Source organism: Silene latifolia, chromosome 1 (assembly GCF_048544455.1).
Source record: "Silene latifolia isolate original U9 population chromosome 1, ASM4854445v1, whole genome shotgun sequence".
NCBI lineage: Eukaryota > Viridiplantae > Streptophyta > Magnoliopsida > Caryophyllales > Caryophyllaceae > Silene > Silene latifolia.
The window spans coordinates 187,894,775-187,955,722 of NC_133526.1; the positions used below are offsets into that span (position 1 = coordinate 187,894,775).

Sequence of the window (60,948 nt, forward strand, 5' to 3'; positions counted from 1 at the left end):
TTTCTTTAACCAATCAATCGAATATACTCGTCCTGCGTGAATGCGATATTGAGCAACTTGATTGACATCTCTTCTTTCTCCTTGAGTTAGTCTAAGGTTATTTAGTCCATTGTTGGTGTAATCATCCATGTGCTGTGCGTAAAGAATACGTGAAGAACCATCTTGAAGTTTATAGTTCTCAGTCTTAGAACTTACCTCAATTTCCGGAACCGTCTTTCCCTTACCCTTAAACAACTTTCGACGCTTGGTGAGGTTGGCCGGTTGGTCGACGGCGGTCCGTGGGGAACGAGGGCGGTCGGCCGGTGAGGTGGAGCGAGTTCTTGGCGGTGATTGACTTACTTTCTTTCTAAGAACAACGTGTTTCTTGGATTGAAAACGGGTTGTAGGTTGATTAGTCATTATGAAAATAATAAAAGAAGGTAATTAGGGTTTAGAGATTATAATTGATGAGAATTATGGAGAGATTAAAGGGGTATTTATAGCATAAGGAATTTGAGTTAAGGTAAGAATAGGTTTCCTTAAAAGATAGAGAATAATACCAATTTCCTTATATCTTTAATGCCTTTCCTTTTTTTTTTCGGCATCTTTTTTTTTTTTTTAATTTTTTTTTTTTTTTTTTGTTTCGTTCCCCTTTTTTTTCGGCACTTTCCTTTTTTTTTTCTTTTTTTTTTGTTTCGTGCGTTTTTCCTTTTTTTTTTCGCACTTCCTTTTTTTTTTTTTTTTTTTTTTTTTTGGCATTATCTCCTATTTAATATAAGATTAGGAAAGAAAATCTTTGATGGAGTTTAGGCAGGATTTGTGGAGGAATATAATAAGATAGAATTATCTTTATTATATTAAGGCAATTTATTGTAGATTTTGTCGATTTTTGTAAGGAAATGTGATTATGCAGAATATAAAATATTACCATACACATAAGCAAGATATAACACGTAAAATAAATATTATTTAACATAATTAAACTTGCAACAAAAATATACGGACACAATCGTACAATCTTATCTTCCTAGCTGATCATTCGGGTTCCCGGACATAATTATGACGGATTTAATTATCACTAATTAAACCAATCTCAAGTCTCAATAACTCAAAGCGTTTTCTAGCTAATGCCTTAGTCAAGATATCAGCCCATTGCCTTTCAGTACTACAAAATTCAAGTGAAATGTTGCCTTTCTCTACATGATCCCGTAGAAAATGGTGTCGAATATCTATATGTTTGGTCCTCGAGTGCTGGGCAGGGTTCTTAGAGATTACTATAGCACTCGTATTGTCACACATAATAGGCATACGACCTACATTTATACCATAATCACATAATTGTTGCTTTAACCAAAGTAATTAAGAACATACCGATCCCTGAGACACATACTAAACCCCAGATAGACATTGCAACTGAATTTTGTTTCTTCGATCCCCATGTGATAATACAAGGTCCAACAAACGTTGCATACCCAGAAGTGCTTTTCCTATCTAAAGAACATCCAGCATAATCTGCATCTGAATATCCTACTAGATCGAAATTACACTCAAGTGGATACCATAAATATAAATTAGATGTACCAATTAAATATCTCAAGATACGTTTAACTGCAATCATATGTGATTCTTTAGGGCATGATTGAAATCGTGCACAAACACATACGCTAAACATTATATCAGGACGACTTGCAGTTAAATATAAAAGTGAACCAATCATACCTCGATATGTAGTCTCATCGACACACTTACCATGTTCATCTATAGTCATCTTCTTTTCTGGTACCATAGGTGTATCGTATGATTTTGCATTTTCCATACCGAACTTTCGGATTAGTTCCTTGATATATTTCTGTTGGTGTATCTTTATACCATCCTTTGTTTGTTGAATTTGTAAGCCTAAAAAGTACTTCAGTTCTCCCATCATGCTCATTTCAATCTCAGAAGTCATTAGATCAGAAAAATACTTGCACAATTTTTCATTAGTAGAACCGAATATGATATCGTCTACATAAATTTGTACAACAAGTAAATTTGAACCCTCGGATTTTAGGAACAAGGTTTTATCGACAGATCCTCTTGTAAAATTATTTTGTAACAAAAACTTGGATAATCTGTCATACCATGCCCTTGGAGCTTGTTTCAAACCATATAAAGCTTTGTCTAGTTTATAAACGTGGTTTTGAAACTTGCTATCTATAAATCCGGGAGGTTGTTCTACGTAGACTTCTTCCTCCAAATAACCATTAAGAAATGTTGTCTTAACGTCCATTTGGAACAGTTTCATTCCTTTATGAGCAGCAAAGGCAATAATGAGACGTATAGCCTCGAGTCTCGCTACAGGTGCAAAGGTCTCGTCATAATCGATCCCTTCCTGTTGATTGTAGCCTTGGACAACTAGTCGTGCCTTGTTTCTTGTAATAAGTCCTGTATCGTCCAATTTGTTTCTAAACACCCATCTAGTACCAATAACAGTTCGATCACTAGGTCGTGGCACTAAGTGCCATACCTTATTGCGTTCGAATTGTTGAAGCTCTTCTTGCATAGCGGTTATCCAATCAGGTTCAGCAAGAGCTTCTTTAATATTGGTAGGTTCAATGGTGGATAGAAACGAAAAGAACGAGCATAAATTATTCAAGGACCTTCTAGTTTTAATGCCTTGCTCTAGATCACCTAGGATTTTGTCCAAAGGGTGGGAGCTTTGATGTTTCCACTTTTTGAGAACTCTAGGCTCATTATCATTTGATGGACTAGCATCATCTGCAGACGAAGAATCATGATTTGTTCCCCCTGAGTTGGACTCGGGATTTTCTTCAGAAGCATCACTAACTTCATTAGAAATATCATGATTTGGATCGGAAGTTACAACATCATTAGGTATAACTTCAAGATCTTTTTTTTTATCCAAGGAAGGGTCGATAGTATCATTAACTATGGACTCATCACTTCTCTTAGGATTGTTTGCAGAATTTTCTAGTTCATCATTGATACCTTGAATATCTTCTTCTTCATTCAAAGGCTCATTTCTTGCTAGAAAGAAATCGGGCTCATCTGGATCCTCTTCTTCTGTTCACTTTATCAAACACATTATCTTCGTCAAAGCGAACATGAACACTTTCTTCTATGCGCAAGGTTCTTTTATTGAACACTTTGTAAGCTTTACTATGATCCGAATATCCCAGAAAAACAGCTTCATCACTTCGGGGGTCGAATTTTCCTAAATTTTCTTTTCCATTGTTATGGACAAAACATTTGCTCCCGAAGCAACGGAGATGTGATATATTGGGTTTTCTCCCTCTTAAAAGTTCATAGGGAGTCTTTTTCAAAACAGGTCGGATCATAGCTCTATTATGCACATAGCATGCGGTACTAACGGCTTCTGCCCAAAAGCTTCTAGGAAGGCCACTACACAAAAGCATAGTACGAGCCATATCCTCTAGGGTTCGATTCATACGTTCCACGACACCATTTTGTTGTGGGGTACGTGGTGCGGAGAAGTTATGCCCCACACCATTTTCCCTACAATATTCTATAAATAATTGATTATCAAATTCCGTGTCGTGATCCGTCCGAATCGAAATAAGCTTATTATCATATCTATTTTGGGCAAGCTTCATTAATACCACAAATTCATTGAAAGTTTCATCTTTAGAAGAAAGAAAGATTGGCCAGACGTACCTTGAGTAATCATCGACTAGAACAAATACATACTTTGATCCACCACGGCTTCTAACTCTCATAGGTCCACATAAATCCATGTGTACCATCTCAAGTGGTCGTTTAGTGCTAACTATTCTCTTAGGTTTAAAAGAGGATCTAACATGTTTGCAACGGGCACATGAGTCACACATTGTTTCTTGTTCGAAATTAATTGAGGGCAAGCCTTCAACTAAATCCATAGACTTAAGTTTCTTTAAAATAGTTGGACTAACGTGTGCAAACCTCTTGTGCCACAAGCAAGACTCATCGGAAGTTACTTTCATACACGTAAAGGAATTTGTATTGACAGCATTTAAGTCAATCATATACACATTCCTCATACGGTGACCCTCAAGTAAAACATTACTAGTACCTTCAATTATGATACGACAAACATCGGCATGAAAAACAACTCTATTTCCTTTGTCACATAATTGAGAAATGCTAAGTAAATTATGTTTAAGACTACTTACCAGATATACTTTATCGATTGAGTGAGAGGTTGAAATTCCAATTTTTCCTACTCCAATAATCATACCCTTCTTGTTATCTCCAAATGTAACCTTGCCACCAAAAAAGGGCTCTAGTGAAAGAAAAAGACTTCTGTCTCCTGTCATGTGTCTCGAGCATCCACTGTCGAGATACCATAGATTATTTTCTTTCACTTCTTCCTGCAAATGAATCAAATACAACTTTTAGGTACCCAAGCTAAGTTGGGTCCTTTATGGTTAGTAATTCTATATATTTGATCCTTTCTAACCCATACTTGTCTTATTATTCTTTTGGCTTTGACATTGGGTTGTCTAACAATCGGAACATAAGGTACTTTAGGTTTTGCTCTAACAAAAGTAGTTCTAGGTCTAGTACCTTCATGGGACGCTCTAGGTTTAGGGTTTTGAACTTTGGGCTTGAATGTATGCTTTCGATTCTCATTCATTTTGGTTGATTTTGAAGGAATAGATGAGTAATCAAAAGCCATATCATAAGTCCATCTAAACTCATTATTGCGTTCTTCATTGTCATTGGGTTCATCTATAGTAGAGACATCATCTTCTACTATGAAATCACAAGTCTTAACAGTTTCAACATTCTTTTTCTTATCCCAAGCAAGCTTGACACAATTGACTTGTATATGTCCAGTAGAGCCACAGTAATTGCAAATCAAGTATTCTGGGAGATTAACGTATTTTCTTTTTCTGAAATTATTTTCAGAAGGATTAGATTTGCATTTATCATGGTCTCTACGACTATAGCATTCATGACCAAGTCTCATCTTCATGTTATTGTCGGATTGTTCAGTAAGGAAGTTTAGAACCTTTGTGCTTCCTTCCCACTTATCATGAACTTTTCGAGCATGTAAAAGTAATTCTTTCAAGGATTCAATTTCTTTTTCACATTTTGAATGATCTACATGTGAATCCTTGGAAGAGCTACCTTTCTCAAAGTTATCACGGAATATATCAAAACGTTCATTTAAGACACGTTTCTCAATTTCATGTTGTTCCTTAAGTTTGGACATGCTATTACTAGCTTCTTCTAATTGCTTAGAGAGAAATACAATTTCTCTCTTGTGTTCGGAAACCACACTATCTTTGCCATTAAGCTCATCTTTTAAGATCTCATTGACTTTCTTCAACTCAGAAGTTATAGCATCACTAGCTGTAACTTTAGCTTGAAGATGCTTAATGTTGAGTTTAAGCTCTGAAGTTATGGCATCACTAGCCGTAACTTTAGCTTGAAGATTCTTAATGTTGAGTTTAAGCTCTGAAGTTATGGCATCACTAGCCTTAACTTTTGATTCAAGAGCGTTCTTCTCAGCATTTGTCATGTCTGAAGTTGTAGCTGGAGTAGCCATAACTTTAGATTTGAGCTTTTTGGCGTTGGCTTTCAGAAGTTGGTTTTCCTCAGCAATATCTAAAATCTGTTCCTTAAGGTCTTTTAACTCTAGACTTTGTTCATGACAATGATCAAGGGAATGTTCACAACACTTAAGTAAATTATCTTTAGAAAGTTTCCTAACACGCTTTTTAAGGTCAAGATAGTTTACCTCATCATCCTCTCGAATCGAATCTGAATTTCCAACAAGACATCTCTCGATTTTGAAGCATTGCTTTCGTTGTCGCTTTCGGAGAATAGGTCAAGACTGACGTTACTTAGACAAACGTTGGCAGTTTCTTCTTCATCTTCGGATTCGCCATCTTCAAAGTCCAAGTCTCCCCAACAATATGCCATCATAACTTGCCTGAATTCTTTCTTTGTTTTGTCACGTAGATTTTTGTCTTTAATTTTCTTCCATGTAGGGCAATCTTTGATCATGTGATCATTATCACCACATTTGAAGCATCCACGATTTGAGAAAGACCCTTTTGACTCAAAAGTTTTCTTGGGAGTTTGCTTTGATTTGTTATTGGTCTTATTTTGATTTTGAAAGAAGGGCTTTTTCCTAAGACGTTTAACAAACAAACTAGTTTCATCTTCAATATCTGAAGAATCATCAACTTTGCTAGACTCAGCTTGTAAGGCCATCTTTTTGCTTGTGCCAACTTCTTCCTCATCCTGATTAAGAGTAATCTCGTGAGCCATTAAGGTTCCGAGTAGCTCCTGATAGGATAATGAAGTTAGGTCCTTACATTCTTCTATGACAGATACTTTATGTCTCCATCTGCGAGACATACTTCTGAGTATTTTTCTAGCAATTTCCTCGGAGTCAAAAGTTTTTCCTAAATTCTTTAGCTCATTGATGATGCTAGAAAAGCGAGAGGACATGCTATCAACTGACTCGTTTTGCTCCATGGCAAACAGCTCGTATTTTCGCATTAGCAATGCCATACGTTGCTTTTTGACAACAGTGGTTCCCTCATAGGCTAATTCTAGACCATCCCATATTTCCTTGGCAGATGAACTGGTTGAGAAACGATCGAATTCAGTGGCAATCATACCGTTTTGCAATAAGCTTATTGCTTTTGAATTCTTCTCAGCCTTTTTATAATCCGCCTCAATATAGTCTTCTTCTTTCTTTTCGACGGTAGTGCCATTACTGGTTGCAAGTAAGATCTTATTAGGACCATTCTTGATAATCAACCAACACTCCCAGTCGTTTCCCTTAATGAAGTGGGTCATCATATTTTTCCATAAACCATAGTTCTTCCCATTGAATATAGGACACTTTAGGTGTTTGGAATCCATTTGATAAAAATAAATGCAGCGGAAAAAAAACGATAAATAGACTACAAAAAAAATCGATCAACTCTAGCTGTTAGGCTATCAAGAGCACGAGGCTCTGATACCAATTGTGGAGTCTATTGATCGAATACGAAAGAGGGGGGGGTGAATTGAGTATTAAAACGATGACCGCTTTTGAAATATATGATATAAATTAATTACTTGATTTTATTGATTAAAATCAACTAATTAAATTATTAACAATAAACGCAAAATCGAAATAACAATAATAAAGAGAGAGAGAAAGAGAGACACACAGGATTTTGAAGTGGTTCAGTTTCACAAGTCGAAACCTACGTCCACTATTCTCGATTAATAATTTTTAGTACCTTTCTCCGGATTACAAAAATTACCAATCCACTCGTATAATCAACTATATGATTATAACTCAGATTGAGTATCGCTAAATACTCTAGGTTGCTCTTACGTTAATAAGAAAAATACAACGACAAATACTAATCTCACGTTATGCGAGTGAGTATACTATCCTTGTGTATTTAATATCCTATAACGATTTTTCTTCGAGTGATTGACAAATTTGATGCGTGATTTTTGTATAAGCAAATATGAAAATAAGAATTAAAGCTCAAATGATTTTTGCTTAAAATATTTTTCTCTCTTTGAAATTTGTAGATGTGTGTGTCAACAATTAATGTTGAATGAATAAGAGTATTTATAGTAGAGTAAATTAGGGTTTGGAATATTCTGGAACTAGGGCATAGGAATGTTCTGGAAATATAAAACTTGAAGAACAAGAAAGAAGCAAAGGAAGGAGTTTGGCCTCCCTAGGGATTCGGCCACCCTAGGGTTTCGGCCTCCTAGAGCTCGGCCCACCTAGGGTTCGGCCACCTAGGGTTTGGCCGGCCTCTAGGCCTCCATCGGTCCATTACTTGCTTCTTTAGCCCGCAACAAATCGAGATAGAATTTAGTTAAAGCCCTAGGTTGCATGACGACATAAATATCGTATTACAAACCAATAGTTTATTTAACTTAAATTCTAATTAATTAATTCCAACCAAATAAATACTCTCTTATTTTTATAAACCATTAAAAATATATTTTCCAAAAATTAACGCATCATTTTTGTCTAGCAATGAAGTTATGTCTATTAGGTCATAACTTCATTAACCTTTAAATCAAACAAAGTAAAACCATTACCGGATGACGACCTATACTAACTAATCTTCAGTAGATCTTCAGTACACGAATCGTCTCTTCACAAGTCTCTCATCTTGAGTCTCGTGGTTGATTTCCAATCTTGATCACGCTTGAAAACATCGATCAAGTATATTTGAAGTTGTACCTCCTTGGTCCAAACTTCAAGCTTGCGTCTTGTAATTGTTCCTTTCTAAATTAAAACTTAAGCACACAATTACACGCATATGTTTATATATTAAGTCCACATAACAAATCATTACTGTCATTATCAAAACAATTAACAAGGACTAAAGGTCCAACACGCGGAGATCCAAATAATAATGATATTGTGGAATTGCCGTCCTTGGAGATTGTTTCTATTAAAGAATGCGATGATATGAAATCCTTGTCATCAGGAGGAATAGAAGCTCCCAAACTATGTGAATTGGAAGTTGACGACAAGGACTATTCTAAGTGTTCAAATGAGGAGCTACAGTGTATGTTGGCAGACCTGTCCAACTATTACGTGAGGTATACGATTTACGATTTACGATTTACGAAGTACTTGTATCTTATTATATTACTTGTCTAAACACCAAATTGATATTATGTTTCTTTCAAGTTAACCCATGTTTATCACTTTTATTTTTAAGCAGACTTGTATTTTCACACTTCATCTGTAGATATAATTTGTATAACTCACTGTTTTAGTCACATTTGTGTCAAGTTGATTCTTGGATTACAAAGATGACCCAACTAAAATTCTTTTAATTTATCCCATGTTTGACACTAAGGCGAATGCAGCTTCGGGCTTGGGGGTGGTGTTAGCCTTCCTCTTGGTAGTATGTCATAGTCCTGAGCGTATATGGTCATGTCAGCATCTAATTGAGTTTAACTACTCATCACATGGAATCTAGTCCATAAATTGTTTAAAACTTAATACGAGTACTTAATTAAATCGATTGTTATCGTATGAGAATTCTAGAAATTTGGTTTTCCAATAAATATGAATTTATGTCTCATGTTAACCATTTGTCTCATGTCTCAAACAGAGGAGGAGGAGGAGGAGGAGAAGAAGAAGAAGAAGATGATGAAGAAGAAGAAGAAGAAGAAGAAGAAGAAGAAGAAGAAGAAGAAGAAGAAGAAGAAGAAGAAGAAGAAGAAGAAGAAGAAGAAGAAGATGATGATGATGAAGATGATGAAGAAGAAGATGAAGACGATGATGATGATTATGATGAGGGTGACCAAAGTGATGGAGAAATGGAGGAGCTATGGAATGATGGATCCCAAGACGAAACAAACAATGATGGAGATGAAGAAATAGAGGAGCTACGCACTGAAGAGCATGGCAGGAGATGAAGAACTGGAGGAGCTATGCACGGAAGGTAATGACAAATCCCAAAACGAAGAAAGCATGGAATGACTGGAGAAGATTCATCGTCGAGGGGGTAAAGAAAACCAAGGAAAATAGGAAGACGGTTGTGAAGACAGTGAATAAATTCAGGAAAGAATGGACTCATAATATTAAAAGAAGAATATACTTGATAATTACTAGCACCTTGCTCTCTTCTGCTCAATTAATTTTACAATATCAAGACAATATTGCCATCAAAGTTATGCTTTTATCAATACCATAAGACAAAATAAGATGTTTACCGTTCCAATGGATGGTAGTACTGGTCAGTTCAACGGCGGTAATGGTCAATAATGCTTCAGTTATAACAAACATTTGGCAATGAATACTCGTACATCTCCTTATAAGAAGCATGAAATCGTTGGAGAAAAGAGTAGTTTGTGTTTGGGAACTGCATTCGATCAAATCAGGAGTGCTTTGGGCAAATCTCACCATCAGAATCCTGCTAGGCGGCTAGAATACGGTGTGAAAGTTTTGTCTGTGTATCCCAATCAAGTCATAAGGGTACCTACACGAGGAAATTTGGTTGGTTTCGGTCTGTTATGGTGGTTGGGATATAGTATATGCCGCACCTAGTTGTTTATTGGGATCCGAATTTCTTTATAATGTACTCCCTCTATTTTTCTTTATATGACTTTCTCACATTTCGAGACACACACTTCTCTCTTTAATATCTCTCAAATTATATACTTAAATATTGTGATATGTATACTCATATGAAAGAGTTTTTCATAAGTAATCTAATGGTATAATTTTTATAATTTTTTACCAAATATTTTGTTCTAAATATTAAAGTCAAAGGCTCGCCTCAAAAAAGCAAAACGTCATATATTAAAAAGTGGAGGGAGTATTTTGTTAGCATTGTCAATGATTGTCCGTGCTTAAATGCTGCATAATACCGGTTGAACAATTATGTGATCTTAAAGTACAAATAAGAGTTATGCCATTCAATTTGATATGGCTAGAAATCCAAGATTTTCTTTATTATTCTACATTTCTACTAAGTAACGACTAAAACAGATAATATACACCAAAAAAAGAAGGAAAAAAGAGCAGCAAATGCAAAATGCCCTTGTCAAAGTTCGAACACCAGATAAGACCAAACATTGTGAATTTGTGATTAAGGTACAACTCATTATACATTCACATATAGTCTTCTTCTAAAACCTTGGTCTTCAGTAAAGGTAAACTACTTAAACGGGTTAATACCAATCTGGTCACCCTCATTCCTAAAGTTGATTTACCCAAAGATGTCCCCGAGTTTAGACCAAATGCATGCGGTAATAGCATTTATAAAGGAAGAGATATTGTGGAGAATATTCTCATCTGTCAAGATCTTGTTAAACTTTAAAATAGGAAAGTCTACTCCCCTAGATTCATTATCTTTATCCTTCCTTCCACTATACTCAAACAAATTGCGTGTATTTGTAGAAACTTTCTCTGGATATGAATGGAATCAATGACCATGGGAATGCTTTGTTTTTTTGAGAAAAAATATGTAGACTTGAGGAACAAATGAAGACTGGATATGTAGGGGACCAGTGATTACAGGATCAACGAGAATTCATTCAAATTGTTCATTTCACCTATGGTGATCTGCTTGAGTCGAGGAAACACTATAAAGTAATCATCACCCCTTTCGACATCAACAAGGATCACAACTCGCATTTTATGGCACTTGGATATTTCGAGAACTTGAAGCTGCTGTATCGATCCTTGAGCCCTGATAAGTAAATCAGCTGAAATCACATATTCCCAAGTCAATCCCTGAACGTGGAGATAACATAGACCTGTAAACTGATCTAGAGGTAACTCGTTTAGTTCAGGCAAAGTAAACAAATGTAAAGCTTTCAATTGCCCACGAACCATAGTTGCAGTAGGAGCGACATTGGAACTCTCTTCTTCAAATAACTCTTTCAATGAATTACTTTGCCAATTTCAGAAAGGCTAAAGTCACAGTTGACGATGAGAACAATACTTTATTATCGAGGCAATAGAGTTTAAGGCTAGACAGATCCTCGTAGGTTTTGAATGAGACAGAGTTCAGGGCATGTCTACCACTAATTGTCAGGCTTGTTAACATCGGAACATGATTTTCGATGACCGTCTTTCCTCCTTCAACTGTCGATATATCTTGATTCCATAATCTCTTCACATGGTTTTGGTCGTTAATCACTTGCAACTCTTCCAGGACAGGAAAACCAATCTGCAATGTAAAATTACACGATAAAACATAACAAAAGCCTTATTATACGGTATACACGACCTGAAATGACCCAACTCAAACGCAAATCCGACTTGAAAGGTGCATTTGGGGAGTACAACTGTACAGAGTATTACCTAGAATGACCAGGTAAAGCTACACTCGGAATAGACCCAAATGAAAAATGAATCAATCCAAAAACGACCTGAATGACGCGAAAATCTAATACCTTTTCACTGAAAAACACTGCAGGAGAGCAATCCAAACCAGAAAATCTATTCATAAGGCCAAGTTTAGCAAGTCTCAAAGATTTTAAACTTGGGAATTCAAGTTTGTATTTTCCACTATAAAAGCACTGAAGACGGCTTCAACTCTCAATCGTGAGAAGTTTTAACCGAGAAAATATGATAATTTGACCTTGGATTTCCAGCTCTTCTGTTTCTTCAGCTATTACTTGCTGTATCTTGTCACGGCTTAAACTTTCAAGTAGCACAAGGGCAACAAATATGGAGGGGTAGCCTACATTTATCAGCTCTTTACAGTTTTCGATCTTTATCTCCCGCAAATTGTGAAAACCATAAAATAAATCCAGGACAGTATACCAGTGAAACTATTTCCAGGCACGGAAACCCGATCTGCAACAATAGCAATAACATGACCCATAATGAAAATTATGTCAAATGTACTGAATGTAGACTTTAGTGCAAATACAACCGAAAATGAACCAGCATGAAATCAGAAATTTATAACAAAAACCTTAAATGCAAGACCAAAAATGACCTGGATCCATATTGAGTCGAGTACACTTGGAATGAACTTAACATGCCTGATGGACCATCTCCTTCACATAAGGCCTTAAAATTATTAGCACATAAATTTTTAAGAAAAATTAAGTCCCTAAACCCGTCTTCATCCATGTCAGGAACGAGATAATCAACATTTCCACACCCTAAGTGTAATCAATCGGTTTTCTTTTGCAATGCCATAAGACAGGCGTTTTCAAAGAGATCAAATAAGCCAATACTTAAAACACGTTGGCATCCAAGGCGTTTGCCATTGTATGCAAATCATCTATAGGCTTAAGACATATCTTAAACATGTCTAGATTCTTGACAAATTGGCCATAATTTGGCAACTGTGCGAATTCAGTGATATGGCTGTGTACTTTCCAAAACTCTTCTTGTTCAACCATCGAGAAATGGCTTCCACCATGAACTTATGCCCCTCGTCTACAAGATCATGAAAAACATTAAATTACACACACATACAAAAGGCAAAAGCACTAAGTCTCCCTTACTACGGTCTTACCTAAAGACGAGAAAATGTCTATTTTTTTATACTAAAAAGGGACAATTTAATGATAAAATTGTTAGTATGTGACTCGTATATCGCTTACGAAATATGTCGGAGTTTGATTACGGTGAGAAAAATAAACTAAGTAACAGATAAGCCAAAGACGAAAAGAAGAATAATGGCTCTGAGGGACGCACTAGTCTGCGCGGGTGGCATGTCTGGCTGATTAAATGGCTTGTATGCGCATATTCTAAGTCTACGTGATTCCTTCTCTTAGGCGTTGACTTTGATATGGCTTTTCCTAGCTTTCCTATTTAGTCTTAATCTTAGTTTATTAGTTTCCGTGAGTTTGTTTATTAATTTATTTCCTAATTGTATTAATCTTTATTAGGGTAGTTTAATATATAAACACTACCCTAATTTAGTTATTCTTTAAGGAGAGATTTGTGAGGCAAATACATTGAGAGTTTTAAGAGGCAGATCTAGAAAAACTCTGTGCTCATCTTTTGTAATCTGTAATTCTCCCGACATAGTGAATTATTCTCCCTCGCCCTGGTGGATGTAGCTATCGCATTGATAGTGAACCACGTTAAATCTTTGTGTCTTTTATTTTTGCATCTACTCCGTATCGCTTCCGCACAACAAAAATGTTACTATATATTGCACGCACGCTTAATCCACTTTTTTACACTTACTCCCACGTCAATTTTTTTTTTTAAAATTACACCCAAATTAATAACTCCGTTTATAAATTGCACCCAATATCGGATTCAGACCATATTTCCGTCAAATTTGAAAACTTTTGAGTTAAAACATTTATTTTATGACGGTTTTGCCCTTTCTTCTTGTAAATCAAACTATTTCATGAATGCACAACATCTTCCATATTGGCTTGTTCAATTACATAATCTATACGTACTACCTGCATGTCAACAAAAAAATACATTTAAGCAAATTAATCACCTTATATGCAGATTATAAATATTAATCACGTGATTTAAAGATTAGCAAGGGAGGAACCAGAGTTGGTTATTTGACTTCATAACTATGAAGTTGAACTTTTTTATTTTATGCAGAACTTAAATATTAATTTTTTAAATTTATAGCTTTATACTATGAAACTATGAACAATCAGGAGAAATCAACATGCAAACAAACTAAAAAGTTTAAACTTTAGTAGCAGTGTGGCGCCTTTGAGATCCAAAATTTATATGAAATTGAACTATTGATTTTCAAAGCACAATAAAATGGAGGCGGATGTAATGTTTGTCTTCAATGTATATTTCACATGACTCATGGAAAATTAAGAATGAATGATATAAAATGTGTTTGACTTTAGAGAGTTACAATATTGTTTTTGTATTTGCTTGGTTCACTTATTTCTCTATTAGGAGGTATTTATACAAACTCAATTGAGCAACTGAAAAGTCACCACTAATACACTTAATTATGCAAATTTATTGTATCATAATTTCACTAATAAACTTTGATGGGGCATATTCTGCACCGCTGACCAAGTCAACATATTGAGCAAGGTCAAAGATGTCCACAGCAAGTCAACGACCTAGACAGCCTAGCCAATGAAGCCCATCGGCCGGTCAGCCTGGGTCTCGGCATGACAACCTTCCAGCCGGGACACATACCCGCGTACTCACATCCAAGACCCCTCGGCGGTGAGTCAACAGGGCCCGCCGGCCTGCCATAGAAACCTCGGCCGAGGGTAGCTCAGTCTTTCCACCCGCTAGCCACTTGGCCACTTGGCCACTACGTGACAAAAGGTGAAGTCTATAAATACTCCTCAACCTTCATTGAGGAAGCAATCCAATCCGGAAATACACAACTTAACCTAAATACACTATTCATCCGGTATAATCTTCCTTATCTCTCTACAATATATTCCTAGCCAATTAGCATACAACATATATATTTAAGCTTACTGACTTGGGCGTCGGAGTGAGTACGCTTGGCACAGAGCCAAGCCCTCAGTTCGTTCATTGTTGCAGGAGAGGCCGAGAGGAACGAATAAGACCAAAGGAGAATCCAACTCAAGACATCATTCTACAAGCCACGGGTGGTAACGATACTTGCTCTGGAATTACACCCGGAACAATTGGCGCCGTCTGTGGGGAAGGACACTAGAAGCTAGTCACATTCATTCCCAAAACAAAAAAAAAAAAAAACAACAAAAACCCACCCAAAAAGCTAAGAAGATGTCAAAAGAACAAGAGGTGTTCGTAACCGACGAGCCCCTCCACCCAGATGATACCTTCAACAATTCTGGAGTCATACAGCCCTCCGCCGGCGGAGTAATCCAACCAGAGTTCGGGATGCCAATAACACCAGATGCGACGCTGCCCGCCAACCAAGTCACCCTCATGGGACATGTGGTCGACGTGGCATTGCTAAAGCAAATCCTGGACCTCATCGGTAGGACGTCGACTCACACTGTCACACCGACAAGAGCGGCGGGACCCGTCCAGGAGACCAGGGCCCGTAACGTGACTCAAGAGACTTGAACGGAGCACCTTTGGAAGAGGTTGGCCCTGTTGAAACACCGGAGGAGCCTGAATCGGTGATGGACATAAGTCCCGACCGCACTCGCGGGGGGACAGCGTCACCACAGCAGCCACGAGGCCCACTCCGGAGGAATGAAAGAAGTCCGACCCATCAGAGTCGGAGAAGAAGAAGCCCGACTCGCCAGAGTCAGGGAAGGAGTCCCTCCCGCTACGAGGAGAGGAGTCGGGCTAGGAATGCGAGGAGCCGATCGCCACGTGTCGTCCGCATGTGATCGACAGCCCCTCGGCGCCACGTCCTAGAAGTCCAGGTGCCAACTAAGCTCAAGTTGCCACCCATATCATACAAAGGGGAGGGTGATCCAGCCGACCACGCTGAGGCTTTCGAGTCTCACATGTCAGTATGGGAGCAGCCCGATGAAGTATGGTGCCGAGTCTTCCCAACGACATTGCATGGGATGGCTCAAAGTTGGTACAAGGGGCTCCCCGACGGCTCGGTGTACTACTACGCCGACCTAAGGGACGCCTTCCTAGCCCAGTACTCTTGCAACAAGAGAAGGGCCGTGGAGACATCGGACCTCCTAACTATCAAACAAGAAGGGGGCGAGTCTCTACGAAGCTACATGAAGAGGTTCGACGGAAAGGTCCAACAGATTCGGGAGATTAATCCCGAACTGGCGGCCTTCGCGCTGATGAAAGGCCTCCCAAGGGGAGATTTGAAAAATGAGCTCATCAAGTGCGGAGGCCTGGGCTTGGATGCCGCCAGGAAGAAGGCTGACCAAGCCATCAAGGTAGAAGACTATCACAAGACGTGGCTAGGCCCGAGCGAGGCCGAGCACTCGGAAAAGAAGAGCCGCCAGGAGGACAACCCGCAGGAAAGACGCCGTGACAACATCGGGTCACGGTCCGAAGAAAGACGCCGTGACAATAATAGGTCACGGCCGACAATCTGCCAGAAACGAGGACTCGGCGGGCGCGGTGGAGTTCGGGAACGTACCACCAGAGGCGGTATAACGATAAAACCCCTCTCGTCGTATCAGCCGCCGAAGTCTTCGCCCTGAGCAAAAGCGAGGGCCAGAAGTGGGAGAGACCCCCAAAACCAAAGAGTGACGGTGACACGAGCCAGTACTGTGAGTACCACGGCCACACCGGCCATCTAACCAACGACTGCCGGCATCTGAAGAATGCCATTGAAGAGCTGATCAGGAAGGGGAGCCTCGGCAAGTACGTTGCCAAAAGCCAAAAGACCGACGCCGGCAGTTCAGAGAAGAAATCCGTCTTCGAACGGATAGGAGTGATCCACGTTGTCATCGGGGGCCACGAGAACGGAGGGTCCGCTCATGGGTACAAACGACACCTGAACGAGCTCTATCAGGCCATCAACTTTGTGCCCAACACAGCCACCCCCTCTTCCAACATCCCCGACATAACTATCGGAAGAAAGGACTACGAAGGAGTCATCGCTCCTCACAGCGACCCACTTGTAGTCAATTTGGACATATCCAACCACCTGGTCAAAAGGTGCCTGATTGACACAGGCGCATACACGAATGTCATGTTCAGGGAGTGCTTCCTCAGCCTCGGCCTGAAGGTCAAGGATTTAAGCCCCGCACCAACCCGCTATACGATTTCTCGGGGCGGACTGGTACCACCGGGATCAATCGGACTCCGTAACGTTCGGCGAAAGGAATGCGGCCAAGAATGTCCTAGCCGAGTTCGTGGTCATCGACGGCTCATCCGCCTACAACGTTCTCATAGGCCGCGTCACTCGAGCGAGGCGACGCGAGTGATGTCCATCCGGGCCCTAACATTGATGTACGTCTCGGACCGGGGGAAGCGCATAAGCTCGTCTCCAAAGACGAGAATGACGAGGTGGTGAACGCCCGGATAGTTTGCGGGAGGATGCAACATGCAATCCCTTAAGGTGGCAAAGAAATCGGAGAAAGGGAAAGGTCTATCCTTACAACAGGAGAGCGACCTCATGGATGTAGCTAGCGTCTAACTGGGGAGGTACGCCTTCAACGGGCCATTAGGACGCCGGAAAATCTCGGGAATACTCCATGTAACGTCGGAGGTGTCCAAAATAGTTTGGGCGCCCGGCGCATGTTTTTACCTAAATGAAAAATCATCCAAGTCTTCCATCAGAATGTACGCTCTTCCCATAATCACTAGGAAGGAGCGGACGCCGACTCACACTGTCATATCGACAAGAGCGGGAATCTCCTTCAAGAAACAGGCACCGTCGCAGTCACTCCAAGTAGTAGACGCCACGGCAGTCACCCCAAGAGGTGTGACGCCGTCGCAGTCACTCCAAGTAGTAGACGCCACGGGAGTCTCCTTCAAGAAACAGGCACCGTCGCAGTCACTTCAAGTAGTAGACGCCACGGCAGTCACCCCAAGAGGTGTGACGCCGTCGCAGTCACTCCAAGTAGTAGACGCCACGGGAGTCTCCTTCAGGACATGGGCACCGTCGCAGTCACTCCAAGTAGTAGACGCCAAGGCAGTCACCCCAAGAGGTGTGACGCCGTCGCAGTCACTCCAAGTAGTAGACGCCACGGGAGTCTCCTTCAAGAAACAGGCACCGTCGCAGTCACTCCAAGTAGTAGACGCCACGGCGATCACCCCAAGAGGTGTGACGCCGTCGCAGATCACTCCAAGTAGTAGACGCCACGGCGGACGACGACACTCACACTGTCGCACCGACAAGAGCGGCATGCACCCTAAGGAAGCGGGACACTGCGACGGTTATAACCACGCGGTTAATACTCATTTGAAACGATCAAGATGCCTTGGAAGCGTTAACACAATTGAGACACGCACTCTAGACTGCCTCGGCCAAGCCGAGGCGGGAACATAAGAGACTCAATTAATAACGGAAAGAGACAACCCGGACAAAGACGGAGACGCTAAAAGGACAGTCGAAGCTCGAATACTAGCACAAGGAAAAGAAGTGAAGTAAAAACGAACTCTTATTAAATATATTCAACGAATCACAAGAAATTACAAGGATAAGCCAAAAGACCAAAAATTACAAATGCTATCCCCCTATGTCCGTTGTTGCTCGCCATCAGCAGCGGCAGCGGCACTTTCCTCGATGAGTACCCCAGCAGCTCCCTTAGCAGCCTCAGCTTCAGCAGCCTCAGCTTTAGCCTCGGCAGCCTCAGCCGCCTTTGCCCGCTTGGCTTCCTCTTGGGCCTCCTTAGCCTTCTCAGCCAGAGCTGCCTTCTCAGCGGCCGCCTCCTTCTCTGCCTTCGCCCTCACCGCCTCTTTAGCCTTCTCCGCCACGGCTTGCTCCTTGGCTTCGAGCTTGTCATCAAGCAGCTTGTCATATCTGTCCCACGGAAAGGAACCATCAAGAGGGAAGAGCTCCTCAATCACTTCCCTAGCAGCTCCTTCGGCTAAATCCCGGAATTCAGCACACATGTTAGGGAGCATGACGGTTTGGAGCATCTCAATGTCCTTATCCTTTTGCCTAATGACGGCATCTCTGATCCGAACCACCTCGCTTTGGGCCTTAAACAGTCCCCGGATTCATTCCTCGCTTGAGGTAGAGGTCGGCGTGCCTACGAACGAGTGTACACTTCTCCAGCAGCTTAGCGATTCGGTTTGCCGCAGCCTCGGCCTTGGCTCTCTCAAAGAAGGACCTCTTTCTCAACGTCCGCCGAGTTTTCTTTCGGCCCAAGAGCGCCCTCTCGGCCTCTCCCCTAAGCCTCTGCTCATTGAGAAGATCCTGCTTGGCCTTCGCGGCCACCCTCTTAGTGGCATTTAGCTCCAAGGTGGATTGAGCCACGACCTTCTCCCCGCTCTACGATACGAGCACCGGTAAGGCTGTTCCACCTCGCCTTGACTCTTTGATCGACTCCGTGCCTTCATCTATGAGTGGGAGAAGGAAACCTTTCGGGATGAAGGGACAAAGTGGCGACATTTTTATCACCGGCCTGTAGCCGGGGAAGGAAACCTTCGGGATGAAGAGTTCACGGTGACGTGTTGATCACCCACCCGCACAGAGCTCCCCTCCACCCGCCGCCCAACAGAGCGGCGGACGATCGGGGCCGATCTACAAAATTTAAAGCAAGCATAAGTGTCGACATACGCAGACATGCCGAAGCGCCTAAGGAACCGGCTAAATCTAAAGCCACAGAAAGAACAATACCGTGCTTGGCCCTCTTGGCCGAAACGCGCGTCTCCTCGTCGGCCAGCGAGAATCAACGGTCGCGGTATAGGCCGTCTGTTTTCTTTTACGGACGAGGGGCGAGCCCTCCTCCTCGTCGGAGTCATCCCCGTTGGAGATACAAATGACCTCCACCGTCTCCTTCGAACAGGGGGGGATGGAAGGCGGGGCCGGTGTCGACGCCACCACCACCGAGGACTTCGTTTTGCGCGTATGACGCGACACGTTACTAACAACCTTCGCCTGGGTCTCCACCGCACTCAAGCTTTTGGGCCGCTCTATGAGATCGGTCGGCGACCTCCTGCGGTCATTGGGGAGAGCTTTGGGATGTAAGTTAGCAACGGTTTTATCTTTGTTCAGCCCCATTCTCCGGAGGATATCCTCAGACAGGTCCGGTCCAAAATGGCCTGCGAAGGAAACGAAGCAATAGTTAAGTAGAAGCAATAAATCAAAGTTTAAAGACACAACGAGAACAGTGATGGGCCTCACACCGACCCCACTCACCCTGCGCTAGGGCCGGTATGAGGCCGACATGGCAAAGCGGCTCATCCTGAAGAATGATCTGCGTTGGAGGAATCCATGTTTTCGGCAGCCCACCCTTGTCCACCTCAAAAAGCCGCATTGCCAACCTCTCGTCCTCCGAGAGAAGAACCCGCCAAACATCCATTTTGAGTTTCTTCCGGGAGACCCATCTGTCATGCTCCGCCTTAGTCTCACACCGCAAGTTAACTTGATGCTGAAAGGAGCAGGGAAGCGGATAGTCGTTCGGCACCTTAACGTACACCCACCGACCCTGCCAGCCCTTGCAAGAGGAAAGTTTGTCAGCAGTAATATAACCCTTCTCCGTGTGCACGCTGAACCACCCGGCGCGGCCAGAGAATGACGGCTGGAGGTAGTGAAGTCGGCGAAATAAGTTCACCGTTGGGGCCTCCCCCTTGAAGAGACAAAGCCAGACAAACCCGATTATGGTCCTCATGGCCAACGGGTGCAATTGGGCAACGGCAACGTTCATGGCCTTAAGGATGGCCACAACGTACCCATTCAGCGGAAACCGGAGCCCAAACTCCAAATGTCGCATATATACGCCGGTGTGGCCCGGTGGAGGGCAACAGACAGCCTGACCCTCCTCCGGGATAACGATTTCGTAGCCCTCACCGAAGAAGAAATGTTTCTCGAAAAATATCTCACCGGAACAGCGGGCTAACTTATGGGTCCAAGTACAGTCAAGACGGACTTTACAAGCAAGGCCGTGATCCATAACGTACTTCCTCACGTTGTTAGGACGAGCCTCCTCAGCATCGTCACCAAAATCTTCTGCGTCATCATCGACATCAGAATCATCCTCCCATTCCTCCAGAATTCGAGGATCGACCTCGGGAGAAGGTGACCTACGGCCCGGCTTACTAGGCCCGGCGTCGGCGGAAGACATGTTTACAATGAAATTACAAAATTAAAAATTGGAAAGTTGGTTTGTTTACCTTGAAGAAAACGCTCGCCGGAGTAACAACTCTGGAAATTAGAAAAAGAAACCCTTGGAAGTTTAGAGAGAAGGAAATTTTGGAGAATGAAATTGGTGGCCAATTTTTCGGAGCAATTGCCCTATTTATAGGGAAAAGCCCATGAAGCAGGACCAATCAGCAAACAGCCCATGAAGCGTCAACCAATCAGCGTGCAGACACGTGTCGGACATGCAACCACGGGATGTCAATCGTTGCAACAGTTGTGTCAATCAATGCAACAGTGACCAAACGTCTTCAACACGCCTATTCAAATCTCTCCGCCTATTCACCTTCCTCAACAAATTCCCATGCACCTTTTCTCCGCCGGCCACATGGTCGACCAAGCTAGACACCGCCGGCCGGGGGCAATCAAAAATAACCATAGCCTCAACCCGGTCTCGGCCAGCGTCCCTTTCTTTTCCACATCGGATGCCCAATACACATCCATGTGGAGGGGGGATATGGTACGGCCTAAGAAAGACTAGGCAGAGCGGAAGAAGCCGCCGCAGAAAAAGCCGATGAAGGAAAATTTTCTACAAACTACTTGCGCAGAATATACGCTCAGACGTACATCGAAGCCCATACCACGGCATAGACTACGCTGGGGGCAAATTGATGGGGCATATTCTGCACCGCTGACCAAGTCAACATATTGAGCAAGGTCAAAGATGTCCACAGCAAGTCAACGACCTAGACAGCCTAGCCAATGAAGCCCATCGGCCGGTCAGCCTGGGTCTCGGCATGACAACCTTCCAGCCGGGACACATACCCGCGTACTCACATCCAAGACCCCTCGGCGGTGAGTCAACAGGGCCCGCCGGCCTGCCATAGAAACCTCGGCCGAGGGTAGCTCAGTCTTTCCACCCGCTAGCCACTTGGCCACTTGGCCACTACGTGACAAAAGGTGAAGTCTATAAATACTCCTCAACCTTCATTGAGGAAGCAATCCAATCCGGAAATACACAACTTAACCTAAATACACTATTCATCCGGTATAATCTTCCTTATCTCTCTACAATATATTCCTAGCCAATTAGCATACAACATATATATTTAAGCTTACTGACTTGGGCGTCGGAGTGAGTACGCTTGGCACAGAGCCAAGCCCTCAGTTCGTTCATTGTTGCAGGAGAGGCCGAGAGGAACGAATAAGACCAAAGGAGAATCCAACTCAAGACATCATTCTACAAGCCACGGGTGGTAACGATACTTGCTCTGGAATTACACCCGGAACAAACTTAATTATGATAATTCATCATGTCATAATTTATACATACCAACTCATAATCTCTTACTATTCCTAATAAAATGCAAAGAAAAATAGCATAAAATATGGCACTTAAAATTACATAACATGACACGCGTCAAATAATAAACTACTCATCTTGCCTTTTTATTATATTGTATATGTACTAATAGTTAAGTCATTTATCATACTAAATTTCGAAAAACAATTAATTTGGAATAAATTTTAAAGGATAATTAAAAAATAAAAGTGGAATGGAGAAGATCTCATTTAAATTCACCATGAACACAAAATTATAAATACAATTAATTTACTTTTACTTACTAAATATATTACTAAACAATGCAATTTTTTTTGTTTTGTTTTTTCACAAAACCTTATCCTTTACGTGAAATAATTTCATGAACTAAATACTTAAGTAAATTAAACACTAATAATAAACCTTATCCTTTACGTGATATTTTATTTTCCATATATTTTATATTTTCCTTAGAAAATATTTTATATGATCTTTAATATTCATTTGATATTAATTAGTTCTGTAAAACATCTTCTATATACAACAAAGTTATAGTAACAACAATAGTGAATTAGTGTCTTTCATAAAAAAAGTAGTGAATTAGTGACAATTCAATTTTTTTTTCAACTTCATTTATTTTTCTTCGTTCTTAATTTCTTATGTATTTAGTTTTTTTTTTTTTTTCGAATACATATAATACTGCTCCATATATGAAATATCTTGAAATTATTAACTTATAGTTAATGCATATTTTTTTATTATAGTTTTTTTTTAGTTAATTAATTAAGTTTAAAACTAATGGAATATGGATAGATTTTTAAAGGAAATAAAGTGAATTAAATTAATGCAATATAATAATAAATTGATAATCCATGTCATATTAGTTTGCCAAGTCACGTTGTTATTGCGTACGTGACTTTTTTTTCATCCCATGTGGCATTGTTTACGTGGCATTTTTAGGCTAGCCTTTTAATAATATTTTATAGATAAAAAATAGGATTGTTGTAATATTTATATGAGGAAATTTTTGTAATTAATTTCAAGAATTTATTTGAGAGAAGAAAAATGTTTTGTGAACTTGTGGGGAGATAAAAAATTATGGTAAAGTAAATACAAACTATAATAATTGTGAGGAAAAACAAAAAAAACCATCAATTAAATAAAAGAAATAAAAGTTAAATGAATAGGTAGATTGATACCAAATTTATTAGAGGAAAATAAAGAATTTGTAATAAAAAAAATTTGTGTTTGCTACTAATATTTTTTATTTTGTTAGTATTATGTAACACAAGGTATTTAGATATTACTTCTAGTTAGCAAATCAAGTAATTAATATAAGTGAATTATTACTAACCAATAGAAAAATTACATATGTATTAAAATAAAATGTTTAAGTAGCCTTTTAACTATATATATTGTGTAGATGATAATGAGTAAAGATTTTTACTTGAATGATGACTTTTTTGGCTTTTTCGAGTAACTTAAGATGGGTTTTAAGGCGACTTGATACCTATCGTAGAAAAAAGTTAATATTTTGGTATTAATTTCTAATTATTGATTATGTCAATACTGATTATGAAAAAGGGTCATTATATTGGTACCGTTTATCAATTAACTCTATTTTGACACATAAGTATATGCAAGACATACACAACCAAAACATTCAAATAAGTTGAGCTTTGACCATATATGTTTGATACATAAATATCACACATTACACATTAAAAATTGAAAATGCATCAAATTATATTCACATAGTTTTGAATAAATATTAATTGATTTGATTTGGAATATAACGTATCTGAAATGACCTAACTTAAGAATTTAATATTGATTGTTGCATTAATCGAATACATTTATTTTAATTAACATAATATTTGATAAGTCACAAATTATTTATATAATAACGTTTATCATGAACTGTTTTTCTAAAATGTGTCCTAAGGGCACATGTTAATAACCTTAATATGGTAAGATTAACAATATATTCTCACTAATTATGGTAACAATGAGTTTATAGTTAAATATCTCATGAGAATTTGTTGTCAATCTTACCATATTAAAGTTATTAACATGTGCCCTTAGGGCACATTTTGGAAAAACCCTATCACGAATAGCTATCTGTAACACTACGGATTTTGTTAAGTTGTATACTCGATCGAGTAGAGCCTACTCGGCCGAGTAGTGTTAATTGTGGAGTCTGTTTTGGTTCTGCCGAGTAATACTCGACCGAGTAGATGATACTCGGCCGAGTATAGCTTTACTCGACCGAGTATCCGGTCTGGCGAATGTTATTTTATCGGTTTGATTAGGGAATGTTAGGGTTATTTTATATTCGACGTCAGTTTCTAAAAACATCACTTCCAACCCTAATCATTCTATGATCTCTCCCTAATCACTCCCTAATCATCCTCTAATCTCGTTGGGTGTGCAAATCGCCGTGATCCTTGCGTGTAGTCTCTTATTCTACTGTTGGTAAGTTTCATTCCCTTGTCATTTGTATTCTCTTGGGGTTACTGTATATATGGAATTGGGGAAAATGGGATTGTGCAATGTGTAATTGTATTATGTGATTATTGTTGTAGGTGACGATGTGATATTTGTTATGCATTTGTATGGTTGATTGCAGCGTAAGCGGATTGCGAAAAGGTAGGGTTTCCCTACTCAGTTTACTGATCTTTGTAAGACATGTTTGTTGTGATTATTGTTATCTGTTGATCATCGGAGTATGGATATGGTTGTGACGATGTTGGTGTGAGGGGATTGAGATGGCTGTGATGTCATGTGATTGTGATTGTGGTGGAGTCACTTGCGGGAGTGGCTTCACACCCTAGTTCGCCCTCCGTGGAACCCGCCACGGGAGGGGATGTGCACATTAAGGGACAGGGATTGTTAGTCGCTCGTTGATGAGCTGGACTAGGTGGGGATGGGCTGCGGTCACCCACTGGCGGCGAGGATTACCTGTTGCGATGGGTAATCTGGCAGGGCTACACACTTCGGTGTGTAGTCGGTTACTGTGTGTGAGATCGATGATCAGCTGGTGGTAATGTTTGTTGTCTTATATTGATTGAGTAGTACTAACCCCGTTGTTTTTGCTTTGTAAAACCTGCGGTGATCTATTCGGGGATGGTGAGCAGACTTGACAGGTATTGCATTTGGTGAGCTTGGGCGGTCATGGGGAAGTCGTCATCACCAGTTGTAGTATCACAGTCACGAGTCTTAGCTATGATTTTGTAGTTGTCCTCAGTTGTATTCACTTTATTGGTTTTGGTTTGGATTTGAATTGTTGTAAACATTAATACTTTACAGTACTTCTAATAAATGTGTTTAGGACGGACGCTTTTGATCTATACTAACCTCGGGCAACCGAGATGGTAACAGCCTTTCATGCTTGGGTAGTCCTGGTAAGGTACCTTGGTATGAGGGGGTGTTACAAAGTGGTATCAGAGCCGACGATTCCGGCACCTAAAACAAATGAACCCAATGAACTTAGGGAGTCTAAATAAAATGAACCCGGGGAGAGTTGTTTGGAGCTACCGCAAAGACTTGGGAGACGTCCCAGAGTCGCACTAAGGCCCTTACGATCTCAAGCCGGTCACATGGGGGAAACTGTTGTATGCTTGAGTCCTGCGAGTTTGATATCTATAGTTTGAATCTTGTGCATGGTTGGATGAAATGATGAAAGAAGTGGAATGTGATAGTTGTTGAAAGATGCATCGAGGATTGTTCAAGTTAAACTTTGAGCAGGAATATGTTGGCATGTTAAGTGTTGGAACATGGTAAAATATGAAAGGTGAATTGTGAATTTGTATCTGGTTGATATTGAGCATGAAGAATGTGATCATGTTACCTGTTTAGTACAATGTTGAACATGAAGTATGGTAGTGTTACATGTGTATATGAACATGATGATTTTAATGCTTGATTGTTGGTAGAAGCATGTGATTAAGGTCATGCGTCTATATATGTGAATGTCGTGTTTAATTTTAACGTGAGCATGATAAAAGTGTCTCTATGTACTGGTTTCTTGAAGTATTGAGTTGTTGTTGTTGCCTTATGCATGTTCAAATTGCTTTGGTTTAGGAATTTTGATCTGTATACAAACCGATGTTTGGAAGGGTTGTCTTAAAACTGTCATAAGTCGAGTTCCAGAAATGATATTGCTGTGATTCCAAGTTGAGGTGATATCTTGTCCTCTTACGATTCTAACGATAGGTCACACGCCCAAAATGACCAAATAACGAGTGAGATATGACTGTTTTACGAAAACTGGACGGTGCTGAGAACTGCGCCGATACTCGACCGAGTATCTTTTATACTCGACCGAGTATTCCATATTCGGCCGAGTAATCTCTCTGTGATAATACTGTTTAGCGTCTGGAGTCGTGAACTCGGCCGAGTAGTCTCATACTCGACCGAGTAAGGTCTACTCGGCCGAGTATTCCCAATACTCGACCGAGTAATCCTTCTGCGACAATTGAGTTTGCTTCTGGAGTCGAAAACTCGACCGAGTAATGTAGTTACTCGACCGAGTACCTTATACTCGACCTAGTATGTTATGTACTCGACCGAGTACCTCATTGGGCGGCCACATTGAGTCGGTGGCTATGTTCTTACTTTTGTTTTGAGTCGGTGGCTATGTTTTTACATTGTTTTGAGTCGTAGGGTATATACACATGTATGTTTTGAGTCTTAAAGTATTCTTTTATATATGCGACGGTCTTGATACGTAAGTTACCAAATGCTACGATAGGGAGAATGCCGGCTTATGAGAGATAAGTGTTGGATAAGGAAGACATGTGTTAATGTGGTTGTGAGAAATAGTGGAAAAAGAAAAGGGAAGAATGATGAGCTAGTCGAGGTAAATAGCATGTTTTGTGAGATATGGTGAGTGATATAGTCGTGTGTTGAGTAATATAAAAGTAAGTATATATGGGCAAAAGTAATGTGAGTTTAAAGAAATGTGAAAATGAAAGATTGAGATGAGGGATACGAATAGTGACATTTCGGAATGTGCAAGGACTTATAGAGGGAGACGGTTAGCATTGTGTTGCTTAAGGATATATGTAATGAAAGGTTGCTTTGGAGGGATGGAGAAGAGGGGTATATAGTGAACTTAGATAGAGTTATGTCGCGACGTGGATTTATAGATACTGACCAAGTTTGGGAATTTGGAATATCAAGAGGTGAGCCTAGTGTGTAATTCTTTGCGCGATTAACGGTATGAGATTAATTTTTGGTTTTCTAGAGATATGAAAGGGAGATACGACTAGTTGAATAGTAACTGTAGAGTGTGGAGTTGATGGTGACAAGGGTGAGTGAGAAACAAGATGAGAGAGGATAAATGATAAGAAGAATGATAAGATATTGATATGAATTAATGGAATTAGAGTTGTGGAGCTATGGGAAAATAAACAGTTTACTAAAAAAAAAAAAAAAAAAAAATTAGGTAGAAAGAGAAAGGAGATGAATTATTAATTGGTATCATTGAGTAAAAAGGGGGAAAGATGGATGGATGGAAGTTGAGAGAACGTTGACCGGAGTTAAGGAGCATGAAGGTAGGAAATTATGGAAATGTACGATAGACTCACTAGAGGGTGTGAGTTAATGGTTATATAGGAGAACAGGACGACATGTTAGCCGTGAGTTTCGAGATATTAAGGGAATAAGAAGCTTGTAGAGTGTTTGCACGATCTGAGATTTTGGTGGAGAGTTAGGTAACGATATGATAAAGGATAGAATTGGGAATAATGTTGAGTTAAATTGTGTTGATGGATTGGATGTTTGTTATTTGGGATGATAACCAAAGAGAGAAAACGGATTGTGATATTAAGAAGTGATAGTAAGAGAGTAGTCACATGAAGGATGTTGGTGTCATAGTATTGTCACTAGTGGTTGAGGATGATGTTACTTTAGGGAAGCTAGTTATTCTAATGAGGTTGATTTTGTAGAGACCAGATTGATATGTATGGTTGTGAGAGAGTATAAGATGTGGTTATATGAGGTGGTTGTTAGTAGTTGAGTATTAAATGGTATGGTTACACTTGGCAGGGGGTGATGGTTATGCGAATGGGAGAATATGTTATGAGGGGTGTACGAGTTAAGCTCGGGTGAGAGGTAACTTTTGTCAAGTGGTAACTTACGTGATCAGGATTGATTAGTTGGATGTGGTTATGGGTCTATGATGTGTATAAATGTTTGTGTGAGGTTCTGACCTCACGAGAAGCGGTATGGTGTGATAGTCATAAAGTTGTTATATGAATGTTTGTGATATATGTTGGGTACGACAATCTAATGGAATAAGGTTCAAAAAGTAATAATTTGATTGATCTGGCATGGATAGTTAAAATCGTATGTGTATTGATGATACATGCTTATTCCGTGAAAAGGTATGGATGATAGGCATGAGATTCTTGTATGTTTATTCCGCATAAAATGTTGTGTTATGGTCGAGTAAAGCAGTTTTGAGTAATTTTTCTTGTCCGGAGAGTTATACTGAGTCAGTGTTTGTGGGAATTATATGTGGGCGTGATGTTTACCGATGTGGTTGATGTGCCTCGGGTGGTGATCCGGGCACGGTACTTCGTGTTGTGATGCGGGCATTTTCGCGCTGCGGTGCGGTTGTTGGTGGCGGTGTTGCGATGCCGTCACCGGTTGTGGTGGAGTATACGGGGTGGTTACGATTTGAGTTTCGAAAGTCTGAGACGATTATGCTTATGCTGATTGTTGTTTTGTTGCTGTTGTTTCTTGTGAATTTTGGTTAGACATGTAGACTGTTGTTTGTTTGTTGATGTTTCTTACCAGTTTCAGTTTGGTAATGAGGGTAGAGTATGATATGAAAGAGAGTTATATATGTTTTCGTTGTTGTCATGGTATAGTGATATTTTGTTGATGGGACACAGTTGGGATATGTTGTTACAGTAATTTTGATCTTGTTCTAGATGAGGCTTTGGTAGACATGGTAATGATCTGATATATGCAGATGGTTCATAATCCTTTGTTGAGACAGTGAGTGTAGGGTGTTCGGTATTAGTGTCGTGTTAAGTTATGTATGAGTCTTGCGGTAATGAAAGAAAGGAACTTGAGGATCTAGTGTGACTGTACGTAACAAGTGTGGATCGTGAGTTATGCTTTTGGCGATAAGAGTTTTATATAGTTTATATAGAGAGGTATGTCGTGTTGCGGTAATGTGGAAGAGTTAGAGTGTTTGTTATGATCAGGATTTTGTGGTATTGGCTAGATGGAGTGCAGAATGAGTTGAGGTATGAGAACTGTTTAAGTAAGAGAGCCTTGGAAATAGGAATGGTTATAGGTGTGAGGGTAGAGGAGGTTATCTTTGATATGTGGTGGTGATGAAGATAATGAGAGGATATAGCTGAGGATCTAGTATTAGTGAGTTACGAGGACGTAACATATGTTTTAAGAAGAGTAGCATGCGGCAAAGAGCGTTTGAGGGTTGTGCATGTCGTAGTATATTTGGAAGTAGAGTGTTGGTGTAGCATAAAGGACGGATATTTGTGTTGATTTAATTAAAGGTCATGACCGTGCTTGTAGTAGTTCAATGTTTAGGAATGAGAGAATATTTCAATAGTGTTGACAGTTGAATGATGATGATTATGAGTCCGATAGTTTTGTGATTGGAAGAGGATGTTTATGTGTTTGAGTAAACTTCGAGGACGAAGTTCGTTTTAAGGATGGTAGAATGTAACATTCCGTTTTGATGGTTGATCTTCTTTTGTGGATTGAGTGCTATTGAGTGTTATGGAAGTGATACAAGGTTGGCAACATTATATTGTGGTTATTGGGTAATGTTATGGAGTCAGTATTGGGAGCCTATGCTATAGTGGAGATGATATCGTGAGCCATGTTGTGGAAGGAAGAGTGGTTTGTGGAGTTAGTGTTAGATGTTCCATGTTTTATAGGTTGGGTTGGAACTTCGGGGACGAAGTTCTTTTTAAGGGGGGAAGATTGTAACACTACGGATTTTGTTAAGTTGTATACTCGACCGAGTAGAGCCTACTCGAGTAGTGTTAATTGTGGAGTCTGTTTTGGTTCTGCCGAGTAATACTCGGCCGAGTATGGAGAATACTCGACCGAGTAGATGATACTCGGCCGAGTATAGCTTTACTCGACCGAGTATCCGGTCTGGCGAATGTTATTTTATCGGTTTGATTAGGGAATGTTAGGGTTATTTTATATTCGACGTCAGTTTCTAAAAACATCACTTCCAACCCTAATCATTCTACGATCTCTCCCTAATCACTCCCTAATCATCCTCTAATCTCGTTGGGTGTGCAAATCGCCGTGATCCTTGCGTGTAGTCTCTTATTCTACTGTTGGTAAGTTTCATTCCCTTGTCATTTGTATTCTCTTGGGGTTACTGTATATATGGAATTGGGGAAAATGGGATTGTGCAATGTGTAATTGTATTATGTGATTATTGTTGTAGGTGACGATGTGATATTTGTTATGCATTTGTATGGTTGATTGCAGCGTAAGCGGATTGCGAAAAGGTAGGGTTTTCCTACTCAGTTTACTGATCTTTGTAAGACATGTTTGTTGTGATTATTGTTATCTGTTGATCATCGGAGTATGGATATGGTTGTGACGATGTTGGTGTGAGGGGATTGAGATGGCTGTGATGTCATGTGATTGTGATTGTGGTGGAGTCACTTGCGGGAGTGGCTTCACACCCTAGTTCGCCCTCCGTGGAACCCGCCACGGGAGGGGATGTGCACATTAAGGGACAGGGATTGTTAGTCGCTCGTTGATGAGCTGGACTAGGTGGGGATGGGTTGCGGTCACCCATCGGCGGCGAGGATTATTGTTGCGATGGGTAATCTGGCGGGGCTACACACTTCGGTGTGTAGTCGGATTCTTGTGTGTGAGATCGATGATCAGCTGGTGGTAATGTTTGTTGTCTTATATTGATTGAGTAGTACTGACCCCGTTGTTGTTGCTTTGTAAAACCTGCGGTGATCTATTCGGGGATGGTGAGCAGACTTGACAGGTATTGCATTTGGTGAGCTTGGGCGGTCATGGGGAAGTCGTCATCACCAGTTGTAGTATCACAGTCACGAGTCTTAGCTATGATTTTGTAGTTGTCCTCAGTTGTATTCACTTTATTGGTTTTGGTTTGGATTTGGATTGTTGTAAACATTAATACTTTACAGTACTTCTAATAAATGTGTTTAGGACGGACGCTTTTGATCTATACTAACCTCGGGCAACCGAGATGGTAACAGCCTTTCATGCTTGGGTAGTCCTGGTAAGGTACCTTGGTATGAGGGGGTTACACTATCTATCACTTATTAGTTATAATTAAAACTATGTATTTTATTTTAAAACATTGAAGTTAAATCTAAGAAAATAAGATTTGAGAAAGTTAATTTATTTTTATTTATAAGTAAAGATATTAAATGTCATATATAAATTATATTATTTTTCTTTAATTATAATAATAAAATTTTCAAACAGGTCGAGTGAAACGCGAGATACTAGTAGGACAATATAATTGAGACGGAGGTTGGCAAAAAATTAAACAAATGGTTGGCACTTGGGACGAATGGAGTAATATCGAGACGGATGAAGTATTGGTTTAATTAAACAAATTGTTAAGCAAATCAGCAATGGCTTCTTCAAAAATCTTTCCCCAATTTTTGACTTCCAAACTTCAAACTGTTGCAATATTTACATTGATTGCTTCAGTTACTCTCAATCAACGCGGATCACTGTGGCGGATTTAAGTATATATGGTTTTAGGTAACTCAACTTCTAATTAATTATACACTAGTTCTTATTCCTTTGAAAATCACGGGGCTATTTTAGATTGCTAGGATCAGTTATCACCCCAAATTCCATGTTATACATTTCGATAGAAGAGATTATGAAGCTATTATTTTGAAGGATAGTCTATTGTTCAACTGAGATATGCACCCAAGTAAGTGATAAACTCTTATTATGGGTTGAAATACTCACTTTGTTGTTAATGCAAAGTTAAAGTTGCATATTTTACCATGTAATTTACAAGAACACTTAATCGCAAAAACTTTAGATTACTACGGAGTACAAATTAGTATACATGTGTCAATATTTTTTTTTTCTTTTAGATTGCTACAAATTATTTTGTTTACCCATATATTACTTTTAACCAAGAGTATACCCGTCAATACACTGCATAGTTCGTCAGTCTTATAAATTATTAATTCGTGTCAGTTTTTCATATTCTTCTCGAATGAACCGGTAGTCTTCATGATCTCACCATATCATCATTGTCCTTTTTAATTTTTATATATTTTGTACGTGGTTTTAATAGACATCGGAGAGTGAGAATTCATAAAGATAGATCGCTGTATTATTAAATTCTCGTTGCCTCACAATTACAATAAGAGACACTTTATATAGTGTCTAAAACCTAGACCTAGAATCCCCTATAAGATATTATTCGTATCGTAATTATATGATTACGATTACGGTATAATACCGTAATATTCTCTCTAACAGGTTTAAACCATTGAGCTTTTGATGAGCATTATAGAGGTTGATGTGAATTTCTCAATAGTTTGATGATAGTAGCTCATTCCGTATTGCTTCTTAGTAAACGAAAGAAGAAAAGGTCGAAAGGAAAGAAAAAAATAAGGATCTTTCTTTTAATGTTGATCTCATACTACACTAATTCACATATAATTTGCAATGCCCTCATGTCCTTAACTCCTGGTACGCGATAATGTCTACTCGCATGGTTGATAAGTAATACTCGTATTTTAGTGTCGTTTTATCTTTTATTTATACTCTATCATTCAACTCGATTTTATGTGCTTTTATCGAACTATAGCTCATTCTATGTGAAAATTAGTAATTAGTAATTGTAATTTAATTATTGAAAATAGAGTAGTAGTTATTTTTGTAGAATTTAGTTCTCCATTCGTTATTTCAATTTTGGAATTGAAGAGAAGGAGACAGAGATAGGAGCAAGCGGGTCAAGACGATCAAGGCTCGTCAAATGATACAAATATGAAGAAAATGAGTCAAAATCAATAATTTGACCTTAAGTTAAACCTCTATTTCAATTCACTATACCCTTCTCCTTCGACATCATACCCGCCACTCTCCTATAATATTCACCACCATCTCCTTTCACCATTTTCGCTCCAATTCCGAACCGTGGCTGCAACCTGCCATCTTTACCACCATTGACGTCCATATTCAGCCGCCTCCAACATTAAGGGTCTGTTTGGATAAGAGGATTTGGAGGGAAAGAGAGGGGAGGGAAAGAAAGGGATGATAAATCCGTTGTTTGGTTAGCAAAATGGAGGTGGAGGGATTTTGAGGGGAGGGAAAATGAATCCCTCCACTTCCCCCCTCCAAGCCAAATTATTTCCTCTCCAACAAAGGCAAGATTTGGAGGGAAAATGATCTCCTTCATTCTCCTTCCCCTTCCTTTCCATCCCTTCCTCTTCCCTCCTTCTCCCTCCCCTCCCTTTCCCTCCACTTTTACTATCCAAACACACCCTAAATCATCACCCAAATTCGACCACCATCATCTCGGATCACGTACAGCAGCATCCGTCCCCTGCATTCCAATCGACAACCACCAAGAACCTTATTTCGATGCCGATGCCGATACCGACCTTTGCTGCACTTATTCGACCCACCACCGCGCCAAGCTCCACACTGGTCGACCAATGAAGTCCCACTTGCCTCCATCTTGCTGCGAAAACCTACTCCTCCATGAAACAACCACCACACACGAAGTCGGAATCTAACCCGAGTATCGTCCCAAAGCACTATACACCTCCTCAAGTCAAACCACCATGGCTCGAACTTGGAATAGAAACTCGAACCCAATTTGCAGTAACACAGTTCAGCCAACATTGTCGACCCACATCAACTCGAACCAAACGTGGTTGCCTTCATTTGTTAACTCCGCACCGGAATCAATCGACCACCATTGCTCTCTCCATTAATTCGCCTGTCATCCTAGAGCAAAAATCATAGCAGCTCTGTCTCCTCTGCCTTTCGATTGGTGCAACTTGAACCCAACTGCCTTCATTTGCTCAACTCGGCACCGGAATCGATCGACCACCATTGCTCTCTCAATTAATACGCCTGTCATGCTAGAGCAGAAATCATAGCACAGCTCTATCTCCCTGCCTTTCGGCTTGTGCAACTGAAATCACACAAAATCACCATCGCTGTTACAAAACCAGTAGTAAACAAAGAACAAATTTATTAGATAATACATTCCTAACAAAAGTAGGGTGGTCACAAAAAAAAATTGATCGATAGTAAAAATGACTCTTGGGTTGACAATGAAGGATACGTATATCTGGGACTTGGGAGGAAATTCAATCGACAGGGACAAATACAATTTAATAGAATTCATGAGTTGTTAATGCATAATTTATATGGTAATTAAGATGAGGAGATGGAGAGGTATACTAACGGGGGTGATTTCCTTACATAATGCTGTGAGATAAATTAATTTTTACCATATGGTAACTTGAAAAATATTTCCCACCATATAGTTAAGCTAGGATTGGATAACTCAATGCAAAAGGATCGGAAAGAACATTATACTGGGATTTTCTATAAGTATTGTCTTGTAAGAAAATTATTCCCTGCATATTGCTACTTTAATTTTATTTATTTTTAATTTTAAAGAAAACATATTTAAGTATATATTATAATTATTTGTTATATAATATTATATAATTTAAAAAAAATCTAAATTAGAATTATGATAAACGAATTTTAAATATTTTATTTTTTATTTGTGTATATTAATACTACAAAAAAAAGAACTTTTTCATAAACTTAATTTTTGTGCCCGGAATATAACTTTTCATCATTTTCTTTTTGTAATAATTCTTTTTTTTACAATAAGCCAAACATTTTTTATTTTTACACTTCCTGTTAATATATGACTTATTGCAAAAAAAAATAAATAAAAAAATAAATAAAAGAGAGAATAGACGCAAAAAAAAAAAGATGAAACATAACTCACAATTATACTAGCTTCGATGTTAGATTTTAATCCAACTATTTCGAACTTTCGAACACAAAATATAAATAAAGCTGAAAGTACGAGTATTTTTTATGTAATATTAACACACATGAATAAAAAAAATATTTTAAATTCTTTTATCATAATTGTAATTAAAAATTAAAGTAGTAATAGGTAGGGAATAGACCTGTCAAACGGGTTGGGCGGGTCGGGTCCCGGGTCGGGTCATACGGGTCGGGTCAGAATACTGGTCGGGCCAAATACGGGTCGGGTCAGATACGGGTCGGGTCATACGGGTCACGGGTCGGGTTAGGGTCAGAATACGGTCAAGAAATAATTTTTAACGCCTTTTTTAAACGATTTTTTTAATTTAAAAAATATATTTTTTTAAAAATTAAATATATTTTAAATTATTATTTTAGTCATATTCATCATATACAATAACTATATTGATATAATTATTGAAATAAAGGTTTTTTAATAATTATTTTATTATTAAATATTATAAAAGTTATATAAAATTGACTTTTTAGTTGAATTTTTAATTTTAAGTAATAAAAAAAATAATTTTTTAACTATATTTTCAAATATAATATATAAATAATAATATTTTTAATAAAATTCATGATTTTCCCTTGACCCAACGGGTCAACCGTTAAGTCGGGTCTCGACCCTAAAATAACGGGTCATTTCGGGTTCGGGTCAAACGGGTCGCGGGTCGAGAAAACCGGGTTTGTAACCCTAAGAAAACGGGTCGGGTCGGGTCGGGTTTACGGGTCGGGTCGAGTTTTGACAGGTCTAGTAGGGAATAATTTGTTTACAAGACAATACTAAGGAAAATTTACTTTTTTTTTCTTTTCACTCCTTTTAGTTTGGAATATCCAATCCTAACTTAACTATATGGTAGGAATTATGTTTCAAGTAGCCATATGATCGGAATTAATTTACCCCCTAGCATTATATAAGGAAATCACCCTACTAACGGAGGGACGGAAGAACTTGCTGAAACAATTAACGACTTTTTTTATTTACTTTTTGTTGATGGAGCATTTATTTTACTTCTTATTGGCTACTTTAGGAACTTTTAGAGTTAAAAGCCTAGAACACCAAAATGTTAGAAAAAGGCTAAATAATGATGCCACGTAGATTACTAGTATGTCTAGCATTTTTATATTATTTAATAGATTTGCTCCTTATTCGTATCCTAACCTAATTATTATCTCCTCATCTTCATAATATTATATTGTACTGTCTATGATTTATGATAGGTGAGTAATTCCTAACCCCTAATTGAATTTTAATTTTTAAATGATTATGAAATTTGAAAAAGACTTATAAACAACTGAGCTTGATTGTTGTTTCTCTGCTATATAAACACGCCACGACTCGTATTTAGTCAATATAAATGCGGTCTTTTTTAATTGTTAGATATTAGTGCCACAATCTATAAAATATAGTTAAAAAGCACTACTACAGAATTCATCAAGGACATCAGTGGATGGACATCAGATTTTTGAAAAAACAGATGTAATAAGTTTGCACATCGGATTTTTATAAAAGTCTGATGTAATTATATTATATGGACATCGGTTGTTATTTTCAACCCATGTCCATTATAATGGACATCGGATTAAATTACAACCCATGTCCATATAATCCTCAATTTGGGCGCAAATGAAAACAATTCCCCGCCCCAAATTATTTTACTAGCATACTGAGACAAACCCAAACCCTTAGCTTTACTCGACCATCCCTTTCTTCTCTATACATCCTTCATCCCTTAGCTTGTTACTTCAACACCCGATCAAAAACCCAAAATCCTATTGCTGCTTTGCCGCTTCATCGTTCATCCCTTCTTCCCTCATCACCCGCGACATCATCCTTCTTCTCTTCACCGGCGATATCATCAGTCTTCGTTCTCATCACCTCGCGACATCAAACCCTAGCTAGCCGCTTTCTTCGTTCTTCGCTCTTTATTATTAGGTAATTAATCTTCCCCTATCATTTATATATTTATTCTCGATCATTTTATGGTTTATTTGAATATTTTACTGAAATGGTTTTTGATTTGTTTGTAATTTTGACTGAAGAATGAATTATAGGGTTATAATTTAATTGATAATCTAATTGGGGGTTTATTATTATACATTGCTATTATTGTATTACATGCATTTATATTCCTGGTTTATATATGAATGATACTCGTTGTTAGTTGAATTGCTGTTTGTTTAAGTGATGAATTTGTGTATAAACAGATGAGCATTTGTATTAATTATTTTTTTTCTTTCTTTGCTTGAATTTTGCCATTTAGTTTTTTAATAATCATTCAGAAAGTTTCGAAACTTGACTATTTGAATACAAGTATGCAAATGTCCATATTATCAAACACGATCTCCACGAATGCAGATAATACCTGATTTCCTGCTGCTTCCTGTTAAGAACAGTACACAAAAGAGGGAAAATTGCTCAAATAGTTTAACAGGAAACTTGGCACATATATTCCCTTGCAGTGCAGCATCTAACATTGCCTACTGCTACAAGCCAGTGGCAGCAAAAAATAGTGTCAAAAACTAAGTGCTGTAAACTTGTAAAGACTGTTTCTGATAAAAAAAACCGTAAATATTATACTGATATACATATATAACTCAAACGGTAAAGATTGAATATTACCGACATTAGTGTCAGTAATCCAAAGACGTGTTCCTTTCCATTTCATGTACGTATTCCCTTTTTATGTAACTCAAAGAGCACACTTTTACTAGTCCTGAACCTCAGATCGATCAGAATCTGAAAAGTTACCAGTGAGGGCAATTGGCAGCAAATGATTCATTGGAGTTTCTTAAACTTGATTATCAAACTTATCATTCTAATGTTTAGTTGAATTGGGTCTCTTTTGATGTGGTTGTATGAGCAGATTAGTTGGTAGTTGTGTGAATGTATGGTCTGTGAAAGAATGTATGTGAATGTATGCTCAAATTGGGGGTTTCTATGGTATGTGATTAGCATGTGTGAATGTGTAGTGAATGTATGGTCTGTGATTAGCATGTTTGAAAATCTGCTTACTATTTTTTTCAATACGTTTGTAGCATAAAAAGCATGTAAATAAACAAAGTAAGGAGTAAAAGTAAGGTAGAATGTTAATTAAGGAGTAGAGAGTTAAGTAATTAGGTGAAGTGATGAACTCTGAAAATAGTAAGCAGATTTTAACCCTCTTCCCTATTATTGCAGTAAATTTGGAGTATGGATATGGATCGCGAATGGATGTTTGTTGATCGTTTGGATTCAAGATATAGGGAAGGGGTGGAATATTTTGTTAGACATGCTATGAATAATGCAGAGAATGTGGAACAACTTTTTCATCCATGTGTTAAATGTGGGAATAATGAGTATGTTGATGCGGTAGAATTGGAAAGTCACCTCCTAATTAATGGTATTGACAAGAGTTATACAAGGTGGATTTGGCATGGGGAGGATGTGCTGCCCACTTTGTGTAGTAATTTAGGGGATGATAGCGACTTTGAGGGAGAGGATTTTGATGAAAATGTTGATCGAATAGACAATCTTATAAATGATTTGAAAAAATCCATTTGTAGACCCAAGTGAAATTGAGATGTTTGATAGGCTGTTTGGTGATGCAATAAAACCCTTGTACCCTGGTTCAACTTTCACACGCCTATCAGCAACTTTAAAATTGTATAGTTTAAAGGCTAAAAATGGATGGAGTGATAAAAGTTTCACAACTTTGCTTGAGTTTTTGGGTCAGATGTTACCGGAAGGCAATGAACTCCCTAGGCGTACGTATGATGCTAAGAAAATTTTGTGTCCAATGGGAGTTGATTATGTAAAAATACATGCATGTCGTAACGATTGCATTTTGTTTCGGAAAGATTATAAAGAATTAGACAAATGTCCAAAGTGTGGGAGTTCACGTTATAAGTTGCCGAAAAAGAATTCCACAAATAGTAAAGGTGTCCCAGTTAAAGTCTTGTGGTATCTTCCCATTATCCCAAGATTTAAAAGAATGTTTGCAAATTTAAAAGAGGCGAGAAACTTAATTTGGCATCTTTGGTGGTGATGGTAGAATTTTAGATGACAAAATTCGTCATCCCTGGCGATTCAACTCGGTGGAAAAGCATAGATCATTTGTTTCTGAATTTGGGTCGATGCTAGAAATTTAAGGCTTGGACTATGTACTGATGGTATGAATCCATTTGGTAATCTAAGTAGTCAGTGGAGTACGTGGCCTGTTTTGCTAACAATTTATAATTTGCCTCCTTGGTTATGCATGAAACGTAAATATCTTATGTTGTCACTACTAATTTCCGGGCCTAAGCAACCTGGAAATGACATAGATGTTTACTTGGAACCATTGATGGATGATTTAAAGTTATTATGGGATGAAGGGGTAGAGGTATATGATGCTTATCGTGGTGAGACTTTTAACCTACGTGCCATGATATTTTGCACCATTAATGACTTCCCGGCATATGGCAACCTATCTGGTTATCTTGTGAAAGGGGCTAAAGCTTGCCCAATTTGTGAGGAGGATACGGTTTCGATCGTTTAGTTCATGGAGGAAAGAATGTGTACCTTTGTAGCAGAAGGTTGCTCCACCGCTCACACCCTTATAGGAAAAAAATGAAGCCATTTAATGGAAAACAAGAACTTAGAAACCCTCCAAAAATTTTAAGTGGGAAAGAGGTTTATGAGAAAGTGAAAAACATTGAAAATAATTTTGGAAAACCTTATAAGAGAAGTGATGGGACCTTATATAAAAAGAGGTCTATATTTTGGGATTTACCATATTGGAAACATTTGTCCGTGAGACATTGTATTGATGTCATGCACGTGGAGAAAAATGTGTGTGAGAGCCTTATTGGCACACTTCTCAACATCCCTGGTAAAACAAAGGATGGTGTCAAAGCAAGACAAGATATGGCTGCTCAAAATATACGACCAGAACTAGCACCACAAATTAGAGGGTCAAGGACCAACAAAAGCTATCAATGAGGTCATGAGGTACATGCTGGAAATCGTCAACAAGGTGTTGTAGAATGCGGGTACTACGTCATGAGGTACATGCTGGAAATCGTCACGCGTTCTAATCCAACAAAAGCTATCAATGAGGTCAGTTTCGACATTATAGCAAAACTCGGTATTTTTTCAAGTAATTATCCTACTTTGACCTGCTGCCTATACGCATTGTGGGCGAACCTGCTGCCAATTCAATGAGCTAGCTGCTGCACCCTCTTCCCTTAATTATTAGCTTATATGAAGCTGCCCTTGTGAGGCCATGTCTGACTGCCCCATTGTCATTAATATGCATTACAGGTTTTTCAAGACACCACGCCATATTCACAAGAAGAATTAGATGAGGTTCGGGACTTGTGGGCGAACTATTTTCTCAATATCTAGCCGTAGATAGCTAGCTAGCGTAGTAATGTATGTATTAGGTAGTTGCATTTTGAAAAACTGATTACATGATCTGCAAGACCATATGTTATGTTGGCTGGGATTTGTTATGCCCTTTGTTGTTGTTCGTTAGTTGTTGAATTCGGATGATGGAGACGGTTGCATTGTATGTTGATTGGGATCGGTTTTTATTAATTGAAATCGATCATTTTGGTTGAATGGCAGTTGGCATGTTTTGTATTAATGTTTTGGCATTCAAATTGGTGTAATGCAATATGAATTGGCCTGCTCTTTTTAAAATTTTTTTAAAAAAAAAAACAAATATAAAGGACAGCGGATTTATAAAAGTTCGATGTAATTCTAGCTTCAAAGGACATGGGCTTTCTATAAAAATCTGATGTACATTACACATATGGACATCGGATTACTGTTAAAATCTGATGTTCATTACTCATATGGACATCGGATATATTTAAAAATCCGATGTCCTTTTATTAATGGACATCGGTTTAAAGTCCCATGTCCATTACACCCCATATGGACGGGACTGAACTCTACATCGGCCTATAATCCGATGTCCATGTGTCTAGAAGTCCGATGTCCTTGATGAATTCTGTAGTAGTGAAGCTACCCTAAAATGACAAATAAACGCCACCTAGACAAAGCCACGTAGGATTCAAAAAGCCACCTAGATTAAAATTTAATGTGACGTGACATATTTAAATGTGATGTTGCATATTTTTAACGTGACATGGCGAATTAATATGACATGTATTATCAATTTATTATTACTTGACATTAATTTAAATCATTTATCTATAAATTAATTTAATTCACTTATATCAATAATGATGGGGCATATTCTGCACCCGCTGACCAAGTCAACATATCGAGAGTTGCCTTCATCCTCTCGGCTTCCTCCTTGGCCGCCCTAGTCTTCTCAGCAAGAGTTGCCTTCTCCGCGGCCACCTCCTCCTCCTTCTTCACCCTTACCTCCTCCTTGGCTTTCTCCTCCGCGGCTTTCTCTTTAGCTTCGAGCTTCTCATCAAACAGCTCGTCAAATTTGTCCCACGGAAAGGAGCCATCAAGGGGGAAGAGCTCCCCAATCACTTCCCTGGCAACTTCTTCGGCCAGGTCCCGGTATTGGGCGCACATGTTACGGAGGATAACGGTTTGGAGCGTCTCAATATCCTACTCCCTTTGGGTGATGATAGCATCCTTGTTCCGAACCTGTAACACCCCATGGTAATTGAAGAGGTCCAGTGATAGGCTTAAATGACTAGTGCTTAAAGGGATTGGAAGTACTACTCATATCAACAAAGTGCACTTTCTTTTAGGGTCATCCATGCGAAAGAACTCCAAAGTTAAGCGTGCTTAGCTGGGAGTAGTCTTAGGATGGGTGACCTCCTGGGAAGGTTCCCGGGACGCGCATGAGTGAGGACAAAATGCGCTATAAAGGACCTGTGTTGATCTGTGGGCCATGTACACAGCCTGGTGAGCTATCATAAGTAACCGCTCCCGACCCGGTTTGGGCCGGGGTGTTACAGAACCACCTTCCCCTGGGTCTGAAACATGCCCCTCCATTCGTCCCTCTGCGTACGGTAAAGGTCGGCATGCTTCTGAACAAGGTCACGCCCCTCCAGCAGCTTAGCAGCTTCAGCCGCCGCAGCCTCGGCCTTGGCTCTCTCAGCAAGGACCTCCTTTTCAGCGTCCTCCCTGAGCCTTCTCTCAGCACGGACTGCCTCTTCAGCCTCGGCCTTGGCCCTCTTAGCCTCCTTGTTCGCTGCATCGAGTTCAAGCCTTAGCCGCTCGAGCTGTGGGGCCGCTTCAGCCATGGTCTTCTCTTGCTCCACAATAAGAGCACCGGCCGTATCAGCCCACTTCGCCAGTAACCTGATCAAACTTAGGCCCTCCGACTTGATCTGGAGGGGGGTAGGCTTCGGGAAGGAGGTGACAACGGTGGCGTCTTGACCACTTGCCTGCGCAGTTTTCTCCTCGGCACGCCGTTCAATAGTGTGACCGGTAGACGGCAACGATTGATCCACAAAGAATTCAATTAAAGCATCCGTGTCAATATACATGGACATACCGGAGAGCCTGTCATCAGGAACGCCTAATGAACCGGCTAAGTCTGAGTCACAGGATAGATCTGTACCATGCTTGGCCTTCTTGGGCGGAGGACGCATTTCCTTGCCGGCAGCAGTAGCAGCAGTAGCAGCGGAAGCATTAGCGGCAGGGGCAGGCTCTTTCCTCTTACGGACAAGGGGAGATTCCTCCGCATCGGAGTCCCCCCCATTGGTAATATCAATGATCACCACCGTCTCCTTCTGGACTGAAGGGATGGGAGGTGGAACTAATGTCGACGCCGTCGCCGCCGAAGACTTTGTTTTCCGCGTTTGGCGCGGCATGTTACTAGCAACCTTCGCCTGGGCCGCCTCCACATTCAAGCCTTTCAGCTGCTGATCCATGAGATCATTCGGCGACGTTCTGCGATCACGGGCTAGAGCCTTAGGATGCAAGTCAGCAACGGTCTTATCCTTGTGCAGCCCCATTCTCCGGAGGATATCCTCAGACAGGTCCGGTCCAAAGTGGTCTACAAAGGAAACAAAGCAAGGGTTAAGTAGAAGAAATAAACCAAAATTCAAAAAAACGGAAACATTGAGAGCAGAGATGGGCCTCACACCGACCCCACTCACCCCGTGCTAGGGCCGGTATGAGGCCGACATGGCAGATCAGCTCATCCTGAAGAATGATCTGCGTTGGGGGAATCCATCTTTTCGGCACCCCACTCTTGTCCGCCTCAAAAAGCCTCATCGCCAGCTTCTCATTCGCAGTAAGAGGGACCTTGCTGGCGTCCATCTTAAGCTTTTTCCGGGTGACCCATTTGTCATGCTCCGCCTTAGTCTCGCACCGCAAATTAACTTGGTGCTGGAAGGACCGGGGCAGCGGATAGTCATCCGGCACCTCAACGTACACCCACCGATCTTTCCAGTCTTTGCAGGAAGAAAGCTTATCAACGGAGACATAACCCGGCTCCATTTGCACGCTGTACCATCCGACGCGACCAGCAAACGACGGCCGAAGGTGGTGTAGCCGACGGAATAAATTAACCGTTGGGATTTCCCCCTTGAAGAGACAGAGCCAGACAAAGCCGACTATGGTTCTAATAGCCAACGGGTGCAGTTGGGCCACGGCGACGTTCATGGCTCTAATGATGGCCATAACGTAATCATTCAGCGGAAACCGGAGCCCGTACTCCAGGTGCCGGATGTATACGCCGGTGCAACCCGGTGGAGGGCAACAGATGGCCTGACCCTCCTCAGGGATAACAATTTTGTATCCCCTGCCAAAGTAGAAATGGCCCTCGAAAAATGTCTCGCCGGAACAACTGGCGAACTTATGGGTCCAGGCACGGTCAAGGCGGACCTTACAGGCCTCGCCGTGATCCATGACGTACTGCCTCCCCTCATCAAGATGAGCCCTTTCAGCATCATCACCGTCATCATCACCGTCACCATCAGCATCATCATCATCCTCCCAATCCTCCAAAACTTTTGGATCGACTTCGGGGGAAGGAGACCTAGGGCCCCCGGACCTTATCGGGACGGCGTCTAGTATCTCCTCCTCATCAAGACGCGACGGGGAACCCCCCGGCACAGGTTTACTAGGTCCGGCATCAGCGGAAGACATGTTTACAACAAAACTTACAAGTTAAAAAGTTGAGAAAATTTGTGTGTTTACCTTGAAGAAAAGCACTAGCCGAAGTAACGACTCTGAAGATTAGAAGAGAAAAAAGCCCTTGAAAGTTTAGAGAGAAGAAAATTTTAGAGAAAATGAAATTGGTGGCCAATTTCAGGGACTAACTGCCCTATTTATAGGGGAAAGCCCATGAAGAAGGACCAATCAGGGCACAGCCCATGAAACGTCAGCCAATCAGCGAACAGACACGTGTCAGACATGCAACCACGGAATGTCAATCGTTGCAACAGTTGAACGTCAATCAATGCAACAGTGACCAAGCGTCTTCAACACGCTCCTTCATATCTCTCTGCCTATTCATCTTCCTCAACAAAATCCTAAAGTATCTGTTCTCCGCCGGCCACATGATCAACCAAGCTAGGTAGCACCGGCTGGGGGCAATCAAAAACAACCGGCACTCTCAACCCAGGTCTTGGCTAGCGTCACTTTCTTTTCCACATCGGATGCCCTTCACACATCCATGTGGAGGGGGGATATGGTACGGCCTAAGCAGAACCAAGCCGAGGTAGAAGAAGCCGGGGCAAAAAAATTTTGTCTTGCGCAGAATATACGCTCAACATACATCGGAGCCCATACCACGGCATAGACTACGCTGGGGGCAAATTGATGGGGCATATTCTGCACCCGCTGACCAAGTCAACATATTGAGCGAGGTCAAAGATATCCACAAGCAAGTCAACGACTTAGACAGCCTAACCGACGCAGCCCGTCGGCCTGTCTCTTGTGCCTCTATTTGGGACAACTAGCCGGTAGGGGCACACATCCGCGAACTCACATCCAAGACCCCTCGGCGGCGAGTCAACAGGGCCCGTCGGCCTGCCATGGGTCCCTCGGCCGAGGGTAGATCAGTCTTTCCACCTGCTAGCCACTTGGCCACTACGTGACAAAAGGTGAAAGTCTATAAATACTCCTCAACTCTCATTGAGGAGGGGATCCACAATTTAACCTAAGAATCACTATTCATCTGGTAATATCTTCCTTATCTCTCTACAATATATACTTCGCCAAGTAACAACAACTTATCTCTCTAAGTATACTGACTTGAGCGTCGGAGTGAGTTCGCTCGGTCCAAAGCCGAGCCCTCAGTTTGTTCACTGTTTCAGGAGACCGAAAGGAGGATTCAATCAAGGACGTCATTCTACAAGCACGGGTGGTAACAAATAACTGCTCTGGATTTACACCCGGAACAAATAATGTTAAAGGATATTATTATTATTCTTAAATTAAATTTGTATATTAAATATATTGTCTTCCAAAATTTATATAACCCTACAAATATATATCAAATTTCATAACTTATAATTAATATTGACATTTTAATTGAAATTTTTGTAATAAAGTATGTTAAGGAATTAATTAAACCTCTTCATATTACTAAACACTCACCATTATTAACATTTTCCTATTTAATTCATTATTTTTAAAATTTTTGTAATAAAACATGTTAATAAATTAATTAAACCTCTTCATATTACTGAACACCCACCATTATTAACATTTTTCTATTTAATTTTTTTTTTAATTAAACATGGTAATAAATTGATTAAAACTCTTCATAATACTTAACACACACCAAATTAATTAAAAGTTTTTCCTATTTAATTAATTTTTGTAATATAATATGTTAATAATTAAACACCCATAATCTTCATTAACATTTTGTCCAATTTAATTCATCTCTTGAGGTCCTCGGCAATCAATTATCTAATTTAATAATACTACAAAATAAATTAAAAATTAAATTAAAATATGGGAATTTATGGTTGTGTAATGATTATAAAACCTACAATACCTATAATAGTTTCTATTCACTTTATTTATTTAAAATATGCCCATTTGTCATGAATTTCTAAGTTGTGGATTGTATTTTATGGTTTAATTTTTTTATTTGATTATATTGAGTATTATTGTCGAGTATTATTGTTGAGTATTATTGTTGTTGTTGTTGTTGTTGTTGTTGTTGTTGTTGTTGTTGTTGTTGTTGTTGTTGTTGTTGTTGTTGTTGTTGTTGTTGTTGTTGTGTCCTATAAAGTATATTTTAATTTGTTATGTTGTTGGTTTTATGAATCGTTTGCTTTATATTTGAATTCATATTTTCCAGTTGGTTTAATTTAAGTGACTTACATGTGACAATGTTTTGATTTGTTTGTCAAGTTTTTGTCAGGTTGATGTTTTATCTTTTGGTCAATGTATTTTTTATATAACTTTAAAGCACCATGAAACGTATGTGAATGCAGATAAGGCAAACCATCACATGGGTAATCTGAAGAGTGAAGAAATACAAAAGGCACGAAACTGAGGTAAAATTAAAGGTAAAAAAATGTAAGGTAGAAACTGAAAAGTAATGGATGATTGTTGATCTCAAAATAGAAGTCTTATAATACTTCTTTTAATTTGTTATTAAACGTATATTGTGGTGTAATTTTACTATTATACTTTCCCGATCAGCCTATTTGAATTTGTATTTTTGTATTCATGGATATAATCATCCCTAACGTATATTTTTCTTTTTCATTTTATATGAACTATTATCAAGGCATGTAATAAAAGGAAGCAAAAGTCAACCTTCGGATAAATATTAAATAGTATGATTTCTAAATTCCCATTCATATGTTTTTAAGTTTGTGTTTTTTTTTTTGTCAAAACAGGAATAATACATAAAACTTACTCTCATAATTTCCTTAAAAAAAACTACTCGCACAATTAATGGTAAATAAATAAGTACAAATAATTAAATGAAAAATCTTTAAAATTTCACAATTTACTTTTTGAACCATCGTGAAAATAATTAATCATTTTAATTATGTCATTTCCTCTTCCAATTTAAGTTCTCTCCAACTCCCACCTTTTGATTGTTTTTCTATAAAATTTACTTTACTTTTTTAAGTGGTTTATGCTTTTTTAACCATTATAAGATGATCGTTGATCTCAAAATGGAGATCTTATAATATTTCTTTAAATTTGTTATTAAGCGTATATTGTTGTGTAATTTTACTATTATGCTTTTCCGATCAAGCTATTTAAATTTGTATTTTTGTATTCATGAGTATAATCATTTCTAACATATATTTTTCTTTTTCATTTCATATGAAATATTAAGCGTACTAAAAGGAAGCGAAAGTGAATCTTCCGATAAATATTAAATAGTATGGTTTGTAAATTCTAATCCTTATATTTTTAAGTTTATGTGTTTTTTTTCAAAACCGGAATAGATTATTTTATAGTCTTTAATACTATTTTTATTTTTATATAGGATTGTGGATATAAGTATAACAAGAGATTGATCAAATTCTTGAAATAGTAATAAGGAACTTAAAAAATTTTATGAATCTTTTGGAATTCGGATTTAGGGAATGTAGTTTTTAAGATTATTGAGCAATTGAAATGAAAATTTAATTCGTAATACATGGAGTAGATACCGACCATACCGTTGAATCGTATATAATATTTTTCTACCGATATAATAAATGTTTTTCGGATGTAAATAATATTTGAAGCATGCACGTGATGATAAGAGTATAAGACTTCAAAGATATTTTTATGGGAGGATAGATGGAGAGGTCTGGAAATAATTTGGAGATGACTATACTGAGGTATTGAGTTTACAACCTTATAAGGCGTCATCGAAGATTTTTCCATACGGAATTTATTATATACGGATGGTTTCAACTATTAATATTTAAAAAAACTCACTTTATTATATTGCGGAGTAAAACACACGTATATATAATGAGTCGTCTTTGTCATTGCTCCGTTGTCAAGTTTCTCAAAATTAGTAGCTACCACATTGTCACTTGTAGGATTCGATTTAAGAAAATAAACCAAAGTTGTCAAAGAAATAAAATATTAACTAAGTAATTTCCATGTATTTCAAGACTGTATATTTTTAAATGGATCAACAACTAATTGCTCGAACAAATATTAACAATACGATAAAAATATCAAAACTAAAACAGATAAACCCGTGAATTTCACGGGTCACAAACCTAGTTATTGTTTAAAAGGTACACTAGTTTTGAAACCCTTAAAAAAATTACGGGTCTTATATAGATACGAATTATTTGGAAATAGGATGTAAATTATGAAATTAAACATAATAACACAGTACTACTGTCAACTCCCTTTATTTGTTGTCCTATCTAATTCTCGTTTGCTTTTTAAGGGTTAAAATTATTAAATTTTGAGAGATTTTACGGTTTTTATTTAAATGTTTTTTTTGTTATTCTAATTTTTTAATTATGATATTTATAAAATCAAATAATAATTAAAATTAATTACAAGAATGTCAATGCTTTAGTTAACTTTTAGCTATATTATATTTTATATATTTAATTATTATTCAATCGATAAAAATGATAGAAATTAATGAATGTACAAACCTCATGTGGAATAAAATTAAATGCACTAACATGATGTGGAATAAAATTAAATGGGTTAAGGTAGCCTTTTAATTATATAGTATAGATATTCGTCTTAGAGTAATAAACATGAAACGGATCAAATAAATAGATGTATCAAATGGGTTACAAATATGTATAGTATTTATGCACTAAAGTTGTTAAATTTAATAACGGGTTTGAGCCGCACTCGAATGGAGGAGACAAAGTCTACAATACAAGCACACGAGATTTTCAATCTAAAACCAAATGGCTATCACAAAATCTCATTTAAGACGGCGATATCCGTCACAAGCTTGTGACGGATACCGTTTCCTCTCACAAAATACCCATGAGAGGTGAGTGGGAAAGCACATGGGGGTGCCCCACCTTGTCCCCTCTCCCTTTTTGTGAGAGGTCTTCAGCTTGTGACGGGATTAGCCCGTCACAAGCAAGACGCTTTGGCTATCAGAAAGGAAGTAGCTCATTGCATTATATAGTGAAATATTTTTCTCTAATTCTCCAACGTGAGATCCTTAATATGTACTCCCTCCAATTTCCTTTTATCTTCCCCTTTCTTTTGGACACAAAAATTAAGAAAAGGGAAGAAAGAAGCAATAAAGTAGAATAAAGTATTGTAAGTTGTGAAGTTTATAGGGGAGAAAAAATAATAAAGAATAGAAAAAGTAATGAGAGTTGTTAATATTTTAGGAGAGAGAAATTAATAAAAAATGAATGAAACTTACTAAAAAGAGAAAGATGGAAGATAATCAAACTTACGTGAAAAAGGAAAGAGAAAAGATAATAAGAAATTGGAGGAAGTAATTCATATGGGCCGGAGTTTTATTCTCAACGAATGATAATAGTAGACTACCGACAATCATGCTAACAAACGATTGACACTATGCTAACAATCCTATGTTAGTGCTAACTAAAAGCTACAATATAGGATTACAATATTGACTATTGAATAAGGAAAAGACTATGGAGTAGATATAAATAGGATAAGGAGTTTGTTTACGACTCGATTTTGTTGTTGTTCTTGACCGAGTATCCTTGACACAAAAGTCACAATGCCTTGGAAATGCCAAAAAGTTTGTTCCATCTAACCATATGAGTATAATTGACGCGTTATAAACTAAGAGTGAAGACGGATATGACCGTCTTATAGAACACTAACTACTATTCTAATCGTCAAGTATTATTGGCGTAAATGTGGCTTGTTCTATCTAACAATATGACTAATTACTATTCTAATCGTTCTGTATTCGGGTTAATCGATGTCGGGATCGTCCTAGATAAGTCCTGGGAAGGAAGCAGGGTCTGCTCAGGCAGCCTATTGAAGCGCGAGCCGTCAGGCGATGCAAGTAGACCTGCCCTGGTTTGAAAACTTGAAAATGGTTGACCTGTTTAGGCGCGAGTCAACAACTAAGTGTCCAAGGGACGTCTTCTGACTGTTAAAATGTTTGTAAAAGGGGGTGTTTGAACCCGTCTTTGTTTGAAAAGGTCGTTTAGACCGCTTTTATGTTGATATGAGGAAGGAGACTTGAATAATCGCCATTGTATTGACAATATTCGACGCCGGGTTCGCAAGTTTGGCATGGATAGTTTTGAAAAGTGTTTATCAACTAATTGTATTAAGTTCATTTGTTTGTGATTAGTCAATGTTTATCATCGTACTCAGATTTAAACCGACATGGTATGTGGAACCAAGGATGACTTTGTATTTATAACTAATATGTTGGTTTTGAAATGTAAAGAAATGAAATAAAAGGTTCTAAAATACCTTTTAAAATGTAATTAACCACATATTATCACCGAAACACGGATAAACCGCCATGTATGAGGAACCAAGGGTGAAAATGTTTCATGGTTAAAAAGATTCATCACAAAAATGATTTGAAATATTTGAAATGGTAAAAACCGATTGCAAATAAAAAATGAAATAAAGAGGAAAGATGAGAGCAAACACGGCTGGATTAGGGCCTGACAGGGCATAGAGGCGCGAGCCCCCTGCTACGCAAGTAACCCCTGTCTCCGGCCAAAATCCGGTTTTGGCACATCTAACCTATGTTTGAATCATGTTATGCATGTTTAGCATGTTATAGTCATAGAACAGATGAAAAACGTTTAAGAAGAGGATTTTTACATCCTCATACTTACATGCTAGGCTTGAGACGAGAAACCGACGAAAGTAGAGCAACTTGTTAGGTCGAAAAACTCAGTTGAAACCGTTTTAGCAGTGTAAAGAGTGTTTTGTTAAGTTTAGACTTTAGTGATGGTGTAGTTGGTCGAGATGGTCGGTCAAGTGATCTAATGCACGATGATGGTACCAAACAATGTGTAAGGCTTGTATTTTCGATCGGTAGGTCGAAAATACGTGTCGCTTTATAACTTAAGAAGTCGAGTCTAGAAATTTAAGGGAGAAAAGAGGGGGCGGACACTCGCGTAACCTTCAAATGGTGGCATTTGAGGAGTATTTATAGAAAAATGAATGGTTGTGTGCTTTTTGAGCGACGTGGCCGCATGGGCTACTCGAAGGGGCGCGAGCCATTTCGCGGTCTTCGAACTGTCTTGTCACTATCACGCGTTTGAAATCATGATTTGTTCTATCTTATGTTTTGGATGACATGATTTGTGGTTGACCATTCAAGTATTCCGGGAATACTTAACATGGAAGTTTAGAGAAGTTTTTTTTTTTTTTTTTTTTTTGTGTGTTTGACTTGATTTGACTCGTTGTTGGAATCGGGATTTGAATTTTGAGTCGATTTTTGCTCCGGTGTCGGTTTTGACTCTAGTTAGTGTCATTGCGATCCCGTCGTCGTGCATTAAACACTCCAGATACTTTCGAAAAGTTTTGAAATGTTTTATTTTTGAAATCGTTTTGAGTTTTCCGACGTATAGTTATACAAAATTGTCGATTAAACACTGCGATTCCTAAGCTTGTTGTATTCCGATAATCATCGGGTGTTTGTTGGAGATTCGACAGATACTGGGTATCTACACTAGTCACCTTGGTTGATTATATTTTTGTGAGATATATTTTCCAAGAGATTTACAGTACTTTATATAGCAACATAAAGTAACGTTATATCCATCTATAAATAATATAAAAAGGCAAGACAAAGCATAAAATTTCATTATATCCCTTTTAAGTGCATTTTATGAAGCCACGTCATCATAAATTATATTAAAAAAAAAGTTAAAGTTAAATAAATTTGGAGCATTAAATATAGTTAGAGCATAAGAAACATTAAATTTTGGTTTTGTATTCTTATAGTAAATTAATCTACAATTTTATTTATACATACAATAATATTGAAAGGCATGTTTACCCTTAAAAAAAAGGTATGCTGAGTTAATAATTGAAAAGCATTTTGCATTTGTAGTATATTGTGATGTCACCTCACAGTCATATAAAATTATTAAAATAACTCTTCCACCTAAATAAAAATTAACTAAAATTGCTTACAAAAAATTTCATTATATATTTTGACACATACAAATTAAAGAATATCAAAGTATCGATCATCATCAATATTTTTAATTAATTGTGTATATTAAATATTTGATAAGTTTTATAATTTTAAAAGTGGCGTATGTAGAAAATTACATCGAAGCCTCATAATTTATAGCTAAAACTAACATTTTAATTAAAATATTACTCCGTATAAAAGAATATTTTAGTCAAAATCAATTAAATTCTTCATGCAATTTTTTTAGTTTATTTTCATATGATGAAATATTGGTTGGAATTTGGAAATATCGTATATTTTTTCTTCTATAATTATAAAACTTAACTCTGAAAAAATCATAACGCTTAAAATTTTACAAATTCGTATATTTATTTAAAGTATACAAACTTAAAAAGAAAATTAATTATGTAGCTTAATTATATTCTTAAAATTAAGAGTACGACATTTCATGTACAACAAATCGTATCCCTTAAAATTAAACATTCGTTTATTTATTTAAAAAATATAAAAAAATTAAAAAATAAAATAATTGTGTAGCTCAATAATAATATTCTTAAAAATAAAAGTGTGGAATTTTATATTCAACCCCTATTTTAATCCAACAATTATATAAGGCACTATCATATTAATATTATTATATGTTATTTTTAAACCTTCCATCTTCATATTCTCTTTATGTCTTTCCGCCTATCCTCTTAGTAATGACAAAAATAATTTTATCTCTAAACATAATTAGTGACTAATGTATCATAATAAATATCAACTAATCAAATTCCCACATTTTCAAGTTTCAAGCCAATAATCAATTTTCCATAATTCCTTTCATAGTAGTATATACTCCCTCTGTCTCGATCATTTGTTATCTATTGTATTTAGCACAAAGACCAAAGAAATGCAAGTGAATGTCTAACAAAGTAATATATTATTATAATTTATCCACTTGCATACTACCTTTTACATATAAAACTTAACAAAAATAAAAATAGATAACAATTCACTGATACACCCCAAAATGGAAATAAATAACAAATGACCGGAACGGAGGGAGTATTTAAGTTCCCATCAAATTAAACTATTATATTGAAGTATGATTTCTTCTTACATTGTTGTATAATTTTCTAATTTTTGAGTAGTTTACTTTCATTAATTTTTTTGGTATTTTGTATTATTACTAATTGTTTTAGTGTCACTTTGTTCTTCTTCTTATGTTGCACTTGATACCATTAAAATTGACTTATTTAATAGTTGTATTTCTAAGTTATTAGTGTAAGATATATTTTAGTTTAATATTTTCTTTTGTAAGGATTGAATGACCTCTATTGACTAAATTTTTGCACTATCTCATGTTTTGCGGATGAAAATCAGCGTTAACGTTCTCATTAGGCTATCTTCTTCGGTTCCTATATGGGTATATTATTATTGTTTTATGAATAAAAGTTCAATTTTTGCCTCGTATTACATGTTTTGGGTTAAAGATTTGTAGTTAATGTATCACACTCGTTCTCTCTTTTTTTGTATTCATTGTATAAATGTTTAACCTTTATTTTGGTTGCAAATGTAGTATTTAGAGAAATAAAGAAATCTGAGTGACATATCCACAACGGGAAAGAAGAATAAGCCACCATTTTTTGGATTACTGAAGGCCCAAAAGGACATTTATGTGGACGATTTTACCATTGTATCTAAATTTTGCTAGGAGGAATAAATTTTGGATTTTATATCATAAGATTTGTAGTGGTTTTGTTCCGTAGTTGAATCATGGGTGTATTTTTATAAACCAATCGTTGTACGCTTCTAGCTTAAGTAAATGTTTCTTTGCGATATGAGTCATCTATCTCTTTCGCAAACAACTCTTCACATTGTTTTAGGTTCATTGGACATTAATACAACTTTAAGGCCGGTGACTATTTACTTCTAATCTGAACCTTTTGTATTTATTGGATGTTTGTCATTAGTTCAATTGGATGACATTTCATCCTTCCTACAAGGTAGGACATAAAACATAAATTACATAACTATAGTATTATGCTTGGAAAGGTGAGATAATGATGTCGAGTATCTACAACGTGTTGGTGGCCGGAGTACGGTAGCCTGACACAAAAATTCAGTGTTAGAATTAACTTCGGGTAAATAAAGTGAAATTTCTAAAATTTGATAATCCAAAAGTGAATTTCTTTTAACTAAGGACTTTAATATGAAAATAATATATACTACATGTTACTGACCGTTAGTAAAGGAGTTAAATGTGACATTATGTTTGTTAATTATTTCTGCATATAAAATGTACGGTAGATGAACACATTCAATAAAGAAGACATTAGGCTACAAAATTCGAAACCACAAATCCTTACCTTTTAAAAGAGGGAACTTGGCTGCACTGTAGCAATGAATAGTGCACAACCAAGTCTCCCCTCAACCGTTGGATTGTCTATTTTGATCCCCTCCCTCTATTTCTCCTTTAACTTACAGCCACATTCTCATCCAACTCTCTCAATGCCACATTCTCAGCAAACTTTAGCAGATCTCACCCAAATCGAAAAATTCGAAGATCCTCTTCAAGGTATTTCTCCGAAATTCAATTCCGTTTGATTTAATTATAATTTTAGGGTTTTATAAGGATTCCTCTATTGGATATTGGTTGTTGTTGGTGTTGTGTGAGATCTTGATTCCTTATCTCATCTTGATTTTGGCTCATTATTATTTCCAAGCATGTAAATAGTTTAGATTATTATTGTTATTATTTATTGTTGCTCGTCTCAGAGTTCTTGTTCGGAGTTTATTAGTCTCAGAGTTTTTGTTCAAAGCTTGTTGTTGTTGTTGTTGTTGTTGTCGTGGTGGTGGTGGTGGTGGTGGTGGTGGGGGTAGCTGTCGAACTCTTCATTGTTTTTTAGTATAGGGTTTCCGAGCATGTGTTTACGGGGCATGAGGTTGTTGTTGGGGAGTGGCCTAAGGCGGAATTTATTATTATTATTATAATCATCAATGCTTCAATTGCTTTATGCTTGATACTGTGTTACTATTAGTATTGTTCCATTCGTTTTGAGGTTCTAAATTTTGATCGTTGTTGTTGTAATTGCAGGTGTCGTTGACTCTAGAGATCGGGAGTACAAGGCGATAACCGAGCCTCGTTTTAATTGCTATAACAATATTTGGTGTGTAAAATGGTAACAGGCATGAGGTTTTCTTGTTGAGTATGGTGATCGGGTTGCCGAGTAATGTTTGAATATTCGCTATCTCTCTTTGGTTTTTTGTTTACCCCGGGTTTCATTTTAATAAGGTTAAGTTCCCGCCTATTTAATAAGTTCAATCCGAATCCGTAGAATACCACCCTTATTCTTGGTGCCCATGCATCCTTCCAAAGAACTTCCACTATGTTTACGTTTTCACTGTTTAGAAGGTATTCTTTTGCTGATTTATTGCTCATGCTTTCGTTCCTGATCGTTCTCTGGTTTGAATACCTTGTGTCCAACAGAAAGGATGTTGCAGATATTCGACACCTTACACTGCCATTGGCTAGCTGGGATAGCGTAGGTTTATCTCGTTGATCTGCTTTTAGTTAATGTACAAAGTATAGTTGCCTTTGTGCTGATTGCGTGTGTTTTTGACTATTTATAGTGCATTTGAGTGGCTACCTTTTAGGTTCTTCTAGCATTGAGGTACCATGCTTATTGGATACGTAAATGCTGCACCTGTCATTTGTGGGTCCTGGACATGTTTGTGGGATTTATAGTTTTATGATTTAATTTCACTATTTACAGGTGTGCTCTACCATGATAGTTCCTATTCTATTCTAAAGGTTAGCGATTTGTCGATCAATCTATTGCTGGTTTCAAGGTCTTAGCTTACCTAATTCCTGTTGTATTGTATATCGTAAATGTTTTGTTTAGCTTGTTTGATTTTGAAATTGGTTGTGTGTTTCATTTAGGATGTTCAATTGTCTACGTGTTTCTCCTTATCGTCTATTATTGTGTTTTTGGATTTCTAGGCCAATTATTTACTGGGGCTGAAAGTGCGGGAATCGGTTTGTAGCTGGAGCTTTGTTTAATTCTCCTAAAAGGTCAGCGATATCATTTTTTCTCAAGTTGTCCGCCTGCTCATTTTACTGTGTCTCCATTATCATTTGCCCCTATTTTTCTTGATATTGACCTGAATATTATCAGGTTACTCTCCAGGGTTTGTATTTACGATGATGGGTTTCCTTTAATGGGCTTCCGCATTTGTCCATGCGGTTTTTGCTTCCCGATATTAGGGGTTTGTTTTGGTTCTCCGTTGGTCTTCTACTTATTGCCACACGTTTTACCGCAGACGATGGGCAGGTAGTTTTTCCAGTTGCGGGATTTACATTTCTCACTGGTTATAGTCACTTATAATTGTCGCTTGATACCGGTTTGAACCCCGGTCCTATTATTGTGTTCTTTGGTTTCTAGGTCAGTTATTTACTAGCTAAGTCTGGAATTGCGGGCATAGGACCGTAGCTGGAACTGCGTTTAATCCTCCTAATAGGTCAGTGAGCTATATTTTGCTTGAGTTTTATGTTTGCTCATTTGGTTGTGTTTCCTTTATTGTTTGTCTTCCTTCTTATTGCTACCGTTCTGTATATCTGCAGGTTCTTAATTTGGATTTGGTGTTTCTGGTAATGGGTTTACTTGAAGGGGCCTTCTCATTTGTCGAGGCGGTATTGGCTTCCAGATATTAAAGGTTCATTTTGGTTCTCTTTTGGGCTTCCACTCATTGTCATATGTTTTGCCTCAGACGATGGGTAAGTAGTTTAGCCAATTGCGGAAATTACATTTCTTACTGTTTTGGAACTTGAGTACTCTTATCGTTGCTTTAGGATGGGTTTTGGTTATATTTGCTTGGAATTGCCCGTTAGTGTCGTTTGTCGACCGATGTTGTTTTTATCATTGGTATATAATGTGTTCGAGGTACATTTTATTAGTTGGATATAGTTTGTCCATTTTTCTGCCGCCGAAATTATTTGCTGTTTGGGTTGCGTGGGTTTTAGGTACCTAGGTTTTTTACGGGGAGCTGACTTGATTTGAGGATTGTTTTATTAATTTAGTTTTTTAGGCAGTCTTAAAGAGCACAAGTCTTTTTCATTTCATATTTACTTCTTCATTTTTTCAGTTGTGTGTAGCTATTAACAAGTTAAGCGATCCAAAGTTTATGACATGCGAGTGGTATAGCGCTTATGTTTCTTGCATACTCTCCCGACTTTCTCTTATCAATCTCATCCACTCATTTCCGTCACCCTCATCACATCCGTGTTTTCACCCACTCATTCCCATCTCACTTCATTTCCGGGAACCCTACCCTCTTCATTACTTAACTGGTAAGCGATTGTTTGACCTATTTAATGTTCCCTCCCAGACTATTTAACATTGCTTTTGCTTTTGCTTTGATTTCATTCAGGTTGTACGTTTGGCTACGTATTTCTCCTTATCGTTTATTATTGTTGTTTTCCAGATCTATCGATATTATCTGCTACGGCTTGTGTTGTCGGTGTTATACTAGGATTGAGGCACTGCTGCTAGGTATGGCACCTATTTTGGACGACCAATTTTGGGTTTTTTTTAAGGTGGTTAATTCAATTTTAAGGTTGTTTATTTCAATTTTGGTTTTTTTGGGGTGAATGCTCCGATTTCCGAACAATTCGACTTTTGTTTGACTACCATGCTTCTCATAACAGCTTTCATATATATTTTAATCTATCAACCTCATACCTGCTTTCATTATATATTTTTAGCTATCCAGTTCTTTGTCTTCCTCATTTATCACTTGATTTAGTTATGTTTGGTTTACAATAATCAGTTGATTTAGTTTTGTTTGGTTTACAATTAGGTATATATATTGTCGGATCTGATATTTGGTGGGGTGATTATTGCTACACCTTCTTCACCCATACTCTTTCTCGATCCCACGCCATCTGCTCTATGGAAAATGGCAATTTTAGCTCAGAATAGGCGAGGACAAAGAGGTGATTATGAGTAGTGGTTGAACGAGGTGAGCAAAACCGCTGTGTTTTTTTTTGGTATCCTGCTTTGCTTTCTTATTCACGTTATAGTTCCGTCTACTTCTCCGATCTGTGTGTCGCTTAGTGGTAGGGTGCCCTGTTGTATTGGGATGCATGTTTTGGCCATGGATGTGAAACTTCATTTGTGGTGCTGCCCAGTACTTGTATTCTCGAACCATTTGTTCATCTTCTCGCGTCATTTCTGTTTTTTTATCTGTCACTTTATTCTTTTGGGTTGGCGGATTCGGTTACAAGTATTTTGGTTGAGCTATTAGCTAAATTAATCAATTATGGTCATTTCTCAGGTTTCAAAGTAACAAATTTGTTATTCTGTTTGACTTGGCTGAGATTGAAATGATTTTGTACCACAGTTTTTAAAATTTGTTGACGATTATTGTTTTTTTACTAATTACTGTTTCTTATCATAGCATTTGTGATATTGTTCCTTATTATCTTTGCAATAAACAAATTAATTAGGGGGGTCATATATAGATACAAACATAAAGGAAACTGAGTATTTTGATATTTATAGGGACTTGATAAGAGGGGAACGTGTGTGTTGTGTCTGGCTATTTTGTGGTTCCGATCCATGTCCTTGGTATTGCAGTAATTCTGTCATTCTGTACACTTGTTTTCTCGAACCATTTGTTCCTCTTCTCGCCTCACTTCTGATTTTTTACCTTGTCACTTTCTTCTTTTGGGTTAGCGGATTCGGTTACAGGTATTTTGGTTGTGCTATTAGCTAAATTAATCAATTATGGTCATTTCTCAGGCTTCAAAGTAACAAATTTGTTATTCTGTTTGACATGGCTGAGATTGAATTGATTTTGTATCACAGTTTTTAAAAATTGTTGAAGGCTGGATTGTTCAGGTTAAATGGGTGATACTCATAGGTCTAGCCTCGCCGAAAGGGACAGTGAGCAGGTAATTAACTGTAATGTGCATCTTTATTTGTTTAGTTCTGCTGTTATTGTGAAAAATATTATTTGGGCTTAAGATGACCTCTTTTTATGTGATCTGCTTCATTTAATGCTAGCTGAAATGTGTGAGCTGCCTTTCATCCTGCCTCGCTTGTTTTCCTTTCACTTCACTCCTTTCATTTTTAGCCTCTTTCTTCCTTTCATTCTCCGCCTTTTCTCCTTTTTTTCTCATCTTTTCCTCTTTGTATCATGAGGTTTATAAACTGTAGAGAGCTAAGGAACGATTTAATCAACAAGTTGCAATGATTGGCAACATCATCGCACGTCACTCCAGGTTGTAAACTTTTGTCCTTTAAAATTGTGATTCCGATTGCCATGATGTGTATATCCTAGCATTCTCATTTTGCTCTCGTCAGCTGAGGGTGATGATGAGAAAGATGAACAATTCAAGAACTTGCAGCGAAGAAGAAAATTGACTCGGAGACCGAAAAAAAAGGAAAAGGGCATTTCAAATATTTGTGTATAAGTAACTATCTTTTCTGCAAGACTACCTTGTTCTCCTTATATACATTCTCCACTTTGTCCCATCATAATCCCATGTACCATGTATATTCATACCTTTATTGTGACTTTCATCCTATATGATGATGCTCACCCACAGTAGTATATTTTTTTTTTTTTTTTTTGGCTCACCCACAGTAATGCAGCTAGTCAGACAGTCAATATGGCCCCTGCGTGGTTTGGCCCAGATTGGCAAAGTAATTCACAAACTATTCTACACACATAAGCACAACACCTACGCGATATTCCTATCAAACAGTTGTCCAAATTGGGGCTTCGCGCCCGGGAGAGCGCGGCGCAACAACTAGTGAACTAGAAAAGATAAAATCGTGTTATGGAATAAAATGATTACTTTCGTATGACAAACTATAAAATATGCTATAAATAAGCGAATCACACACTTATGAAATCCCGTGCATTTGCACGGGTTAAAAAACTAGTTTTACAATAATAAAATCACTTCACATTATTAACAAATGACTTAAATAATTTATTTGTTTTTGACGTAATCCTAAACAAACATGCATCCACATTCATTTTAACACCTCATGTCACATGTACAATTGTACATCATTAAGAAGAGGATGAAGATAATGGGAAATGAGGTGTCAAAAAAATAGAAGGAAAAAGAGGGCATACTCTTCAATGTGTATGCTCTAATACTTGTACATGTAACATTTAGCTTAAAAAAACCTTGTGGTGCATTTAAGTTTTCAACTAACAAAAGCGTATTGCGAAAATAAACACCCAATATTTATGTTTTACAATAAAATCAAATTATATCGTATTATTATTTTATATCTATAAATTTTCAAATGAATAAAATCGTAAATTCTACATAATATTAATATTCTAATAAAATTCTAGATTTACCTTTGATCCAACAGGTCGACCTGTTCGTGTTGGGTCTCAAGCGTAATGTAACGGATTATTTCGAGTTCGGATGAAATGTGTCGCTGGGTCGAATTTTTTGGGTCAGGTCAAAATTTGAAAGGTCTGGCATAAGAGCATCCACATTGAAGAGGATGGACCA

At 38.2% G+C, this 60,948-nt stretch overlaps 1 protein-coding gene across 1 annotated transcript; it reads right to left on the reverse strand.

Annotated features, from left to right (window-relative positions):
- Positions 1 to 42,001: 42,001 nt before the first annotated feature.
- On the reverse strand, positions 42,002 to 42,891 carry LOC141589264 (uncharacterized). The gene is made up of 2 exons (XM_074410261.1): positions 42,361 to 42,891; positions 42,002 to 42,040 (listed from the first exon to the last, which is right to left on the reverse strand). Exons 1-2 carry the CDS (start codon positions 42,889 to 42,891, stop codon positions 42,002 to 42,004), a joined length of 570 nt encoding a protein of 189 aa, XP_074266362.1.
- Between the last annotated feature and the right edge of the window lie 18,057 nt (positions 42,892 to 60,948).

Coding starts and splice junctions, on each gene's coding strand:
- LOC141589264 (XM_074410261.1), bottom strand. CDS start 42,891: ATGTATATTGACACGGATGCTTTAATTGAATTCTTTGTGGATCAATCG. Junction 42,041..42,360: donor TTCAGACCCAGGGGAAGGTG/GTTCTGTAACAC, acceptor GGGGTGTTACAG/GTTCGGAACAAGGATGCTAT.